The sequence below is a fragment of the Saimiri boliviensis genome, chromosome X (genome assembly GCF_048565385.1).
Source record: "Saimiri boliviensis isolate mSaiBol1 chromosome X, mSaiBol1.pri, whole genome shotgun sequence".
In the NCBI taxonomy this organism is placed as follows: domain Eukaryota; kingdom Metazoa; phylum Chordata; class Mammalia; order Primates; family Cebidae; genus Saimiri; species Saimiri boliviensis.
Genome location: NC_133470.1, coordinates 99044086 through 99116174, shown reverse-complemented (window position 1 = coordinate 99116174; position 72089 = coordinate 99044086).

Genomic DNA, 72089 nt, shown 5'->3' with positions numbered 1-72089 from the left:
CTCCCTGTGTCCACGTGTTCTCATTGTTAAACATCCACCTATGAGTGAGAACATGTGGTGTTTGATTTTCCATTTCTGTGTCAGTTTGCTGAGAATGATGGTTTCCAGATTCATCCATGTCCCTATGAAGGATTTGAACTTATCATTTTTTATGGCTGCATAGTATTCCATGTTGTATATGTGTCACATTTTCCCTGTCCAGTCTATCATCAATGGGCATTTGGATTGGTTCCAGGTCTTTGCTATTGTAAACAGTGCTGCAACAAACATACATGTGCATGTGTCTTTATAATAGAACAATTTATAATCCTTTGGATATATAACCAATAATGGGATTGCTGGGTCAAATGGAATTTCTATTTCTAGGTCCTTAAGAAATTGCCACATTGTATTCCACAATGGTTGAACTAATTTATACTCCCACCAACAGTATAAAAGTGTTGCTGTTTCTCCACATCCTCTCCAGCATCTGTTGTCTCCAGATTTTTTAATAATCACCATTCTAACTGGCATGAGATAGTATCTTAATGTGGTTTTGATTTGTATTTCTCTAATGACCGGTGATGATGAGCATTTTTTCATATGATTATTGGCCTCATATATGTCTTCTTTTGAAAAGTGTCTGTTCATATCCTTCACCCACTTTTGAATGGAGTCGTTTGTTTTTTCCTTGCAAATCTGTTTTAGTTCTTTGTAGATTCTGGATATTAGCCCTTTGTAAGATGGGTAGATTGCAAAAATTATGTCCCATTCTGTTGGTTGCTGGTTTACTCTAATGATAGTTTCTTTCACTGGGCAGAAGCGCTTCAGTTTAATTAGATCCCATTTGTCTATTTTGGCTTTTGTTGCCATTGCTTTTCATGTTTTAGTCATGAAGTCCTTGCCTATGCCTATGTTCTGAATAGTATTGCCTAGGTTTTCTTCTAGGGTTTTTATGGTGATAGGTCTTATGTTTAAGTCTTTAATCCATCTGGAGGTAATTTTAGTGTAAGGTGTCAGGAAGGGGTCCAGTTTCTCTCTTCTGCACATGACGAGCCAGTTTTCCCAAAACCATTTATTAAATAAGGAATCCCTTCCACGTTGCTTGTTTTTGTCAGGTTTGTCAAAGATCAGATGGCTGTAGATGTGTGGAATTGCCTCCGAGACCTCTGTTCTCTTCCATTGGTCTATATCTCTGTTTTGGTACCTGTACCATGCAGTTATGTTTACTGTAGCCTTGTAATATAGTTTGAAATCAGGTAGAGTGATGCCTCTGGCTTTGCTCTTTTTGCTTAGGATTGTCTTGGCTATGAGGGTTCTCTTTTGGTTTCAAATGAAATTTAAGGTGTTTTTTTCCAGTTCTGTGAAGAGTGTCATTGGTAGGTTGATGGGGATATCGTTGAATTTGTAAATTACTTTGGGCAGTATGGCCATTTTCACAATATTGATTCTTCTTAACCATGAGCATGGCATGTTTTTCCATCTGTTTGTGTCATCTCTTATTTCCCTGAGCAGCGGTTTGTAGTTCTTCTTGAAGAGGTCCTTTACATCCTTTGTTAGTTGTATTCTTAGGTATTTTATTCTCTTTGTAGCAATTGTGAATGGGAGTTCACTCTTGATTTGGCTCTCTGTTAGTCTCTTATTGGTGTATAGAAATGCTTGTGATTTCTGCACATTAATTTTGTATCCTGAGACTGCTGAAATTGCTTATCAGTTTCAGGAGATTTTGCACTGAGATGATGTGGTCTTCTCAGTATACAATCATATCGTTTGCAAGTAGAGACAATTTGAGTTCCTCTTTTCCTAATTGAATACCATTTATTTCTTTTTCTTTCCTGATTGCTCTGGCTAGAACTTCCAATACTATATTGAATAGGAGTGGTAAGAGAGGGCATTCTTGTCTTGTGCCGGATTTCAAAGGGAATGCTTCCAGTTTTTGCCTATTCAGTATGATATTGGCTCTGAGTTTGTCATAAATAGCTTTTATTATTTGGAGATACATTCCATTGATACCTAGTTTATTGAGAGTTTTTAGCATAAAGGGCTGTTGAATTTTGTCGAAGGCCTCTGTATCTAGTGAGATAATCATGTGTTTTTTGTCTTTCATTCTGTTTATGTAATGGATTATGTTTATAGACTTGCGTATGTTGAACCAGCCTTGCATCCCTGGGATGAAGCCTACTTGATTGTGATGGATAAGCTTTTTGCTGTGCTCTTGTAATAAATTTGCCAGTATTTTATTGAAGATTTCTGCATCTATGTTCATCATGGATATTGGCCTGAAGTTTTCTTTTCTTGTTGAGTCTCTGCTGGGTTTTGGTATCAGGATGATATTGGTCTCATAAAATGATTTGGGAAGGATTCCCTCTTTTGTATTGTTTAGAAAATTTTCAGAAGGAGTGGTACCAGCTCCTGTTTGTACATCTGGTAGATTTCAGCTGTCCATCTGTCTGGACCTGGCTTTTTTTGGTTCATAGGCTATTAATTGCTACCTCAACTTCAGCCCTTGTTATTGGTCTATTCAGGTTTTCAGCTTCTTCCTGGTTTAGGCTTGGATTGGTGCAAGTGTCCAGGAATTTATCCAATTCCTTCAGGTTTACTCGTTTATGTGCATAGAGTTATTTGTAGTAATCTCTGATGGTAGTTTGTATTTCTGTGGAATCGGTGGTCATATCCCATTTATCATCTTTTATTGCATCTATTTGATTCTTCCCTTTTCTTTTTTTTTTCTTTTTTTTTTTTTTTTTTTTTTTGAGACGGAGTTTCGGTCTTGTTACCCAGGCTGGAGTGCAGTGGTGCGATCTCGGCTCACCGCCACCTCTGCCTCCCGGGTTCAGGCAATTCTCCTGCCTCAGCCTCCTGAGTAGCTGGGATTACAGGCACGTGCCACCATGCCCGGCTAATTTTTTGTATTTTCAGTAGAGACGGGGTTTCACCATGTTGACCAGGATGGTCTCGATCTCTTGACCTCGTGATCCACCCGCCTCGGCCTCCCAAACTGCTGGGATTACAGGCTTGAGCCACCACACCCGGCCTCTTTTTTTTTTTTTTCAAATGTGGCTAGCAGTCTGACTATTTTATTGATCTTATCAAAACACCAGCTCTTGGATTTATTGATTTTTTGAAGGTTTTTTTGTGTCTCTATCTCCTTCAGTTCTGTTCTCATCTTAGTTATTTCTTGTCTTCTGCTAGATTTTGAGGTTTTTTTAATCTTATTCCTCTAGGTCTTTCAATTTTGATGATAGGGTGTCGATTTTAGATCTTTTCTTGCTTCTCATGTAGGAATTTGTTGCTATAAATTTCCCTCTAGACATTGCTTTAAATGTATCCTAGAGATTCTGGTATGTTGTGTCTTCATTCTCATTTGTTTTCAAGAATGTCTTCATTTCTGCCTTGATTTCATTGTGTATCCAGTCAATATTCAAGAGCCAGTTGTTCAGTTTCCATGAAGTTGTGCAGTTCTGAGTTAGTTTCTTAATCCTGAGTTCTAATTTGATTGCCCTGTGGTCTGAGAGACTATTTCTTATGGTTTCCTTTTTTTACATTTGCTGAAGGGTGATTTACTTCCAATTATGTGGTCAATTTTAGAGTAGGTACAATGTTGTGCTGTGAAGAATATATATTCTGTTTATTTGGGGTCAAAAGTTCTATAGATGTCTCTTATGTCCGCTTGGTCCACATCTGAGTTCAAGTCCTGGATATCCTTGTTAATTTTCTGTCTTATTGATCTGTCTAATACTGTCAGTGGAGTGTTAAAGTCTCCCACTATTACTGTGTGGGAGTCTAAGTCTCTTTGTAGGTTTTTAAGAACTTTGTTTATATATTTGGGTGCTCCTGTATTCAGTGTGTATATATTTAGGATCATTAGCTCTTTTTGTTGCATTGATCCTTTTACCATTATGTAATGACCTTCTTTGTCTCTTTCGATCTTTGTCGGTTTAAAGTCCATTTTATCAGAGACTGGGATTGCAACTCCTGCTTTTTTTTTCTCTCTCTCTATTTGCTTGGTAAATCTTCCTCCATCCCTTTATTTTTAGCCTATGTGTGTCCTTGCATGTGAGATGGGTTTCCTGAATACAGCACACTGATGGGTCTTGACTTTTTATCCAATTTGCCAGTCTATGTCTTTTGATGGGGGTGTTTAGTCCATTTACATTTAAGGTTAATATTGTTATGTGTGAATTTGATTCTGCCATTTTGATGCTAGCTGGTTGTTTTTCCCATTAGTTGATGCAGTTTCTTCATTGTGTTGATGGTCTTAACCATTTGGTACATTTTTGGAGTGGCTGGTACTGGTTGTTCTTTTCCATGTTTAGTGCTTCTTTCAGGACCTCTTGTAAGGCAGGCATGGTGGTGACAAAACCTCTCAGCAATTGCTTGTTCATAAAGGATTTTATTTTTCCTTTGCTTATAAAACTTAGTTTGGCTGGATATGAAATTCTAGGTTGAAAGTTCTTTTCTTTAAGGATGTTGAATATTGGCCCCCACTCTCTTCTTGTTTGTAGGGTGTCTGCCAAGAGAGCTGCTGTTAGTCTGATGAGCTTTTCTTTGTGGGTAACCCGACCTTTCTTTCTGGCTGCCCTTAGTATTTTTTCCTTCATTTCAACCCTGTTGAATCTGATGATTATGTGCCTTAGGGTTGCTCTTTTTCAAGAATATCTTTGTTGTATTTTCTGTATTTCTTGGAGTTGAATGTTGGCCAGCCTTGCTAGGTTGGGGAAATTCTCCTGGATAATATCCTGAAGAGTGTTTTCTAGCTTGGATTCATTATCCCTGTCACATTCAAACATAGGTTAGGTCTATTCACATAATCCCATATTTCTTGGAGGCTTTGTTAATTTCTTTTCACTCTTTTTTCTCTAATCTTGCCTTCTCATTTTATTTCATTGAGTTGATCTTCAGTTGCTGACATCCTTTCTTATGCTTGATTGATTTGGCTATTGAAACTTGTGTTTGCGTTGCAAAGTTCTCGTGTTGTGTTTTTCAGCTCCATCAAGTCATTTATATTCTTCTCTAAGCTGTTTATTCTCATTAGCATTTCATCAAATCTTTTTTCAATGTTCTTAGTTTCTTTGCATTGGGTTAGAACATGTTCTTTTAGCTCAAGGAAGTTTATTATTGCCCGTCTTCTGAAGCCTGTTTCTGTGAATTCATCAGACTCATTCTCCATCCAGCTTTGTTCCCTTGCTGTTGAGGAGTTGTGATCCCTTGGAGGAGGAGAGACATTCTGGTTTTGGGTGTTTTCATCCTTTTTTTGTTGGTTTCTTCCCATAGTTCTGGATTTATCTACCTATGATCTTTGTAGTTCATGACTTTTGGATGGGTCTCTGAGTGGACATCCTTTTTTTCTGATGTTGAAGATATTTATTTCTGTCTTTTAGTTTTCTTTCTAACAGGCAGGCTCCTCTGCTGTAGGACCGCTGGAGATCCATGCCAGACCCTGCTTGCCTGGGGATCACCTACGGTGGCTGCTGAACATTAAGTGTTGTTGCAGATTTATTCTTCTGTTATCTTTATGCCAGAAGGGTACCCAGCAGATGTCAGCCTGAGCTCTCCTTAATGAGGTGCCTCTTTGGATATACAAGAGTCAGAGAGCTGCTTGAGGAGACAGTCTGTCCCTTATAGGAGCTCAAGTGCTGTGCTGTGCGCTCCATTGTTATATTCAGAGCTTCTGGACAGGTATGTTTAAGTCTGTTGTAGTGGAACCCATAACTGCCTGTTTTCTCAGGTGCTCTGTTCTGGGAAGGTGGGCCTTTATTTATAAGTTCCTCATATGCTGCTGCCTTTTATCAGAGATGCCCTGCCCAGCAAGGAGGTAGTCTAGTCACAGTCTGCCAGCAGAGGTGTTGCTGAGCTGCTGCTGGCTCTGCCGAGATACTGTGTAAACTTTCTTTTGGTTTTATTTACAGAAGTACAGGTAGAACTGCCTCGGTAATAATGGTAATGGTGGACTGCCTCAGTAGTGGTGGACTGCCTCGGTAACTGTGGATGCCCTTCCCCTGACAGAGCTGGACCATCCCGGGTCCAGCTGCACTTGCTGCGAAAGTCTCAATCCAGAGCATTTCATATTGCTAGTCTGTGTGGCAGTTGGACTCAGTGAGCCAGATCACCTGGCTCCCTGTTTCAGCCCCCGCTTTTTCAGTTGAATGGGTGGCTCTGTCTCCCAGGCATTCCAGGCGCCAGTTGAAATGACCACCCAGATTTGTGTGAGTTTTGTGTGGAAACCTGTGGTGCTCACTGAAACAGCCATGCTGGAACCTTGTGATGTTTTTTGGCCCAGGAATCTCCTGGTGTGTGGGCAGTAAAATATCATTTAGAAATGAAGTGATTACTTATCCTCTGCATTGTTCTCACTGGGAACTGCACTCCAGAGTTGTTCCTATGCAGCCATCTTGGATTTCTCCAAAAGGATCATTTTTCAACACCCACATTTACCCCTCACACTTCTTTCCATCTGCTGATTAAAATGAATTTAACAAGTAATCACAACATTCTTTGCTTAATAAAAGAAAAGTGTACCTTAGTAATTTTGGAAACTTTTAGTTGATTCTTCTAACCATTGCTCAAAACAATCTTAAAATATCTGCACTTAGAGAGTCCAATTAATTATTTTTAAATTAGTTCAAAGTTGATTTTATCACACAATGATTTGCCATCCATCTTTTTGTGGTCATGTTTAATAATCCTTTTTATTTTAAGAGGTGTTTTTCCCTGCTTATACATTTGTGTGAGCTTAATCCAAACAAACTCTGGGACAATATGTACATAGAGATTGTTGTCTACTATAATCTGAATGTTTGTGCCTCCCAAAATTCATATAGTGATACTTAATCCCCAAGGTAGTAGTGTTAAGATATCTAACCTTTTGAAAGTAATTAGGTCATGAAGGTGGAGCTCTCCTGAATTGGATTAGTGCCTTTATAAAGAGATCTGAAGGAGGCTGTTTGCTTTTCTACCATGTGAGGATACATGAAAGGTACCATCTATGGGGAATGAGTCCTCATCAGATATCAAATCTCCTGAAGCCTTGATGTTGGACTTTCTAGGCTCCAAAACTGTGAGCAATGTATTTTTGTTTATAAATGACCCAGTCTAAAGCATTTTGTTGTAGCAGCTCCAAAGGACTAATACAGTGTCCCACCTACATTCATGTATCAATTTATCCAACATATATTTATTGAAGAACTGTGATCTGCTGGATACAATGATAAAATTAATGGACCCAATAGGGAATATGACAAAGAAACTTACAGTTTATTGGGATAACAGACAACAACTGATTAAACAAATAATATAATTCCAGAGAAATGCCATGAAGAAATAATGAGGATAATGTGAAAGAGTGACTAGGTGGGAGAGGGGGCATAACTCTCAGAGAGGATAATATTGGCCCAGATAGCTAAATAAGAAAAGGGCCATACAAAGATCTAGCTGTGGCAAACTTTTTTGTTAAAGGGCTTGGGAGTCATATGATATTTGTGTCAACTTGTCAACTCTGCCACAAAAGCAGCCACAGTCAGTAGTAAATGAATGAGCATGGCTATATTACAATAAAACTTTATTTACAAAAACAGATCCATGAAAGGGGACACATCTTTCAGGCAAAGGGAGCAGAAAAATTAAAAGTCCTAAATCAGGAATAATCTTGGCATTTTATAGGAACAAAATGTCTAGTATGACTGGAGAATAATAAGTAAGAAAAAATGAGACCAGTATATGTCACAGAGATAAATACTGGGCAGATCAGCTTGTAGGTTGTAGTAAGTTGTTTGAACTTTATTCTAAGTATGAAAGGATACTTTTGGAGAATACTAAGCAGGTGAGTAACATAATCTTATGTGTATTATTATTGTTGAGATTAATGTCATGAAGCTTTTCCCTAAGTTTTCTTCTAGCTTTATAGTTTCGGGTCATAACATTTAAGTAGTTAATGCATTTTGAATTGATTTTTGTGTATGGTATGAAATAGGGTCCATTCTTCTTCTTTTTTTCTTTTTTGGCATGTGGATATCCCATTTTTCCAACAACATTTGTTGAAGAGACAATCATTTCCTCATTGTGTATAATTGACACCCTTGTCGAAGATCAGTTGAGCATATATACATGAATTTATTTCTGGTCTCTCTATTGTGTTCCATTTTTCTGTACATTGTCTTTCTTTCTTTCTTTGTTTCTTTCTTTTTTCTTTTTCTCTCTCTCTCTTTCTTTCCTTTCCTTTCCTTCCTTCCTTTCTTCCTTCCTTCCTCTCTCTCTGTTTCTCTCTTCCTTTCTTCCTTTCTCCCTCCCTTCCTCCCTTCCTCCATTCCTCCATTTCTCCCTTCCTTCCCTTTTCATTTTCTTTTTTCAGACAAGGTATTGCTCTGTTATCCAGACTGGAGTTCAGTGGCATGAGCACAGCTCCTTGCAGCCTAGATCTCCTGGGTTTAAGCGATACTCCCACATTAGTCTCCCAATTACTACTATCATACCCAGCTAATTTTTGTATTTTTGTAGAGACTGTGTTTCACCATGTTGGCCAGATTGGTCTCAAAATCCTGGGCTCAAGTGATCTGTCCACCATGGCCTCTCAAAGTGCTAAGATTACAGGTGTAAGCCACAGTGTCCAGCACATATATATATATATATCTTTATGCCAGTACTGGACTGATTTGATTACTGTAGCTTTGAATTTTATTTTGAAATCAGGAAGCATGATGCCTCTAACTTTGTTCCTTCTTAAATTTGTTTAGCTATTCATGAGCTTTTATGGTTCCATATAAATTGTAGAATTGTTTCTTCAATTTCTGTGAAAAATTTCTTTGGGATTTATTAGGGATTGTATTGACTCTTTAGATTGCCTTGGGTAGTATGGACATTTTAGCAATATTAAGTTTTCCAATTCATAAAGATAATATGCCTTTCCATTTATTTCTGTCTTCTTTAATTTATTTCATGAAAGTTTTGTAGTTTCATGTGTATCAGCCTTTCATTTCCTTAGTTTATTCCTAAATATGTTATTCTTTTTGGTGCTATTGTAAATGGGATTGCCTTTCTAATTTTCTTCTTAGAGAGTGTGTTTTTAGTGCATAAAAACACAACTGATTTTTGTATGTTGGTTTTGTTTCCTGCAACTTTACTGAATTTGTTTATTAGTTTTAAAGATTTTTTTAATGGAGTCTAGAATGTTCTATGTATAAGATCATGTCAACTTCAAACAAGGACAAAATTACTCCTTTCCTTCTGATTTAGATGCATTTTATTCACTTATTTTCCTTGCCTGATTGCTTTGGCTAGGGCTTTAAATAAACGTGGTGAGAGTGAGCACCCTTGTCTTATTTTTAATCTTAGAAGTAAATCTTTCAGTTTGAGGTACTCTTCCAGGGATGAATTACAAAGATGAACTAAGGATAGTTGTGAATAAAGCCCCTGCTGCTCTCTCTTCTACTAGTTCTGGGAATGTCAGCTGGGGAATGTCAATTTTTAGTTTCAAGACTGAGCTGGGGAGCATGACATGCGGTATTAAAATGCCACAAATATTACTGTTCTTATTGAGATTCAGATATTTTTCTTGAATAAGTGTTCTCTAGGCTGCTACAGGCTTTTGATTAGTTTCTAGAGTTCTTAAAAGCTTTGTTCTGCCAAATTCTCCAAGTTATTAAATTGTTTTTATAGTGAAGCAAGCTTTGGAGTTCCTTTTCCCCTCATTTTCACTATTATCACACTTTTAAATTTTTTATACTATAATTGATGCAAGATGTTAGAGACACATCTTACTATGTACATTAGGAACCAGTTCAAATATCTTCCCATGGAGCCTTTCCTATGTAAAGTGACCTGGACTAAACAGAGTCTACTTTAGCCATAAAGGTCAGTCATTTAGATTTCCCTTAAATAAAGACTTACTATTCTGCTGGCAGCCCCCAGAGTATGACTACGTATGATCAGGATCTGATAATTTCCTTCCAACATGAGACTCTTCTAATGCATCTATTCCTCCAAAAGAGGGTTCATGCTGGAACATAATATAAATAAGATTGGCTAAGAAGGATAGGCCAACATTATGGAGATCTCACAATCTAGACAGAAGTCTAGACTTACCATGTAGGCAATAGCAGGTTATTGCAAACTTTAAGTTTTATAATGTAATTATTTTTATAAAACAATAAAAATTTCACTTATGGCTGTTATGAGGGTGTGTTTTCTGGATCTCCCTTCAAAAAAGAACCTGTCACTCAGCTATAAAGAGTGTATTTATCTGACAATCTCTACCTGTTAATACCTTCAGGTTCTGCCTCAGCCATACTCTTCTTGGACATCCCGTAGTCAATGACTGAACCTGGTGGATATATTAGAGCTGCGCCATTGTTTCTCATGGGACTCCTCTAATTGGAAATTTTAGCTCTAGAGTTCTCTGTTGGGTTAGATGGAACTTTCATAGTCTGATACTCTCCTTGTCCAATCCTACTTCCTCTTCCTTTTACTTTCACATGTATCACAGCAACACCATTGTTTGGAAAGTTCCCCTACCCACTTTTGCTCCCTCCTTCTTTTATCTTTCACAGGCATTACCTGCAATAAATCTTTGGACTCCTAACTCTGTTTCAGCATCTGCTTCCTGGAGAGGGCCCAACTGACACACAGCTTAAGTCATATTTCCATGTGGAGTGAGGAAAGAAAATAATAAGAGGATTTCCAGAAAAAAATCAACTTCTTTTTAAAATCTATTCTCTTTAGAATCTAATACCATGCCAGTATGGATGATACTATTCTGGATACCAAAGATCAATTCAGTTATGCTGTAGTGTGAAGGGTGACAGAATATAACAGGCATTTATCAGTGTCAATTTGCTGCCAAGCATCAAACGTAGACCCAATTCAAGTATAAATAAATGATAAAAGTTGCTCTAGGAGATGTGTATTCAATAAACAAATGGCCCATCATTTAAATGATCTCAGCCATTGTGGCTTAGATCCACAAATCCAACCTCTACCTGAAACCCAAAATGTGATAAAACATATCAAAAAGTCATTTACTGGACAGGGAAAATGTGGCATATATACACCATGGAATACTATGCAGCCATAAAAAACGATGAGTTTGTGTCCTTTGTAGGGACATGGATGAACCTGGAAACCATCCTTCTCAGCAAACTGACACAAGAGCAGAAAATCAAACACCATATGTTCTCACTCATAGGCAGGTGTTGAAAAATGAGAATGCATGGACACAGGGAGGGGAGCACTACACACTGGGGTCTGTTGGGGGGAAATAAGGGAGGGACAGTCGGGGTGGGGAGTTGGGAAGAGATAGCATGAGGAGAAATGCCAGATATAGGTGATGGGAAGAAGGCAGCAAATCAGACTACCACGTGTGTACCTATGCAACAATCTTGCATGTTCTTCACATGTACCGCCAAACCTAAAACGCAATAAAAAAAAAGTCATTTATCCAGATACTTGGTGTAATGCAGCCAAACACAAAGTCCGGAATTGAGATGACCTAAGTATTATCATCTGAAACATTTAACCTATTGACTTATTGGCCTTGACAAAGTAGAAAGAACCTAGAGATCATCAATGAGAATGTCTACTTTCCTGCACTATATAGGAAAAGAAACCGAGGCTCAAAGACAGCAAATGTCTGTCTCATGGTCACACAGAAAGCTATTTGCCAAGCTAGGGTTGAAACCAAAGTCCTCGATTTCACAGAGCTTCCCCTTTCTATTTTTGTGGTAACCATACTGGATATGTCATTGATTCTAGAGTATTCCTGTTATCAAGAAGCTTAATCGAACAAAGTATATCCATCTATTTCTTTACCCTTCCCAGTGAGCCAACATACAGCTCAACAAAATTTTTATTTTTATATCTGCAGAGATGATCTTTAATAGATGATGAAGTGAAAATCAACTAGAGGTTACATAATTTAGATTATCCAACTCCAAAGCAAGAGAAGGCCTCAAGCAACATTATCTGATTATGCAATTTTGCTGTTGTAGAGAAGTAATCAAATTAATCTTAGAGGTTCATTTATGGGTGTGACATACTCATTTCATCGTATTGAGACTTCCCAACAATTTTCAACACAAGATGTACTGGTGACTTTTTTTCCTAGTATTTTCTGATTTTATTAAAACCTTAAATTCTAGATGTTTGAAAATAGTTATTTACTCTTTTCAAAATGTTTCATGGTCAGGCTTTCTGGCTTGAATATGTTGATTTCTAAGAATATAGGTCAACTCCTAAAAGGACAGCAAATTTATTAAATTTTTTCTATAGAAAAAAAAGATAGCAGGTGCAATAGAATCGGGTGCAGTTGGATCTGCTTTTTCTAAAGCTCCAGGTTTAATTATAATTGTATCTTTTGGCAACTCAGTGACTGGCGTTTTTCCCTTAGTCATTATTTAACTCATGTTCCTACAAGGTATCAGGGAATACAAGGCTTTTTGAAGTGCCAAGCTATTGACCAATTCTGGCTGCAGCAAATCCTGTGACAAATGAAAGGATTTAGCTTGACTCCTCTGTTCTCTTATCATCCTCTTTTGATTGTTGTCTCTGAGGATGGTCCTGTGGTTTGAGATTGGCACTGCCTTGAACTGGTGGGACTCAGGTACTTCAGCATGGTGAGATAGGCAGAGATTAGTAATACATATAGCTAATCAGGGTTATAAAATGTTGGAAAGATCCTAGAGGTTTTATTTCTACATTCAATTTGTATGAGTAAATGCCTGTTCCTGAGGAAGTATAGGGTGGTACATGTCCCTCTCTTAAACTTGCCTATAGCAGAATCAGGTTTAAATGAATTTCAAGGATGTCTCACAAGTGGAGACTGTGTTTGTGTATTTGTGGTGGTAAAGCATTACTAAAGCAATGCTCATTCATTTATTAAGCACACACTGTGTATCACATACGGGGCCAGACAATGAGATTATAACACTAAATAAGACAGGAAAAGGTCCTTGACATCAGAGGACTTATGATCTAATGGAAAAAAGAAACCAATATATGCATAATAATGACACTACACAGAGATGGATTCTAGGGGACTGCCTAGAAAGAGAATCTAACATAGATTTGAGAGTAATGAAAGACTTCTTAGAGGAAGTGATATCTAAGTTAAGACCTAAGGAAGGTGAGAAGTGAGGGAGAAGAGAGTTTGTGTTCAGTAATGAGGATGACATCAGCTAAACAGATTAAGAGAGTAAAAATCATGAAAGAAAGACCCCTTCAATTAAGGGACTGAAAGAAGTCATTCACAGATGGAGTATGACATGTAAAGTAAGGAGTGATAAAACTCTGAGGGCTGGCTAATACTTTGAAGAAGAGAGTTAGGACTTTAGCATCAAAATGTGTATAGGTCTATTTCAGTGGCACTCTATTCATTAGTATTCATCATATGTGAAACTCTTCACTAGGTACTCTGGGAGTCAGAGCTTTTATTAATTATTATAGCACATATTTATTGAGGATTTAACTCTATGAAATAGATATGATTGTTATCTTCATTTTGCAACAGTTTTCACACTACCGAATAGACGGGAGAAAAATGTAAACAGTACGCAGCATGAACACTCATAAGGAGAAACGGTCATAGGACTTGAGCTCTCAAAAAAGACAGAATATCTTGAGATACAGAAAACAATTGCAAAAAAGAGGTCAGAATAAGATTTTTCATCAGCAAGTATGGGCTTAGATAGACACCGCCCCTAAGAGAGTGACTAAGCATGAAGAAGGGCAGATGCTGATGATAGAAACTTAAAAGATGCTCATGGTCTACTAGAGTGAAAAAGAGAAACCATCAAATGAGATCAAGAAGGAAAGTATTCTCTTTTCCCTGAAGCAAGTCAAAGTAACCAGATTTTTTCTTCCCCAAGGCAGGTTGTAGAAACTAGAACTCTTCTCTTCCAAAGCAGGCCTTAAAACTTAGAAAGGTCAGTATCTCTGTATTCCCTTCTCCCTTCTCCTTTGAGGACCCTCATTCCAGAGGGGTCTTGTCCCATACCTGGGAAAAAGGAATGCTACACAGACAGAACAAGACAAATCTAAACAAACAGGGCTTGACAGGTTCCTAGAATCTAGAAGGGATGAGTTTCACAGAATGTGTGAAGGATTGTGCCAACTAAAACTGAAGGATGAAGTTACTGTTACCTCTAATAATACAGTTTTACTTTTCCTTCTAAATGTACTATGTAACAAAGCAAATGTTGATAATTTTCTTGCTAATATGAAAACTGAGAGGCAGAAACACCATGTATTGAAAGGAATTGAAGACAAGTTTTTGATGTAGTTAAATCTAAAGGTGTGTCAACATTTTCACAGCCAGAAGATTTTTGGGTGCACCACATCACTTCTTTGCAAGAGTACTTGATGTTTCAAAAATAAAATTATGAATTTATTTCATAAGAAGAAAGAAAAGTCTTATGCTTTAACGATACCTTCATCCACCTCAAATAGAACTCTTTATTACAAAATCTCTATAGCATTAGGAGAAATACCTAATGTAGATGATGGGGTGATGGATGCAGCAAACCATCATGGCACATGTATACCTATGTAACAAACCTGCACGTTCTGCACATGTACCCCAGAACTTAAAATATAATTTTAAAAAAACCCTCTAGCCCAATAGCATAAGATTAAGATTCATGAAATGCTTCAATTAAAGCCAAACATGTAACTACTTGATAAGTGCTTTTGTTAAGATTAGAATCCAGGTATCCATAGTTCTAAACTGTACTTTTTCTTCTGGGTGTCTCTTCATATAAACCAAATTATGAAGGAATTAACCATTACGATGAATAAATCCTGGCCTTGGTATTAGTCAGGATTCTCTAGAGAGACAGAACAAATAGGATAGATGTATATATGAAAGGGAGTTTATTAAGGAGAATTGGCTGACATGATCACAAGGCAAAGTCCCATGATAGACTGTCTGCTGCAAGTTGAGGAGTGAGGAAGCCAGTGGTGGGTCAGTCCAAGTCCCAAAACCTCAAGAGTAGGGAAGCTACAGTGCAGCCTTCAGTTTGCGACCGAAGGCCTGAGAACCTCTGGCAAACACTGGTGTAAGTTTAACGGTTCAAAGTCTGAAGAACTTTGAATCTGATGTTTGAGGGCTGGAAGCATCCAGCAAGGGAGAAAGATGAAGGCCAGAAGACTCAGCAAGTCTGCTCTTCCATCTTCTGCCTGCTTTATTCTAGCAGTGCTGGCAGCTGATTAGAAGGTGTCCACCCAGATTGAGGGTGGGTCTGCCTTTCCCAGCCCACTGACTCAAATGTTCATTTCCTTTGGCAACCCCCTCACAGACACACCCAGAAACAATATTTTGCATCCTTCAATCCAATCAAGTTGACATTCAATATTAACCATCACAAATCCAACCCTTGTCAATTGAATCCATATGTATCTTCTGAAATCATACATAATCTCCAAATAAAGACAATAATAAGGTCGTAATTATGCCAAATATAATACAGCTATCCTTCATACAACTGAAAGTGCATTAATCCTTAACCTAAATGCTATTACATAAAGTTAACAGCACTTAAATGCTGATATGAGGTCAATAAATCTTATGTCACATGATAAGGAAAAAGAAAATTAAAAAATATATATATTTTTTTTGAGATAGAGTTTTGCTCTTGTTGCCCAGGCTGGAGAACAATAGCATGATCTCGGTTTACTGCAACCTCCGTCTCCTGCCTCAGCCTCCCAAGTAGCTGGGATTACAGACATGCACCACCACACCTGGCAAATTTTTGCATTTTTAGTAGAGATGAGGTTTCACCATGTTGGTCAGGCTGGTCTAGAACTCCTGATCTCAGGTGATTCACCTGTCCTGGCCTCCCAAAGTGCTGGGATTACAGGCACGAACCACCATGCCCAGCCAAAAAGATACTTTCTTACTACAAGTGTATAAATGCATACACATGTTCTTAACAAAATAAGGAGGAAATACTCATAACAATTACAGTCATCATGTCTGCAAGTGATCATGTGGTAGTTGCTGGTAATGATGACTACCTTCTTCTACTACCCATTCTGTATTCGCTTTTCAACATAAGTTCCAATTCCAAACCATATCTTTGTGAATGAATAAAACTGAATGTTAGCCGGGCGCAGTGGCTCAAGCCTGTAATCCCAGCACTTTGGGAGGCCGAGGTGGGTGGATCACGAGGTCAATAGATCGAGACCATCCTGGTCAACATGGTGAAACCCCGTCTCTACTAAAAATACTAAAAATTAGCTGGGCATGGCGGTGCATGCCTGTAATCCCAGCTACTCAGGAGGCTGAGGCAGGAGAATTGCTTGAATCCAGGAGGTGGAGGCTGCGGTGAGCCGAGATCGTGCCATTGCACTCCAGCCTGGGTAACAAGAGCGAAACTCCGCCTCAAAAAAAAAAAAAAACTGAATGTTTATTTTAGAGCAACCAATTTGTCTCTTGAATGCTTTGTTGCTTAGAAATGTCTTCTGTCAGATATTCTAAATCATCTCTCTCAAGTTCAAAGTTCCACAGATCTCTAGGGCAGAGGAAAAATGCCACAAGTCTCTTTGCTGAAGCATAGTAAGAATCATCTTTGCTCCAGTTCCCAATAAGTTCCACACCTCCATCTGAGACCACCTCAGCCTGGACTTCATTGTCCATATCACTTTCAGCATTTTGGCCAAAAGTATTCAACAAGTCTCTTGTGAGAAGCTCCAAACTCCCACATCTTCCTGTCTTCCTCTGAGTCCTCCAAACTGTTCCAACCTCTGCACGTTACCCAGTTCCAAAGTTGCTTCCACATTTTGGGGCATCTTAATAGTAGCACCCTACTCTACTGGTACCAATTTACTATATTTTCATGCTGATATGAGTACATTTTCATACTGCTATAAAGAAATATCTGGCAGCCAGATCACGCCTGGAGTCCTGGAGGGGCTGGCGCCGGCCTGCCTCTCCCTGCGGGCCTCGGAGATAGCATCCCGCGCCGTGCAGAGGCGACTTGGCTGCGAACCGGACTGGCTGGAGGTTAGTGCCGCCGCCGGCTCACCCGCGCTCTTTCTCTGCTCCTCTTCAATCAGTCCTTGCCCTTCTCCAGGGTTCCCCAATGCCCTGGCTGTCGCGGGTACCCGCCTGCGGAGTGGGCGGGTGATCAGCAGGCAATGCCTCCCGTACATGTAAGCTCCAGCACCAGACACGCACCCGGTGGGCTGGGGGCCACCAGGGCCGACTTGCTCTCGGTGGAGCAGCTGGCTTGTGGCTGCCTGCCTGTGTGTGTGGGGGGGTGTTAGGGAAGGGCGGCGGCTCACTCAGGTGTCCTGGCACAGTGCTGGCTGGAGACAGAGCCAACCCTCTCTCCCCCAGGCACCAGTGGCTTTTAAAAATGCAGTCTTTGAATGATGAGACCCCCACAAACAGGCTTTATATGATCAACATGGCTATTTATTCACCTGGGTGCAGTTGGGCTAATGCAGAAAAAAACAGTAGGATAGGAGTTGGTTTTCTAGGTTGGGGCAAATCTTTTGGGCCGAAGGCATGGGTGTTAAAAAGTAAGATCAGTTACAGTGTTGGGGCTAGGGGCAACCAATGTACATTACCATAAGTTCAGTTACAATGGCAGGTGGGATTAACATGTCAGAGTAGTTAAGATGGCAGGGTGGGGTGTGGAGTATTCACATTATCATAATAGTAGTTAAGATGGCAGGGTGGGGTGAGGGGAAGCTTTTGTTCTGTTGGGAGATCAGGGATCATGGTGGAGACAGGCAGGACTTCAGACGTTCTAGGTCTGGGCTTGCACATGGAGGACTGACAGTGGCCACCAGGCTCTGGGCCCCTGGCCACAGGCCCCCGGGTAGTGGGGAGAGAAGGCATGAAGCTAGTTTTCTGCAAAAAAGAGACTTTCTTGGGCTCAGGGAATAGCAGTCTAGTGCTGGGTGTGTGGCCAGGAAGCCTGTTTAGTGGTGATAATAACATTCTAAGGTGACCCACAGTAATTTCTGAGACAGAGTTGAGATGACCTTCCCGGAAAAAATGAGTAGATTTCTGCTCTGCGTGTGTTCAGAGAAATGCAACATTTGTGCACATATGAGAGCTCATGAGCTTCTAGGATTTTCAGATTCTTCCTCTTCGACAGCTGCCTTTTGCTAAAAAAGGAAAATTATTTTTCCATTTGGGCATCAGAGCTTTGGAAAAATAATTTAAAGCCATTTGATGTGAAATTATTTTGAGGCTAGAACTGGACACGTTTTTCATGGAAGTTCGATTCCAGCTTGTACTCTCAGCACTTTGGAGGCCAAGGTGGATAGATCACCTGACGTTAGGAGTTTGGGAACAGCCTGGCCAACATGGTCAAAGCCATTCTCTGCTAAAAATGCAAAAATTAGACGGGCGTGGTGGCAGATACCTCTAATTGTAGCTACTGGGGAGACTGAGGCTGAAGCATTCCTTGAACCCGGGAAGCAAAGGTTGCAGTGAGCCAAGATTGCACCACTGCACTCCATCTTGGGTGACAAGAGTGAAACTTTGTCTCAAGAGAGAGAGTAACAGACAGAAAGAGAGAGAGAGAGAGAGAGAGAGAGAGAGAGAGAGAAATAAAAAATCATAATAAAAATTAGAGCAGAAATAGATTTCATAGATATTTAAAAGACAAAAATCAGGCCAAGATCGCGCCATTGCACTCCAGCCTGGGTAACAAGAGCAAAACTCCGTCTCAAAAAAAAAAAAAAAAAAAAAAAAAAATCAGAAACAATTTACATATAAAAGGTATCTAAATGTTTTAAGAAGAAGAGCAAATTTTCTTTTTTAAGAAATATCCCAGACTGGATAATTTATAAAGAAAATGAGGTTTAATGGACTCATAGTTTCACATGGCTGGGGCAGCCTCACAGTCATGGTGGAAGGTGAAGAAGGAGCAAAGACCCATGCAAGAAAACATGTGTAGGGGAACTCCCCTCTATAAAACCATCAGATCTCATGAGGCTTTTTCACTTTCACAAGAACATCATGGGAAAAACCCATCCCTATGATTCAATTACCACCCACTGGGTCCCTCCCATGACATGTGGAGATTATGGGAGCTACTATTCAAGATGAGATTTGGGTGGGTCCACAGCTAAACCATACCAGCCTTCATTCTTTTCCAAATTTGATGTACTATTTGGACTTTTGAGGGACTATGAAGTTTTAGCAAACAATTCCTAACTTATCATGAACCAGGCTTCTTAACCTTTTATGTCACATACCTAAAATACAGAAAGATAGACTAAAAATATTATCTTCCAAGTTTGCTTTTTTAGCTTGATAAGCTATAACTTGTATGTTAACAGTGCAACATTACTTAAAAACATTTATAATACACAATATTTAAACATTTCTGCATAATTTTAATGGTGCACCCCTACACACAAACCTATTTGAACCCAGTCAGTACCTTTGCAGGGGTGAAGGAAATGTACACAATTTCAACAAATTAAAATAGTAAAATATTTATTTTCTGATGCTTCTGTTTCTTGTAGACACAATATGATAAATAGATTTTCAGTGCAAGAAAACTTAAAGACACAGAATAGGTGGAAATAAAGGAAGGCTAGAAGAATAAAAGAAAACAGAGAAGGCTGAGGCATTTCTTGGTCTGTCTGACCTCCTGCTTAGGTGGTCACTGGAAAAGGTCATCTTTTTCTCTAGATGAAAGTGAATCTGATTTAAATGGCAATATTGGATTTTTCAGATCACTGCAGAATGGCAATCATGCTATTCAAATGATTCATTTATTTTGTTGACTCCATTTTGTCTTCTAACCTTTATATACCTGAATAGCAGGAGAAAGCTCCTCAAATAATAAAAGGAACTTCAAACACACCTAACCACTGTTCATTTTTCTCTAACCACTGTTTGTTTTTCTCTATCAGCTATAATCTTCACATTAATTCTAGCTGGCCAGCTCTCGAAAAATACTCTACCTTTTATAAGGAAGATTTGTGGGAAAGGAAAAATGTCTAGGTCTACTCTCTAGGTTTCTACTTACATGGAAAAAACGCAGAGGGGTTTACAGAGGGGTCCCACGGGGGAGTTAAGAAAAACATACTGTAATAGTTGTTTGGTGTGCTCCCAGATTCTCACATCAGGAATGAGGCAGTCATTCCCCTAATGGCAGAGTGTTGGTTGCCAAGCTGAGTTTTACCTGGGGATCACTCCATCAGCCAAAGGAAACTGCTATGTTCAACATTTAAGCTTCCTCCCCAGGGGTAGCCCACATCCAATGCCTGGAAATATGTGAGTACAAAGCCTAGACCCATTATGTTGGTTCAATACAACTCAAAAGGGTCATCCTACCTCCAGAACTCCCACACAGGACCAGGTAAGGCCTTCACTGCAGTGGCATATCAGTAGAACCTCTCTTTGCTTGTCGTGGACCGTCCGGACGGGTAGGCACGTTTGCCTGGGGGTCTTTTGACCTGCAAGAGGGTCCCAATACCTGGAAGAGGGAGTGCGCCTGAGAAAATAATAAAGACAGAGAGAGAGAAAGCGAGGCGTCTGGAGGGCTGATAGGCTGTGCCTAAACAGCAAATTTTATTTTTCAAATGCCAGGAATAAATACACTTTCTTGGCTCTGGTTTACGTTATAGCAAGAGGAATGTAAATGTATGCCTCACATGGCCTATACAATAGAGAAATCAGATACACAATGGTTGCAAGACGAAATGTAAATGTATACCTTACATGGCCTATACAATTGAAAAGTCAAATACACAATCAGTGGTTGTAAAAAGTAACAGAATTTCCTGTAATCACAAAGCTTGTTTGCATCCAGACATTATTCCTCCTGGCTGCAGGTGTCTCTGGTTTTGCTTATCAGAGTATCTTTTATCCGGATTGTCCTTTGTCTACTCCTAACTCAACTCAATTTCCCCATTCAGGAATCTCTGAGTCAGGAATTAAAGCCATCCCTTATGGTAGCATTTTGCTTTGCAAATATTGACAGTTAAACCATTATCTAAGGTGCAAGGCAGTCTGGTAAGTAAGGTTTAAGGATTATTCTTAAAGTCATAAAAAGGTTAAAAGCAGGAACTGGTTGCCGGCAGGGGGTCACTCGGTCTAGCAGCAATGCATAGTTTTAGGCCCAAACGATATTGTGGTTGATATTAGAAACTGATCATTCATCTTTCAGTTCCTATATTCCGGATAGCTCGACTGCCTCCAGTAGGAAACTGTGTTTGGGATCAAACTCACCGTATAGTGAGACTCACGCCTTTTAGGGGTCTCACACGGGAGCGTTCCCCACATTTGCTGAAACTCAATTCTCCCATTCCTTTACCATGCTATTCCTGACAGCATTGCTCAAGAAAAGTCCTGCAGACAAATTTCCACCTCAAAGTCTGTTTCTTCAGGAACTTGGTCTAAGACAGAGGGAAAAGTAGAGACATTGTTATCTAGCAGCAGAAGAAGAGTTCTAAGGAGCTGGATGTTTCCTTTTTGTGGCTTAGTGACAAAATACCATACTGCTGGTATGCAACTTTCAGTCTAGGAATTGCTGAGTTTATCAGTACAGAGTGAACTTCTGATCTATTTATATTTTGCCACATCTAATATGACTCCATTGGGATAAATAACATACCCTCTGATATTTTAACTGAATTGACTATTTAATTCAGTTAAGATGGTAAACTCACTCAACTGTATAGATAACAGCCCAAGAAGAGTTAATAAAATCACACTGGGGAATTTAAGAATAAAGAATAAAGACTTATGTGATGCATAGATCAGAAATTTCTTTTTCAGTAGAGTAGGTTATAAAATAAAAAAATGATATGCACAGAAAATAAATATATTAGTGGAAGTGCTAAGATATGCATTATTGATGAATACATCAGTTATTACTCTTGCACTTTCTTTTTTATTGCATTTTAGGTTTTGGGGTACATGTGAAGAACATACAAGATTGCTGCATAGGTACACACATGGCAATATGATTTGCTGCCTTCCTCCCCTTCACCTATATCTGGTATTTCTCCCCATGCTATCTCTCCCCAACTCCCCACACCCTGCTGTCCCTGCCTATTTTCCCCCAACAGACCCCAGTCTGTGATGCTCCCCTCCCTGTGTCCATGTGTTCTCATTTTTCAACACCCACCTATGAGTGAGAACATGCGGTGTTTGATTTTCTGTTCTTGTGTCAATTTGCTGAGAATGATGGTTTCCAGGTTCATCCATGTCCCTACAAAGGACACGATCTCATCATTTTTGATGGCTGCATAATATTCCATGATGTATATGTGCGACACCTTCCCTGTCCAGTCTATCATTGATGGGCATTTGGGTTGGTTCCAGGTCTTTGCTATTGTAAACAGTGCTGCAACTGCATCAACTAACGGGCAAAACAGCCAGCTACCATCAAAATGGCAGGATCAAATTCACACATAACAATATTAACCCTAAATGTAAATGGGCTAAATGCCCCAAACAAAAGACACAGACTGGCATATTGGATAAAAAGCCAAAACCCATCAGTGTGCTGTATCTAGGAAACCCATCTCAAATGTAAGGATACATAAAGGCTCAAAATAAAGGGATGGAGGAGGATTTACCAAGCAAATAGAGAGCAAAAAAAAGCAGGAGTTGCAATTCTAGTCTCTGATAAAATGGACTGTAAACCAACAAATATCAAAAGAGACAAAGAAGGACATTACATAATGGTAAAAGGATCAATGCAACAAGGAGAGCTAATGATTCTAAATATATATGCACCCAATACAGGAGCACTCAGATACATAAGGCAAGTTCTTAATGACTCACAAAGAGACTTAGACTCCCACACAATAATAGTGGGAGACTTTAACACCCTATTGTCAATATTAGACAGATCAACCAGACAGAAAATTAACAAGGATATCCAGAACTTGAACTCAGACCTGGAACAAGCAAACCTAATAGACATTTACAGAACTCTCCACCCCAAATGCACAGAATATATATTGATGCAATAAAAAATGATAAAGGGGATATCACCACAGATTCCACAGAAATTCAAACCATCATCAGAGATTATTACAAACAACTCTATGCACATAAACTAATAAACCTGGAATAAATTGATAAATTCCTGGATACTTGCACCCTCCCAAGCCTAAACCAGGAAGAAGTCGAAACCCTGAATAGACCAATAATAAGGTCTGAAGTTGAGGCAGCAATTAAGAGCCTACCATCCAAAAAAGCCCTGGTCCAGATGGGTTCACAGCCGAAGTCTACCAGATGTACAAATAGGAGCTGGTACCATTCCTTTTGAAACTATTCCAAACAATCCAAAAAGAGGGAATCCTTCCCAAATCATTTTATAAGACCAACATCATCCTGATACCAAAACCCGGCAGAGACTCAGCAAGAAAAGAAAACTTCAGGCCAATACTCTTGCACTTTCAAGTGATATGCAATGACCAATAAGGTATAGGAACGTTTTGTGCATCCATTTGATCATTTTTAATACAGGGCTTTTGACAAGTTCAGTGAGGTTCAACCTTCTCACAACCAGTCTCTTTTAAAAAAAATTCCCTATACCCCACCACTGCAGTACCATGGAATACACAATTTAAAATATTAAGCCCATTCTGCAAACTTTTTTATTAAACAATAATTTTTTATATGTAGTGGCCAAACATACATGTGTCTGTCAATCAGGGCTTCTGATGAATGTGAGGTTGCCAGATAAGCCACACTAATCTCATAAAAACTCCACCCCAAAGCAATGACACTTGATGTTCTACTTAGCCTGTGTAGCTTTATTTTGAGAAACTAGGACTTCCCATTTAAAACTGTTTCAAATGCCTTAATATAAGGCTTAGAAAACCTATAGAAACCATAGAACTTCAGGTTAAAAATCACTGGACTGTTTTACCTTGAAAGTACCTCTCAAGTCTAACATTTTATATTTTGTGACATTTTTTCATGTCCCCTTTTAGCAATTCATTTTAATGCATTTTTGTTCAATCACAAAGTGTTTCACTGAATTCTGAACCCTTGCAAATCTAAGAAATAATTTCCTTTTCATTTGATTATATAGAACACTTTGGTATAATCTTAAAAATAGTCTAATCAGAGGTGAGAATCAGAAGTTTATTATGACAATGTATAAGATAGGTGATATCAAAGAAGTCACAAAGACCTCTACTGCTTATCATAACTCACGTGGTAAATCCACAATGCCCTAGAAACCTAGGAGCCATTATTTGAGAAATATAACTGACAAATTCCAGTGGGTGAATCCTGCCAACAAAGCTAATTCTTTTCATGTGCAAGTAAATCAGCCATCTGAATTTTATCTGCAAGTCCACTTGATTTCATAGGTTTCTGTTTACAGATGAAAAAAGGCGTGTTGTCTATCATCTATCAGGCTCAACATACATTTTGCACAGACATGAAAAATATTTGCCCCTGGTCTAACTGGAAAGTGATGGAATAGATTATCTGTACTTATTGGCAGGACAGGTAAAATTTACTGGCAGCAGGAAGAATTCCTAACCCATATGCTAAATATTTCCATTTACGGTCAAGATAGCTTTATCAAGCAGTAGCAGGAAGGCCTGGCTAAGAGGGAAGCCAAAGTCTCCTTTTAAGCTGCCTAGCTCCACACTACACATCTCAGCCAGTGTGAAAATTAAAATCATATTTGGTTTAAATTACATTCCACTTTGGTGTAGGAAGAGTGGGAGCACCCTACATGTTGAAAGAATGAGAGAACACTTTTATTACTATCTTTTGAATAATGACTGGGGGTACTGAGGGACTGCAGAAGAGTTTCTTTGACTACTTTAAACACACATGTAAAGCAATGAAGCACACATAATATTAAAATAGGGCACATTTTATGTTTCTGTAATTCTTGTTTGCCTGTTTTCTTCAAATGCTAATGGGCAAGAATTACTCAGTTTAGAAATGCATACAAAGCCATGTTCAAAGACCAGTGGAGTCAGATCACATGTGCAGAGCTCTGCCATTTTGGAAGTCATGGACATTAATGGCCTGCCTGTTAATGGTTTTGCTCCTATGCAGAGGTGGTGCAGAATACTTTTGGTGACTTTATAAGCAGAACTTCTGTTAAGTTCCTTCCTGTCTCGGTGCTTTAAATTTCTGGGACACCATCATTGTCATTTAAATTCTATGAATTTAGTAATATGTAGATTTAGGGTGACTTACAGCTAATAGAACTGTGATTCTCTGTGCTTGAAATCATCCAGGCCTCTTCTTTACTTATTTATGTGATGTTTGAGGGAGGGTGATCTTTATTTTGTTATCAGGTTCAGTTAGACAGTACTTCAAAGGCATTAGGGACCAGGCTTCATTTTTATTATCTCAGAATTTCAGCAGAGGGAGGGTCAATACCACAACTGTGGTATCCTGGAAGGCACACTGGGGTAGGAGATGAGAGAGCTGTTTTAGCTGTACTAACAAACTTCAACCAAGGTCAATCACTTTCCTTTCTAGTGGGTGATTCTCTTAACTGCAAAATGAAAGGCTCAGGGATATGGAGAAGGAAAGAAGTTTCCTTTTATTGAGAGTTTTCCATTTAATATTGGACACTATAAAAATCCTTTAACATATTATTGTATTTGGTCTTTACAACTACTCTAAAAGCTAGACACTAGAGTTCTTTCAATTTTACAGAAGAGAAATCTGAGGCTTACAGAAACTAGACATTTTAAATAGTGCTCAGCAGAGCCCTAGGAGTTCATAGAGGTGTCTCTGTACCCCTCAAGCTAATGAGAAGGTAGATGACTTGACCACCAATTTCAATCAAATCTACTGTGTTTTTATACATTGTATATATTGGGTTTCCATGTATGCTTTTCTTTGTACTTTATATTCTGATGCTAGAAGATACTTAAACATTTTTAGCAATCTCAAAGATCTTGTCTGCCATCAATATAACATTTAATATCCAGTCACCATGAGAAAATACTAAAAGGTAGACATCTGCTGGGCTCTCTCATCACAGATCATCAATTTCTCACATGAATTTGAAATAATCCATGTTTTTCTTACTCTTACTATAGAAACTGACATTCTGAGCTTTCCACATCTTACACTGTTTTGAATTCTACACAGAAAGTCAGGTTGACCTGGCCTGGGTAAAATGCTCATATGAAATGGCTGGAAGAGATTGTTTCTTAGACCTGGTTATCATGGGCAAAGCAAAAGTTCAGGGTGAAATCAGGACTGTCCTCAATTCTCTGTCACTTAAAGCAGAGATGAGCTATTAGGCTTGGCCCACTTAGATGAGGCTTGGACAGTCTCCAATTTCCCAGCTAATTAGGCAGCCCCTACTGCCCTGTGGAAGTTTCCAATACTGCATACTGTCATAAATATGAGTAAAGCACCCTATCTTGGCTGTGAAATTACTCAAAATTACAGTTTGGTTTCATTTTAACATTCTTTGCCATCCATCTCTGTCCAAGTTTATTCCTAAAGACAGTGTAATAAGAAAGTCTCATAAAAGAATGAGATTTAAAGCTACCCAATCTTCACTAAAATGCTTTTCTGATCAATAAGACTTTTGTTCAACCATTTATTTCTTTATTCATTTATTTTCTATGATGTGCCAGGCAGTGAACCAGATGCTGGAAATGAAAAGATGAACAGCAAACACATGATTCCTGCCCTTAAGAGGCTGAAAGTCTTGTAAGAGACACACATATATGAGTAAGAATGAGTCAGGGAGATGAAGGTAATGATCCAGGTATGTTCAAGTTACATTAGTAAGGGCCAAGAGAGCAAATGGCTCTCAGCAGACCTCTAAGCTGCTGCTTCTTCCTTCTTCCTTCCTTCCTTCTCCTCCTCCTCCTCCTCCTCCTTCTTCTTCCTCTTTTCCTTTTTATTATACTTTAAGTTCTAGAATACATGCGCAGAACATGCAGGGTTGTTACATAGATATACACATACCATGGTGGTTTGCTGCACCCATCAACCTGTCATCTACATTAGGTATTTCTCCTAATGCTATCCCTCCTCTAGCCCCACAACCCTTGATAGGCCCCACTGTGTGATGTTTCCCTCCCTGTGTCCATGTGCTCTCATTGTTCAACTCCCACTTATGAGTAAGAACATGCAGTGTTTGGTTTTCTGTTCTTGTGTTAGTTCGCTGAGAATGATGGTTTCCACCTTCATCCATGTCCCTGCAAAAAACATAAACTCATCTTTTTTTTTTTATGGCTGCATAGTATTCTGTGGTGTGTGTATGTATGTAAGTGTGTGTATATATATATATATATATATATATATATATATATATACCACATTTTCTTTATCCAGTCTATAATTGATGTACATTTAGATTGGTTCCAAGTCTTTGCTATTGTGAACAGTGCTCCAATAAACATAACGTATGCATGTGTCTTTATAGTAGAATGATTTATAATCCTTTGGGTATATATCCAGTAATGGGATTGCTGGATAAAATGATATTTCTGGTTCTAGATCTTTGAGGAATTGCCACACTGTCTTCCACAATGGTTGAACTAATTTATACCTCTGCAAAGAAAAAGAAACTATCATCAAAGTGAACAGGCAACCTACAGAATGGGAGCAAATTTTTGCAATCTATCTATGTGACAAAAGGCTAATATCCAGAATCTATGAATAATTTTAAAAATTTACAAGAAGAAAGCAAACAACTCCTTCAGAAAATTGGGCAAAAAACATGAAGAGACACTTCTCAAAAGAAGACATTTATGTATCAAAGAAACATGAAAAAAAAGCTCATCATCCCTGGTCATTAGAGAAATGTAAATCAAAACCACAATGAGATTACCATTTCAAGCCAGTTTGAATGGCTATCATTAAAAAGTCAGAAAACAACAGATACTGGAGAGGATGTGGAGAAATAGGAAAACTTTTATAATAAGTCTTTACAAAACCGCACAACATTATAAGTTAGAATTTGCACCAAAGCTGAGAACATGACCTGGAGAAGAATAGATGTACTAATTCTTCCAAGAAGTCAGAGCACTATGCCATCAGGAGCACCATTATCTTTGTGACCCTCAAAATGTATCATGGCCCAAGATACCTTTGTCTTCTTCCCATCTCTGGGTCCTGCACCCTGGGTAAAGGGGTGAGGAATAAGAGCATTCTGGTTGGGCTTTGGCCATAATCCGTTGCTGTTAGTATTTTGTAGTCTCCAGAGCAGTATGATGCCCATGTTTTCCCTTCTTATTTCTCAAACAAATTTTTATTGATGAGGAAACTTTTTGAGGTCATAGATGTGTTCACTATGTCTTGATTGTGATGATGATTTAACAGGTGTATACACATGTCAAGACTCATCAGATTGTATGTTTGATATATTAGCAGTGTGTTATAAGTGAACTAGACCTCAATAAAGCTGTTAAAATGTTTATCGGGTGCTTCCCCTGTGTCAGTCACTGTGTTTTATGCTGTAAGTGCAATGATGAATAATATCTCATACTCGGTCCCATGTTTCAATGAACCATATAAAATTGCTTTTCTTGTAGGTTAAAAATGAACAAATATTGGCAATGGTTCAACCTAATTTAATAATCACATGTGCTTGTACCATCACTTTGAGATAGGCAGTGTGCATATTTTATAGGTGAGAAAATTGGGGCTCATAAAGGTAAGGTGATTTGTTGCCACCCTTTGTCACAGTAGTCTGGTCTGAGTACACTGAGAAAGCCAACTCATACATGGCTGGACATATAGACCATTGATTGTTACAATCTCTATATTCTTAATAGCCCTTTGAGGTGTTGCTCCTGTGGCAACTCTAAGAAGCCAGTGGGCCCTAAAAACCTGTTGACTTTTCCTTGTTGACACAGGATCCTTGCTTGGCTAGTCTCATGTACTCTGGGTCTGTCTATAGGTCTCAGGCACTTGCCTCTATTTGCTACAATTTCACCTATCTTTTTGATTTTTGGTTTCTACTCACCACTTGCTTTTTTCTCTATTTTCAAGTAAACTTACTTGACCTCTGACTTCCATATTCAAATGGTTTGGCTATGGATTTCCTGCCCAATAGTGAATCTTACCTTCTAACTAGAAATAGTACCTTCAAGATCAGGGACTAGAGGGCTCTGAGGATGTCACAGTATAATATTTAAAAAATATGTATTTTCTGAGTTCACACACCAATTCTTTCCATCAGTGGATATTTATATTTTACCTATTATTGTTGAGTTCTTTTCACGAAGTGGGTATAACAAGTGAACCTAATTCATGGAGTTATCACATGGATAAAATGAGACAAACCATGCAGACAAATTAGAACAGGGCCTGGTCCATAATTAGCAGTCAATAATGTTAGCTATTATTCTTATCCACATTGCGTTAGATTAAATGGTTGGTTTATGTTTGTAGCAGTTTAGATAGGATGGGATTAGAGACACAACAGTGATGGATATAGCAAAACAACTACCTGCAAGGAGCTTGCAATCTATTACCTAACTTTAATATATGACATATTATGACAATTAAAATTTAAAAAGCAAAATATGCTACAATAAAAGTGAAATTCCAAGTTAGGGATGGGGTACTGGGAAAAAACTTTATAGAGAATGTGGCATTTGAAGTGAGTCTAAAGGACAAGTCAGGCTTTGACACGAGAGATGAACGAGAATGGAGTGGCTATGAAGGGGCCAAGGAAATGATGTGGGCAAAGGCAGAGGGGTGAGAAAGTATTCCTGGCCATTTGGAGGGAAGGCAAGTTGGTGTGGTGTGCCTACAGGTCTCATAAAAGGGGAAGCTATAATGGTAGTCTAAGACCAGACTTCGAGTAGATTTTAGTGTAGAGGTATTCAAGTACCTGTCAAGATCACTTTGTATATCCTAAGCCCAGTGTTAGAAGCAACTAGATGTGGTGTTCTTCATAACTTGTGATGAAATGGATTCAAAAACTGATTGTGATAAGTGCCCCTAAAATTTGCTTGTTTGTGAACCAACTGATAGCGTGCAATGAGAAGAACATGGTATTGTTTCTGTGGTATCTCTACCAAAGATGTACAACCTGAATCTAATAAAACCCCAGATGAAAGGGCGTTCTACAAAGTAACTATCCTAGCCTTGGGTATTCAAAAGTATCAAGATCTGAAAGTCAAAGACAGGATAGGGAATGTATAGAGGTACATTGGATATACATAACAACTAAATATAACACATGATTCTGAACTAGGTCCTTTTACTATAAAGGACACTATTGTGATGACTGGTGAAGTTTGAATGAGATCTAAGAATTATACTGTATTTACATATCAATATTAATTTTCTGATTTTAATGGGCACATTGTGATTTTATCAGGCTGGCAACTTACTGTCACGTGATTTGGAGGGGAGAAAATCCCTTTGCACTGTATTTGAAACTTTTCTGTAATTTTAGATTGTTTCAAAAAATGTATAAAATGATCAAAGTGGGTTTCTCAACGGAAGATAAAATTACAATTAAGTTAAAAGTTATCTTTTCAAAAAAAATTGCTGGTAACTGGCTGCCATGGTTTTCGGAAGAGACCTCTTAGCCAGCCATCTGTGTGCAGGATGTGTCTCTACCAGTTTTTTCCAGGGAGGCCAGCAAGGCAGAGACTGTTTTGCCTTTTTAAAAATTAAAAGATACACAGTAATTGCACATATGTATGGGCTAAATGTGATATTTTGATACATGCATATAATGTGTAATGATCATATTGGGTAATTGGGATATCCATCACCTCAAGCATTATTATTTCTTTGTGTTAGGAACATCCGAAATCTTCTCTTTAGCTACTTTGAAACAAAGATATTTGGAAAGAAATAGGTATTTCAAAATAACTGGTAAAGAAAGTTTGGAATGCTTTGCCCTTTGAGGGACTACACACAAAGAAGCAGTATCAGGAATTCTCTTCCTCTTTGGACACTTCAGTTTTATATTGTAAATTTTCATCCCTTCATCTTGCTGTTAGGCATAGAGGGCATAAACAAATAAGAATGTGACCAAATAACAATTTTCTAACTGACACACAGGGTACTCTTCCTCTGCTTGTAAGAAACATTAGCAGGTGTATTTATACCCTATCATATATGTGATTGGCCCTATGGGAACCTAGACAATAGTTTATCTTGCCAGCCCTTTTTATCCCAGCATAATCAGAAACAAACTCTGGATTAATAGTTGAAATGTACAGGGATCACATATTTTAAGTAAGGTTTCAGTAAGCCAATTCCTCCTTCAGCATGGCTGAGGATTGTCCATGTTTAAAAGCCCGTCACAATGGAAATAAAGTTTAGAATATTGCCTATCCTCACCCCACACCCCAATCACTGCCAATGCTGCTGCTACTGCCACTACCACCACTATGACCTGCCACCTAAACTGTAGCAGCATCTTTCCAAAAAGCCCAAAGCCCAACAGGTATGCTACCTTGCCCAAAAGGCTGAATCACCTCCTAGTATTTCAAGAGCCAATGATTAAATCCCTCAGTCAGTTACTTGTTAAACACGTTGAATCATTTACAATAACGTGTGTGTGTGTGTGTGTGTGTGTGTGTGTGTGCTTACTGTTTGCCAGGCATCATGCTATGTGCTTTACATGTATTCGTTTATTTGATTGTCATAAAATCCTATTAGGTGGATGCTACTTTTAATTTTATAGATAGGAATGCTGAAATTTGGAGAAGGAAAGTGCTCAAGGTCACACATCTCTTAAGTTGCAAAGCTGGAATTCAAACCTAAATACCAAAGCCAAGTTCTCTACTACTTTGCTATACTGTCTTCCAGGCCATTTGATCTTATAAATGAAAAATAACACACATATCCAAACACCTTAGTCTAGATTGGACTTTCAAGCTACTGAGACCTTGGGCAAGTTACTTCAAGACGCTAAGCCTCAAAGAACTCACCTGTAAAAATGGGAATAATAGCATTGCCTCTCTCATAAGTGGTATTGAGGTGAAATGAATTTACATACGTTAAGCATTTAGAACAATACCAGGTACATAGTAAGTACTGAATACATGATGCTATTGCTATTACATAAATTAAAGTGTGCCATGGGAAATATTGTGTCCTCTGAAATAGAACCCAGACAATAGAGTCCATCAGACTCTCATTATCCCATTATGCAGACATTAATTTTGCTCTCAATATTAGTGTAATAAATTTAGAAATTCTGCTCTTGTCATAGACGGTCTCCTGTGAAATTTGAGAAATTCTATTTTTCTTTGTAAATTATTTAATTGACAAACACTATGGATAAATGTCTACCTGTTTCAGCACTGTACTAAGAGAGAGGGTATTACACAAGAAGTATGGGATAGTTGTCCTGCCTTCATGAAGGCAACACTCCATCCAGAGAGACTAGCATGGAAGAAATAAAGATGAACACTGGATGACACATAATTAAGTGCCCAGTGGTATGGTATTTATTTGAGGGGACATGAAAGTTCAATAGACAGGAAAGAGGTGAATTAGGATCAATATTCACATCAGAACTGATTGATGAGACTATTCACTCTAAAACATGCAGCAGAGTTGACTGCTTGAGTGCCAACCAAACCTACAGTCAGCCTGACCTGGGAGGCATTGGAATAGATGTCACCTAGCTAGTCCCCTATGTTTCTTAGCAAACCCTCATTTCCTCTCAGAACTGCTTTCTAGCCAGCTGTTCTCACTATTTATCTTCTTACTCTGTATTCTGTTACTTTATAGTACTTATCACTACCTGACTTAATCATACATTCGCTAGTTTTTTGTCTTGACTGTTTCTACCATTAGGTTGCTGGATTTCCTTTATAGCAGAAACTGTCTTCTCTTTATTCCTAAATCCCCAGCCTCCACAAGAGTGCCTAGAACCTATAGATGCTCAATATATATTATTTTGGGCAAAACAATGAACTCCTCACCATACTGCTCTCTTGAGCTTTCTATTTTTTTTTTTTTTTTTTTTTTTTTTTTCCCTAAGGCCAAGGCTACCCTAATACTGAAGCCACAGTTAGCTGCCATAGAAAATAAGTTACTGTTGATTGAGTTCTTACTATATGCCAGGCTGTATAATGTGGTGCACACAAGCAATTAATAAAGTAGATAATGTTCCTCTTCTCATCTTACTAATGCAGCAACTGAGGCCCAAATATGTTGAATAACTTGTTCAGGTTCACATACTTAAGAAATCACTGGCTTATAATAAGGGTTAACTGCATACCTTATGCTCTCTGGCTTTATATCTTATGCCAACTTCTAGTGGAACATGCCAAGAATTTGAGGCACAGAAATAGACACTTGAAAAGATGGGGGTGAAGGGAGGTGAGAGAGTTGGTGGGTAGGTGTTACAGGTTGAATTGTGTTTTTTCTCCCTCAAAGACCATTGTCCCATACAAGAAAACCTGCTGAGACCTCACAGACTATGTGGTCTCTCCAAGGTCGATGTTGCCTTTAGCTATCCTAAATCTTTGTACATGAATAAACTTCAGAAGATTCCACAAAGCTATATCCCTCACACATCATATGTTGGTGTACTGCTTGAGGGAAAAAGTTGGAAACAGTTGGACACTTAAGGAGAAGACACCTTCTTAATCTCTGCAGTGTCTGCTGCAGGGTATTCATTCCATTGTTCTTTAACCCTCTGGCATAGAAGCTGATATTATAAGCTGGTAATGAAGACAGGAACCTTCCAGGAATTATAAATCTCAGAAAGTCACTATTATAGGTTTTTTCACAGTAAAATAATGAGGGCTTAGGACCAATTTAATAAAGAATGACAAGAAAAAATGTGTATGCCACCTCCATACCCACAGAACAACTCAGGGTCTGCCAGAACAGCAATTTGTGTTCTGGACATAACCCCCTTGTCATGACAACAGGAAGCTTTCCTCACGACTGGGGTTAGTGTTTGATTTCTCTAACACAAGGGTCAGCAAACTTTTCTGTAATGAGCCAGATGGTAAATATTGTGGATTTTGAGGGTTATACAGTCTTTGTTACAACTACTCACTCGTGCCATTGATGTGCAACAATGGCCATGGGCCATAAATCAATGAATGGGTGTAACTGTGTGCCAATGAAACTTTACTTACAAAAATAGATAGTGTTCAGATTTGGTGCATTGGCCACAATTTGTGGACCTTTGGTGTGTATCATAAAATGGTTGGTATTTTGCTGCTCATGGAAGTAATGTTCTTGTATCCAAAGCTTTGGTGCTTAGATGTTTTCTGGGAAATGTAACCTCAGGGCTCATATTATCATTATTATTATTATAGCTCTGTATATTCAAATAGACAAGATGAATAAATCGATCTGTGTTGTTACTCTTTTTTACGGCTCCATATTACCAACACTGAACTAAAGTTATGTCAACCTATGATCCTTTAATTATTTTCCCTAGAAAATATTGGCTCATAAATTTTGTGATAAAGAACAAAGAAGAAATTGCCTTATAGAAAGTTTCCCTCAGTGATGCCATGGCATTGAGAGAAAAGGACTAGACTCTGTGTCTGAAGCTCTGGCTTCTTTTCTCTGTCTCTGGCCCTGACATGCCCAGTAACCCCTAACAGTCACTTCATCTCTGATGTGACAATTCTTTCCTTACCTACTTTATGCAATTGTCATGAGAATAAACTAAAAAGACCAAGACAATAAATGTAAAGGCATTTCATACAAAGTTAAATTGAAACTAAATTCAGCTTTATTGGAGAGGGATTATTGTCACAGATCTATTTCTCCAAAGGAGCCAGAAAAATGAGAGGAATATTTTTCTGCATAGATGGAAATGTTACAACTGAAACATGGCACTGAAGCCTCACAGTGCAAGGGGACCAGGACAGGAGAGGGCAAAGGGCTGCAGATGAAGCTGGGGCAGTTTCAAGCCTTTCTATTAGACTGGCTGACTGTTGTGTCATTTACATCTAAATTGATTCCTTTCACTTTTAGTTGCTTCCTGCAAGTTTATTGGAAAGAACAGGTGCTCATTATTGAATTCCTTTGTTTATTTTCTGCCAGATCTATTAAATCAGTACCAAGCAGTCAGAATTCTCTGACACTAAAGCAAGTGATTTATTTATCTGTAGTAATCTATTACATCTTGCTTGATAGGATTCATTTCTATGTTAAAAACATAGAGCCCTTTAAAAGTTTAATTTTACTGCAAAAAGGAAAGTGACAAAATAAGCTATGTAGGAGGATGTGGAAGGGAGTAAAGGGGAGCAACTCTCTGACTGACAAGTCTAAATGTCAATGCTTTTTAAAAAACACACCAAAATATATAGAGTCTGAACATGGACTAAGAGATCAGACTTCCAGAAATTCTCATAGGGAACTCTTGTTTAGGTTTAGGCCTAAGGTGAGGGTGGGAGATTTGGTGCGAGGAAAAGAGGAGTGGGGTCAGGAACCCAGATTTGAGTCCAGGCTCTGCCACTAACTTGCTAAGTTGCTCACTCTTGACATTTGTCTTCTGATTAATAATATGAAGTGATATAATTTGATGTGCTCCAAAGCTCTTTCTCTACTCATTTTCTACAAAATAAGAATTCAGTCACATGACATATAAACCAGTAGTTCCTACTACAAATCTCATTCATTCATTTATTCATTCAGGAAATATTTATTGAGATGCTACTATGTGAGCTAGGCATTGAGAATACAATGGTAGACAAAGACAGCCTGAGGTCCTTAACTCCTTCTGTCCCATGGCACAGAGACAATCTCTTTCTTCCCTTGAATCAGAGAAGCAGAAGGGCTTCTATATCATAATTCTTCAATTGCTAATTCAGCCCATTCTTTTGAATAGTACAAATTTTACCTGAGTCATAAGACAATATTGACCTACCTAAACTCAGAATTTATTGTGGTAATGAACATGAAGTTTGAGTGTGCATGTGGAAGATGTTTTTAATTTAAAGATTACTAGAAGCTAGGGTTGACGGTTTGAGGGCAAGCATTGCCAAGTTTTTAGATCTTGATGACTCAGGGATTGTAAGTAACCTTGTAACCTCACCAGAAGCCTTGAGTCCAACTGGATCTACCTATGACCTGGGTCAGGAGGGGTGAGACTCATAGCCAATTTGTTTGGAGAGAGGAGGGAGAGTCTTGAGTAGGTTCTCTAGAGAAAGGGACATAGCCCAGAGCTCTACAAAGTATAGTGCATGAAATAAATCACTACAATAGCATAGAAGTGTCCAAAAGGTTGCAATGGCTAGGAAAGTAGGTAGGGCATGGAAAGAAAAAAATATCAGGGACAGTTTTCTGGGTTCACAATAGACAAGCACAGCCATGCTGTGCCTACTGCATAGTTGTGAAAGTTGAAAATTCATTCATCGACATTTCTTTGTTGAGTGCTTAATTTGCACAACATACTTTGCTAGATCCTGGAGACACAGAGGTAAATTGGACTTGACCTGTGCTTTCCACAAGCTCATGGTGCAGTGACTAAGACAAATGACTAAATGGCTAATTAGAATACATGCCTGAACTCTGTGAGGACAGTGTTATAGTCTGTTTCATTAATTGCTGTTTCCCCAGTTCAAAACATGACCTGACACAACAGGTTATTAGAGACCAGAAAAAGGGTGATGGTGGCTGAGAGAGAGAAAAATGGAAGCAGAATGATCAGTGAGATATTAAGAAGAGAGACTAGACCACATTTGATAATGGATTGGATGTAAAGTCAGGGATAAGTGTCAGGGATAACCTTCAACCTTCAAACAGGCAACTAAGTGAATAGTGATGCCATTCATTGAGAGGAAAAACCCACGTGTGTGAACCAATTACAGAAACTGCTGAGTAAGGAATGGGAGCCTAGTAAGGCACAACTTGCTGTGAATCTCTAGAAGTGACCAAGGAGCTGATTATGGTACTGATCTTTCTGTTTCCAGCTTTGTTTCTACCCCAGGATATCTGTTTGTGTATCATATCCTGAGGAAAACATAACTTTATTATTTTTGAGGAATGAGTTGAAACTGGGAATGGTCTGCAGTCAGACATAGTGAGAGTTAAATCAGGGATGTGTGCAGTAAGTAAAATCTAGTTCTTCCTTCTTTGGGAATTCCAATGCTTGAGTAATGTCCTGAGATGTTTAAAATGATAAGAAAGAAAATCTACTTTGAAATATTTCACCTAATGTCAGTTCCATATCTCAGTTTACACATATGGGTATAGGGTTTGCCTTTCATCCATAAAGCCACACCTTATTTGTGACTCCATGAAATTTTGAGATTCTCCCTCTCTTAAAGGCTCCTTTATAGCACCATTATGGCAATTAAGTTCAGGCAGAATGGAGCCATATCCCCAAACATTATGCTAGGTAGGAAGATGAAAAATGAGCATATTACTGGTGAAAAGTGCTTCTGTTTGGAATTTCTTCTTGATAGGTTCCTTAGGAACATGAGTTTGTGATTTTGTTAGCTGAAACTGTTGGCTATAGCACAGTATTCAGTATGTATTTGTTTGTATGTGGTGTGGACAAGTTTTGTTGATATATTTTGGCCTAGAAGTTTATGTAGTATAATTTAAATTGAAAATTTTGTACAAAGGCAACCATCATGAGGGAGTCAGGTGTGGAAGGAACACTGCACTGGGAGTCAGGAGCCCTTTATTTTAGTTTTATCTTTGTTTCTAACTAGCTATGTGACCCTAAGCAAATCTCTTTCTTTCTGTAGCTCTCAGTTACCCAGCTATAAAATATGGAAATTGGACTAAATGTGCTTTGTTCTTTTCAGTTCTGAGGTTCTAGAAAAGTGAACTGAGAAGAAAACTACTATGACATAACTACTATGAACTACTGTGAGATAAATCAAGAGTAAATAACTACTCTGGTCAACAGCTTCAGTGCAGAGCTCCTTGAAAAGGCAGTAACTGGTAGATGAAAAGATAATTAAAACAGTTTATAATTTTAATTAATTATGTTTGTATCCTAGAAATTAATCTGTTGCCTTTTCTCCCTATGGAGCTTGACTAAAGAGCCCAATTGCAGTTCTGAGAAGTAAAGAGCTGTACGCTTTTTTGAGAGAACATCAGTTGGCTTTAGTTTAACCAGAGTGCTCACCTGGGGGTTTCTGCTGATATGTTTTGGCTGTGTCCCCACCCAAATTTCATCTTCAGTTGTTGCTCCCACAATTTCCATTTGTCATGGGAGGAAGCTGGTGGGAGGTGATTGAATAATTGTGGTTGGTCTTTCTCATGCTGTTCTTGTGACAGTGAATAAATCTCATGAGATCTGATGGTTTTATAAAAGGGAGTTTCCCTGCACAAAACTCTTCTCTTGTCTGCTGCCATGTGAGACGTGCCTTTCACCTTTTGCCATGATTGTGAGGCCTCCCCAGCCACATGGAACTGTGGGTCCATTAAACCTCTTTGTTTTGCAATGCCCCATCTCTGGTATGTTTTTAAAGCAGTATGAAAACAGACTAATAAATCTGCTAAATACAGAATGTGGCTAGGACAAAGGTATTCAAAGGTTCTTATACTGACAGTTAAGTGAGAGATATGGAGACTCCTTACCCCTACCATCCTAAGTGATCTTTTCCTATGCCTAAATAAAAAGGTGTTCCTCCAAATGCACTGGGGATCTGGGCTGCTTCTCGAACAGCAAACATAGATTTTCCAGTCTCAAAAAGAAAGAACCTATGGTAGCTAACACCTCTGCAGCTTTGCTAGGGACTATAGAAGCTAATCATCTCTACTAGCATGGTGATGGGAGTCCACATCACTTTGGGACACTGAATCTCTCTCTCACTGTCAACCCAGAACTGTCAGAATGAACACAACCAGGTCATGAGATTGTGGTAAAGAGTAGAAGAGGCAAAAAGTAGAAGATACGAAGTCAACCGTGTGGGGTGGGAGAATTTACGATACCTTAAGAGTGGCTCCCTATGTTGAGCTTAAGCCCCTGAAGTACCTCCTTGTTGGCTTCCTTTCGGAATGGACTATTTTTCATGACAGTGTTATTCATGGCTTATACTAACTGTAGCAGTGTAAAAAAAAGAACATGAATAGTCATATCCTGTCTGTGTACTGTAGCAGTGCCCCAGGAACCACAAGACAACTCCTTCTCTCAGACTTAAAAAGTCTTCTGAGAGGATCCTAAGAGGTTTGTCTTACCCTCTCCCCAGAAACAGGAGTGCAGAGCCTCTGGGCTTAGGCCTGGGCCATGCCTCAGATCACAGTAAGTTAATGGCAAAATTAAAACTCAAAATCAGAATATTTTTGCTGAATAATCAACCATGGCTATTTTCCCTACTAGTGGTTCTGAACTGGAAGCAGCACCATTTCCCCCACATCTTCACCTCCGCACATACAATGGACATTCAGAAATGTATGCAAACACTTGGGATTGTTACAATGACTAAGAGTAAAAATATTATGGGTTTTAATACCCAGAGGCTGCAATGCAGTAGCCACTCCTGCATTACAAAATGCCAACAGTGTCCCATTAAGAATCACTACAGGTCTATACAAGGTTGTGTCCCCTTAGAAAGAATACAGGGTTATGGGTGTATCCTGTCTCCCTCTTTGCCTCAGAATAAAGCATGGAGAATTGAGGGGGAGGGTGATTAGAGAACTTGGTTCCAGTCCTAGTGCTGGAATTGCATCATTATGTGACCTTAGACAAGACTTCCTAGCCAGACCTCAGTTACCTAGCCTGTAAAATAGTGGTTTAGTCAAGATGGTCAGCAAGAACTCTTCCAATTAGACATTTTGGTCCTGTTTCTTTCAGAGTATGGTCCAGGGACCACCTGAGAAGCAGTTTGTTAAGAATTCAGATTCCTGAACCCTATCACAGACTTGCTAAATCAGAATTTATGAAGGTAGACCACTGGGATCTGTATTCACCACCCACTCCCCTCCCTGATGATTCTGAAGTACATAATGTTTGAGAACCAGGATTCTAGTATTCTAAATGTTAAAATGGTACCGATCAGCTAGCAAATAGAGCATAAAGATATGGTTTACACCTCCCATTCAGAAGTGCAGCAGCATTTGTGTAATGGCAGGCTTGTCCTCACCAAAGCTTCACCACTGCATTCAGTGCCTTTTCTAGGCTCCTTGCCAGATTACTGAGGCACATGGTCAGGAAGACAGAGTCAGCTCAGGGATTAGAACTGTTAGAGGCAGAGGGTCTCCAAGGGAGCAGCCTAGCTTTTAAGACTGCAAGATTTACTGTTCTGACAACAAAGAGGAGACAGCCCACTCCTATTACAGCCTCCCATCCGGCACCTGCCTTTTCAGGAAGCTGCCTCTGTTGGAGCTGTAAGCTCAAGCCACATGTGCCTATTGCTGCTAACTAAAAAACCTCTGCACTTAGTCTAAGCACTTGCTCAGTAGCCTGTCTCTTCACACAACTCCAGTGGCTTTCTGCTCTATTCCAGTATAGCAGATAGAGTCAGCAGCAAACATATTGTGTACAATAAACCCAGAGTGCATTGATGACTCATGGAGTGCTTTGCTCTTCCATCTAACAACCCAAAGTTGAAGACCTCCAGCAATATTCCAAACAAAAAGGCAAATATATGGAGTTCAGTCTGGCTAGTTTGGTGAAGGGTGTTTGAGCTTGGAAACAAACTGATAAAATGGCAGACAGATTGCTTTCATTCATTGTGAGGAAGATGCAGGTGTTGTGTTTCAGGGAAGCTTTGAAGATTTATTATCTGGCTTTCTAGATGACCTTCAGACCGACAGGCCATTGATAATCACCCTTTTAAATAATGCAAAACATGGTTGGCACAAAGAAACAGAACACCCCCTCCCCCCCATACACACATTTATTTATTAAAAACTCACTGTTTTCTCAGTGAGTCTCAGGGATCTCAAGAGAATGGAGGAAGGGTAGAAGATGATTGTCAAACTAGTGCCCTAATTTAGGGTGCACCCTCTTTTTTTCTGGACAGCAATCTTTCTGAGTTTAATTTGCTAAAAGCAATGAAATTAAGATGAGAGACAGTTATAAGTAAAATTTAAAATATCAATATATTTTCCCTGTGGTATTTCTTAAAAATCAACAAATATTCCCCTTTCACTGCCCCCCTCCAAGGAGAAAAATAAGTATTAACATAGTGTTTATTGTTTCTGGCCAATGGCAACAATTCTGCTCAGGGCAAATGTCAAAGAATCACTGCTCATTATTCAATAGTTCGATGTGAAGATTTAATTACAAATAAGTAATTTATTAAGAGTAAAAAATAAGTCAAAACAAAGGCCAAAAGACAATGCATTGTCAGTGAGATAAGGCCCATTTTACACCTGTTGGAAAGTCATTAATCTGCCCTGACAGGAAGAAAGTAGTTTCATACCTGACAGACTTGATAAATGTGGCAAACATCGGCCCTACATTTTAAAATCAATATGAAATGTTTTTCAGGGAAAACCCAGATCAAGCTGGCATACCAAACACATCGGATAACAACCAACATGTAGACTAATTGTTTAAATGAGTTTCAGGGGGCAAATTAAAGTTATGAGAGGGAAGATAGAGTGAGACAATGGTGATAAAAAGAAAATGGGCTTGGCTTGGTTCAAATAAACTTTTCTCTAATAAAAATGATCTTTGGGATGTGAACAGGACTTGTTATGACAGACAGCTTTAAAATGCAGGCAAGAACTGAGCAAGCATTCAGCGAGAGCTCTTCATGGATAGTATACAATTTGGGGCTAAAGTGTGAGCTATGAATCAGAAGCATACACAGCTATAGGTGCAAAAGCACTAACATAATGGAGGAATCCTCCATGTTAGGGATACCCAGCTACAGCTTTTATTTTACCTGGATCAATTTATTAATTAACCATAAACACTTACCAAGAATCCTGGAGAGTCATTGGTGAACAGAATACTATCCTTGCCCTTAAGGAGCTCAAAGAAGAGTAAATAAGATAGAGATATATATGTGGAAAATTACAGTACCATGTAACAAGTGCTGTGATTGAAGGTGGTGCAAGTGTTGTGAACCAAAGAGCAGAGGCACCTCAAGTCCAACCTCTCTGGAGGAGAATCTAGGAAGCTTTCTTAGAAAAAGGAAGAATTATGTCATAACTTTGAGCCAGGCTCTGAAGTCAGATAGCCCGGAAGTAACATCTAGGATTTGCCAATTACTAGTTATGTGTTATATATGACTTTGAGCAAGTTTCTAACTTCTATGAGATTTGGTTAACTCATTTTCAAAATGAGAACAATAATAGGACTTACCTCATAGGTGTGTGCAGATTAAATGAACATCCCATGAAAAGCATTCAAAAGTGTTTCTATCCTCCAAAAATTGTTCAGAAAATAAAAGAGAATGTATTTATTCATTCTCTTCTTTTTATTATTTATTTATTTATTTATTTATTTATTTATTTGTATTGTACTTTAGGTTCTGGGGTACATGTGCAGATCATGCAGGATTGTTGCATAGGTACATACATGGCAAAGTCGTTTCCTGCCTTCATCCCTCCATCACCTATATCTTGTATTTCTCCCCTTGTTATCCATCCCCACCCTCCCCACCCCCTGCTGTCCCTCCCCTAGCCCCCTTAAACTGACCACAGTATGTGATGCTCCCCTCCCTTTGTCCACATGTTCTAATTGTTCAACAACTGCCTATGAGTGATAACATGCGGTGTTTGGTTTTCTGTTCTTGTGTCAGTTTGCTGAGACTGATGGTTTCCAGACTCATGAATGTCCCTATGAAGGACATGGACTCATTTTTTTGTGGCTGTGTAGTATTCCATGGTGTATATATGCCACATTTTCTTTATCAAGTCTATTATTGATGGACATTTGGGTTGGTTCAAGGTCTTTGCTATTGTGAACAGTGTGACAATAAAGATATGTGTGCATCTGTCTTTATAATAGAAAAAATTATAATTCATTGGGTAAATACCCAGTAATGGGATTGCTGGGTCAAATGGTATTTCTATTTCTAGGTCCTTGAGGAATTGCCACACTGTCTTCCACAATGGTTGCACTAATTTGCACTCCCACCAACAGTGTAAAAGTGTTCCTATTTCTCTACATCCTCTCCAGCATCTGTTGTCTCCAGATTTTTTAATGCTCGTCATTCTAACAGGTGTGAGATTGTATCTAAACATAGTTTTGATTTGCATTTCTCTAATGACCAGTGATGATGAGCATTTTGTCATATGTTTGTTGGCCTCATAGATGTCTTCTTTTGTAATGTGTCTGTTCACATCCTTCACCAACTTTTGAATGGGTTTGTTTGTTTTGTTCTTGTAAATCTTTTTTAATTTTTTGTAGATTCTGAATATTAGCCTTTTGTTAGATGGGTAGGTTGCAAAAAATTTTGCCCATTCTGTTGGTTGCCAGTTCACTCTAATGATTGTTTCTTTTGCTGTACAGAAGCTCTGGAGTTTAATTAGATCCCATTTGTCTATTTTGACTTTTGTTGCCATTGCTTTTGGTGTTTTAGCCATGAATTCTTTGCCTATGCCTATGTCCTGAATGGTTTTGCCTAGGTTTTCTCCTAGGGTTTTTATCTTGTTATGTCTTATGTTTAGATCTTTAATCCATCTGGAGTTAATTTTAGTGTAAGGTGTCAAGAAGGGGTCCAGTTTCTGCTTTCTGCACATTGCTAGCCAGTTTTCCCAACACCATTTATTAAACAGGGATTTCTTTCCCCATTGCTTGTTTTTCTCAGGTCTGTCAAAGATCAGATGACTGTAGATGTGTGGTGTTGTTTCTGAGGCCTCTGTTCTGTTCCATTGGTCTATATCTCTGTTTTGGTACCAGTATCATGCTGTTTTGATTACTGTAGCCTCATACTATAGTTTGAGGTTAGACAGAATGATGCCCACAGCATTGTTCTTTTTGCTTAGGATTGTCTTGGCTATATGGGCTCTCTTTTGGTTCCATATGAAGTTTAAGGTGGTTTTTTCCAGTTCTGTGAAGGTCATTGGTAGCTTGATGGGGATAGCATTGAATCTATAAATTGCTTTGGGTAGTATGTCCATTTTCATTATGCTGATTCTTCCCACCATGGAATGTTTCTCCATCTGTTTGTGCCCTCTCTTATTTTCTTGAGCAGTGGTTTGTAGTTCTCCTTGAAGGGGTCCTTTACATCCTTTGTTAGTTGTATTCCTAGGTATTTTATTCTCTTTGTAGTAATTGTGAATGGGAGTTCACTTTTGATTTGGCTCTCTATTAGTCTGTTATTGGTATATCGAAATACTTGTGATTTTTGCACATTGATTTTGTATCCTGAGACTTTGTGAAGTTGTTTATCAGTTTCAGGAGATTTTGGGCTAAGATGATGGGGTCTTCTAAATATAAAATCATGTAGTCTACAAATAGAGACTATTTTACTTCCTCCTTTCCTAATTGAATACACTTTATTTGTTTTTCTTGCCTGATTGCTCTGGCTAGAACTTCCAAGACTATATTGAATAGGAGTGGTGAGAGAGGGCATCCTTGTCTTGTGCCAGATTTCAAAGGGAATGCTTCTAGTTTTTGCCTATTCAGTATGATAATGGCTGTGAGTTTGTCATAAATAGCTTTTATTATTTTGTGATACATTCCATCAATACTTAGTTTATTGAGGGTTCTTAGCATAAAGGGCTATTGAATTTTGTTGAAGGCCTTCTCTGCATCTATTGAGATAATCATGTGGTTTTTGTCTTTGATTCTGTTTATGTGATGGATTACATTTATAGACTTGTGTATGTTGAACCAGCCTTACATTCCTGGGATGAAGCCTACTTGATCGTGATGTATAAGCTTTTTGATTTGCTGTTGCAATTGGTTTGCCAGTATTTTGTTGAAGATTTTTGCATCAATGTTCATCAGGGATATTGGCCTGAAGTTTTCTTTTTTTGTTGTGTCTCTGTCTGGTTTTGGTATTAGGCAGATGTTGGTCTCATAAAATGAGTTAGGGAGGATTGCCTCTTTTTGTATTGTTTGATATAGTTTCAGAAGGAATGGTACCAGCTCCTCTTTGTGCATCTGGTAGAATTTGGCTGTGAACCCATCTGGACCTGGGCTTTTTTTAGTTGATAGGCTCTTAATTGCTGCCTCAACTTCAGCCCTTGTTATTGGTCTATTCAGGATTTCAACTACTTCCTGGTTTAGTCTTGGGAGAGTGTAAATTTCCAGGAATGTATCCAGATTTACTAGTTTATGTGCGTAGAGTTGTTTTTGGTAATCTCTGACGGTAGTTTGTATTTCTGTGGAATCAGTGGCGATGTCCCCTTTACCTTTTTTTATTGCATCTATTTGATTCTTCTCTCTTTTCTTTTTTATTAATCTGGCTAGTGGTCTGTCTATTTTGTTGATCTTTTCAAAAAACCAGCTCCTGGATTTATTGATTTTTTTGAAGGGATTTTTGTGTCTCTATTTTCTTCAGTTCTACTCTGATCTTAGTTATTTCTTGTCTTCTGCTAGCTTTTGAGTTTTTAAAATCTTTCTCCTCTAGCTTTTTCAATTTTGATGATAGGGTGTCAATTTTAGATCTTTCCTTACTTCTCATGTGGTCATTTATTGCTATGAATTTCCCTCTAGACACTGCTTTAAATGTATCCCAGATATTCTGGTATGTTGTGTCTTCATTCTCGTTGGTTTTGAAGAACATATTTATTTCTGCCTTCATTTCATTGTTTATCCAGTTGACATTCTGGAGCTATTTGTTCATTTTCCATGAAGTTGTGCAGTTTTTAGTTAGTTTCTTAATCCTGAGTTCTAATTTTATTGCCCTGTGGTCTGAGAGGCTGTTTGTTATGAGTTCTATTCTTTTGCTTTTGCTGAGAAGTGATTTACTTCCAATTATGTGGTCAATTTTAGAATAAGTGCGATTTGGTGCTGAGAAGAATGTATATTGTGTGGATTTGGGGTTGAGAGTTCTGTAAATGGCTATTAAGTTAGCTTGTTCCAGATCTGTGTTCAAGTCCTCAATTTCCTTGTTGATGTTCTGTCTCATTGATCTGTCTAACATTTATAGTGGAGTGTTAAAGTCTCCCACTATTATTGTGAGGGAGTCTAAGTCTCTTTGTAGGTCATTAAGGACTTGCTTTATGTATCTGTGTGTTCCTGTATTAGGTGCATATATGTTTAGAATAGTTAGCTTTTCTTGTTGCATTAATCCTTTTACCATTATGTAAAGTCCTTTGTCTCTTTTGATTTTTGTTTGTTTAAAGTCCATTTTATCAGAGACTAGGATTTCCACTTCTGTTTTTTTTCTTTTTTCTTTTTTCTTTTTTTCTGTTCTTTTTTTTTTTTTTTTTTTGCCTTCCATTTGCTTGGTAAATCTTCTTTCATTGCTTTATTTTCAGTCTATGTGTGTCTTTGCACAAGAGATGGGCCTCCTGAACACAGCACATTGATGATTTTTGGCTTTTTATCCAATTTGCCAGTCTGTGTCTTGATTGGGGCATTTAGTCCATTTACATTTAATGTTAATATTGTTATGTGTGAATTTGATCCTGCCATTTTGATGCTTGCTGGTTGTTTTGCCCATTAGTTGATGCAGTTTCTTCATGTGTCATTGGTCTTCACCATTTGGTTCTTTTCTGCAGTGGCTGGTACTGGTTTTTCTTTTCTGTGTTTAGTGCTTCCTTCAGGAGCTCTTGGAGGGCAGGTTGGGTAGTGACAAAATCTCTCAACAATTGCTTGTCTGTAAAGGATTTTATTTCTCTATCACCTATGAAGCTTAGTTTGGCTGGATGTGAAATTCTAGGTTTAAAGTTCTTTTCTTTAAGGATGTTGAATATTGGCCCCCATTCCCTTCTGGCTTGTTGGGTTTCTGCTGAGAGATCCACTGTGAGTCTGATGGGCTTCTCTTCGTGGGTGACCTGACCTTTCTCTCTGCCTGCTCTTAGTATTTTTTCCTTCATTTCAACCCTGGTGAATCTGTTGATTATGTGCCTTGGGGTTGCTCTTCTTGAGGAGTATCATTGTGATGTTCTCTGTATTTCCTGTATTTAAATGTTGGCCTTCCTTGCAAGATTGGAGAAGTTCTCCTGAATAACATACTGAAGAGTGTTTTCCAGCTTGGATTCATTCTCCCCATCATCTTCTGGTACACCAATTAAGTGCACATTAAGTGTTTTCACAGAATCCCATATTTCTTGAAGGCTTTGTCCATTTTGTTTCACTCTTTGTTCTCTTTTCTTGCCTTCCCATTTTATTTCATTGAGTTGATCTTCAATCTTTGATATCCTTTCTTCTGCTTGATCTTATTTAGCTATTGAAACTTTTGTTTGCTTTGTGAAGTTCTTTTGCTGTGTTTTTCAGCTCCATCAAGTCGTTTATGTTCTTCTCTAAGCTGGTTATTCTAGTTAGCATTTCTTCTAACCTTTTTTCAACGTTTTAATTTATTTGCATTGGGATAGAACATTTTCCCTTAACTCAGAGAAGTTTGTTATTACCCACCTTCTGAAGCCTGTTTCTGTCAATTCTTCAAATTTGTTCTCTGTCCAGCTTTGTTCCCTTGCTGGTGAGGAGCTATGATCTCGTGGTGGGGGAGAGACATTCTGGTTTTTGATGGTTTCATTCTTCTTGCGCTGGTTTCTTCCCATCTCATTGAATATATATAGTTTTGATCTCAAGTAGTTGCTTGGGGAGGCAGCCTTTCCTTTGTCTGCCTGCAGAGGTGCTGCTGGGCTTCCACAGATTCAGTGGAGCTGCTGTGTCTTTATTTACTCAGGAAAATTAGGCTGGCTTGTGCAATGGCGGCTTCCCTTGCCCCCACCAAGCTCCATCATTCCTGATTGCTCTCTAACTGATGTTCTGGGTGCGTAACTCTGTAGTGAGAGTTTTTTAGCCTGCTGGGCTTTGTGTGGGGTGGAGGAGGAACCCATCCTTCCATTTGGGCTGTTTCCCTGCATTCAGTTCCGCTTCTTACTCGGGGGTAGATGGCTCCGTCCCACCGGTTTTTTTGCTTTCTCAGCGTCAGCCAGTACTTCTGCCTAGATCTATGCTGACAGCCCCAGTGCCAGCCGACGTTGCTGTTCTGGCCTTTTCAGGCAGCTTGCTGAGGCTTTTCAGCCTGGCAAAGATCTCCTGTTCTGTGGGTTGTAGAGGATGTGGGTGGAGTGCTGTACCTGAACCAAAGTTCCAGAGAGGGAGATCCCCAAGTCCTCCAGTCGGTTGCATGTACCTACTGAGTGGGGCAGTGCCCGACCTTGCCCCAACTTGCCCTATTTGGTTTATACACACTGTCCAACCAGACCCATGAAATGAAACTAGAACCTTATTTGGAATTGTGGAGACCACGTGGCATCTGCATCTCTCTTGCTGGGAGCTGCTTTCTGGAGCTGCCTCTTATTTGGCCATCTTGGGATCTACTCATTCTCTTCTTTTTAAAACAATGGGTGCTGTAGATAGCAAGGAGGTGTTCTGCTAATGCACAGGTTTATCTCCATAAAATTAAAAGGGAATGATTTTTTTCCAAAAGGAGATAAAATGGGAATTATTTTTTTGGAAGTCTTGCACTGAACTTGCTCAGCCAGCTCTGGAAAACCAATCCCATAACTGCTACTGACACCTGCTGCTCTTTGTTTCATTAGAGCTGACTCCCACACCTAAGCCTTAGAGGAAGCTGGTCATTAAGCAAATATTCATGCACACATGCACATATGCACATGGTGCACGTATGCAGATGGTACACACACACATGTACCTTCTCCTGGGCCTTGTTTTAAGTTCTTTCACATATTTTCTCTCATTAAATTTTCACACCAAACTTAAGAGAAAATTGTTGCTCTCCCCCATTTACAGATGAAGAATAGGAGGCTGAGAGAGATTGACTAGCTTGCTGTATTGGTTAATTTTGTGTGTCAATTTAACTGGGTCATGGGATGGGCAGATATTTGGTCAAACATTATTCTAGGTGTTTCTGTGAGGCTGTTTTTGGATTGGATTGACATTTTAATCAGTAAAACAAATTGCCCTCCATAATGTGACTGGGTCTTATCCAATCAGTTGAAGTCCTAAGTAGAACAAATAGACCAACCTTACCTTTGTAAGAGACAAGTCTCCAGCAGACTATCTTCAGACTTCATCAATATCACTGAATATCCTGGGTCTCAAGTCTGCCAGTCTAAGCCACAGATTTGTACTTTCCAGACTCCATAATTGTATGAACCAGTTCTTTTTAGTAAATAAATGTGTGTGTGTGTGTGTGTGTGTGTGTGTGTATGTGTGTGTGTGTGTGTGTGTGTGGTGTTCTGTTTCTTTGGAAAATGCTCAGTAATACAGTCACATCTTCTACTTTATTAAATTATTTTAAAAGTTATGTTTGATTTAAATATTATTATTCATGTTTAACGGATAAAACAGTGAGCTATAGAGAGACTAACTTACCAAAAACCACAGTTAACCACACGTTTTCCCACGACCTGGCTGATTAAGGATGCCTGTTTATAATCCTAGTTTGCACACAGCAAAATGTAACCAGTGGCTAAAAAATGTTACCAGTGGTTTTAGGTTGTAGCAGCATCCAGCTGAAGCCCTAACACCCTTTCAAGGACATGGCACAGCACACACAGACATGTAAATCTGGCTAGCAAATGCAAATAGAGGCATCAAGTTGGGAGTACACTTCAGTGTTCACAAAGGTACCTCTTTATCAAGTATGCATTTCTCCAGTTGGAAAGCCTGCTTTGCATAGCAAAAACAGACTTCCAGCAAATTCAATTACTCTTCGGTAATGCAACTCTGGGTTTAGAAAACTCTTTTCCATTTTTTGTCAAGGGCTAGCAGCCCCGGGTTAAGTTTGGCCCTCTATGAAGCTACTAAATGAAAAGCATATCAGAGAACACTGGACAGCAAAGTGGAGTCTCAGAGCACAGGCAGAAAGGATCAGGTGATAGACATGGATAGATTTTGTTGAGGAGTGGACTGGCCTCAGATTTTCTGGCAGAAGGTTTTTTTCATCTAACATTTATCAAGAACCTGTGCTGGTGATGGTTACATTAAACATCCAGACTTCAGGACTACACAATAGATCCATGTAAAAAAAATTGCACTTGTACCCCTTAAATTTATAAAAATAATTTTCTTTAAAAAAAGAACCTATGCTATGCTAGGCATGGGAAATCCAAAGACAAATAAGATATATCATCATTGGTTTTGAATAATTAATAACCTAGTATGTATCACAAGATAACAAGGGGTTCCTTCATCTGTATAACAAACTTATTAATCGCCAATGATGTATCAAGGCCATTTGCTAACTGCTGGACATAAGAGTGGTGAGTAAATTCATATACTATAGGATCCCAGCACTAATGAGGCACACAGTCTACCACTACATCTGCCTTCAAATCACCAGAGTGGGGAGAAAACCTTAGAGCCCTGCTGCCACTCTCTTCTCAATCTCTTTGAGTTGGGCTCTTCTGCAACAATGTATTGTGTTTTTCTATTAGATTCTGAATTCACTCCCTCTGTTGGGAATATAACCCTGTGACTGGGGAGAGATTACTGTATTTTCAATTATATGAAGCCTAATACTTTTGGGAAAAAAAATAAGACAAACAGACGCTATACTCAGACATGCAATCTTCTCAGCCAGAAAGCAAGGCAGCCAGAGTGCAGTGACGGCCATCCGTCTTCCCTAGTCCAACCCAAGAACAATCTTCTCTGAATATTAAAGGCCAAGAACAATTTACAGGGAACGTCTGCACTTGCTTTCTCTCCCCTATCCTATTCAGTAAAATGCAATTCTGATGTGCAGAGAGGCTTCTACTAAGTAGATAATACAGCCACATTTTTCAAAGGGTCTGCCATGGCTTTTTATCTTCCACAGCATCTAATACCTGTCAAACATTTCAGATTAAAATAAATATAAAAAACACAGCCTCACTCAGCACTTCTTTTGCTCTGCAGGTCAGGGACTAGGATGAGAACCAGCCTCAGGGCTTTTAGGTTCACACTGGGATTCCCCTTCCAAATGAACCTCCCCTCTAACCCCCCAATAGCAAATAAGAAATAGCAGTGGCTTTGGAGTTAGGCATATCACTGACCTTTTGCTGACCTTGGGAATTCACTTCACCTCTCTGAGCCTCAATTTCCTCATCTTGATACTGGTAATAATAATCCTTCTCATTCTTCCCATAGGATTATAATGAGAATTAAATAAGATCACATATAGAAAAAATTTGATACATAGTGGACACTCAGCTGACAGTTGTCCATCCCCTTCATGTCTCCCATCCCTGAAAAGAGCATGAGGGCAGACTCCTTCTTGAGGCTTACACCTTTGTTTTGACCTGTACTTCTTTACTACCTCTAGATTCCTTTCACGTAACCAAGGAATTCCTCCTGACCTTCCTTCAGTTATTTCCTGCTTCATTCTGGTTTCCATTTTGCTGCTAATTAGGAAGAAAGATATCCATGCAATATTAGTACAATCCAATCAAAATGAGCACATTCTGTCATCACTGAGAATCTGTATAATTTAACTGGCACAAATCTTCCAATAATGGGAAAGTTTTATGTTGCATATGAAAACAAATCTCTGGTAATTAGCATCTTCTTGTCATCACTGTGTTCCTGCAGATTGGCTGAATGGCTTAGGTCAGGGATTGGCAGCACTCCAAAGCCTTAGTCTGTTATGCTTTCAGGCCTTTCCGGGAGGCTGAAAGGAAGTAATTTAGGAAGGAGGAGAACTTTCAGCACTTCTCATGTCATACTATGGGACTGGCATAACATTTGCCGCTCTCTGTGCAGAAAGCCCAAAAACATTTTCCAGTCACTATCTCTCCCCCAATCAACCTTCCTTGGATCATCTATTAAAATGGCATGCCTATTGCTAATTTACTGTGTGACTTGGGAAACTCTCCTCCCTTCTCTTGGTGCCAAACCTTTCTTAAATTGAATAGTCTGGAGAAGGGCCAGGAAAAACTCTAGAATGTACTGCATTTGGGTTATTACATTGTCTTCATCCCCACTCACCACTAACATAAAAAAACTCTCTAGATAACTTAAATGGCAGCAACACAGGTCTTTATTGGCAGGATATCAGGGTACTTGCAGATTCAGTGGGAGGCTGTAGACCTATGTTAGGAAATGGACTGGAACCTGGTCAGAAATTATTTGGCCTTAGGGTGCTGCTGCTTAGTAGATCAACCCCAATCACATATATTTTGTCTTTGCATCACTCATCATAAGATTGAAAGTGCTGGGATGCAAAAGCAAATGCAATAAAAACAAAGATAAATAACTGGGACCTAATTAAACAAAGAGTTTTGAATGGCAGAAGGAACTGTCAACAAAGTAAACAGACATCCCACAGAATGAGAGAAAATCTTCACAATCCATATATCTGAAAAAGGACTAATATCCAGAATCTACAAGGAACTCAAACAGATCAGTAAGAAAAAAACAAAAATCCCATCAAAAAGTGGGCTAAGGACATGAATAGACAATTCTCAAAAGAAGATATACAAATGGCCAAAAAAAACCATGAAAAAATGCTCAGCATCACTAGTGATCACGTAAATGCAAATCAAAACCACAATGTGATACCTTACTCCTGTAAGAAATGGCAATAATCAAAAAATGAAAAAACAGAGGTTTACATGGCTGTGGTAAACAGGGAACACTTCTACACTGCTGGTGGGAATGTAAACTAGTACAACCACTATGGAAAACAGCGTGGAGATTCCTTAAGGGACTACAAGTAGAACTACCATTTGATCCTCTAATCCCACTACGGGGTGTCTACCCAGAGGAAGAGAAGTCATTATTTGAAAGAGATACTTGCACATGCATGTTTATAGCAGCAAAATTCACAATTGCAAAACGGTGGAACCAACCCAAAAGCCAATCAATCAACAAATGGGTCAACCGTGGTATATATACATGATGGACTATGACTAAGCTATAAAAAGGAATTAATTAACAGCATTTGCAGTGTACTGTATGAGACTGGAGACTATTATTCTAAGTGAAGTAACTCAGGAATGGAAAACCAAACATTGTATGTTCTCACTGATATGTGGGAGCTAAGCTATGAGGATGCAAAGGCATTAAGAATGACATGATGGATTGTGGGGACTTGGGGGGAAGAGTAGGGGGGTGAGGGATAAAAGACTGCAAATATGGTGCAGTGTGTACTGCTTGGGTGATGGGTGCAGGATAATTTCACAAATCACCACTAAATAACTTACTCATGTAACTAAATACCACCTGTGCCCCAGTAACTTATAAAAAATAAATAAATAACAATTAAAAAATTGAAAACAAAAAATAAAAGTAGAACTGCCATTTGATCCAGCAATCCCACTACTGGGTATCTATCCAGAGGAAAAGAAGTAATTATTTTAAAAAGATCCTTGCACATACATATTTATTGTAGCACAATTCACAATTGCAAAATCATGGAACCAACCCAATTGTCCATCAATCAATGAGTGAATAAAGAAACTGTCATATATATATATATATATACACACACACATGATGGAATACTACTCAGTCATAAAAAGAATTTAATTAACAGCATTTGCAGTGACCTGGATGAGATTATTACAAATGAAGTAATTCAGGAATGGAAAACTAAACATCATATGTTCTCACTTATATGTGGCAGCTAAGCTATGAAGACACAAAAGACTCAGAATGATACGATGGACTGTGGGGACTTGGGAGAAAGAGTGGGAGGGAGGTGAAGGATAAAGACTACAAATATAGTGCAGTGTATACTGCTTGGGTAATGGGTGCACCTAAATCTCACAAGAATTTACTCATGTAACCAAATACAACCTGCACCCAATAACTTATGAAAAATTTTTAAAAATTAAAAAATAAATTTAAAAAAAGTGCTGGAATGGAGATCCTAGCTGTCTGTATTTACGTCACCTGGATAGACTGGGGCTCTTGGAGCAAAGGCAGGATGGAAGGAAGCTTCAGGCAGCTTTTTGACCTCCACAGTGAAAAGGCAGGCTTTTCTGATCACCTCTGCAACTTCAAATAGTTTGATTAAGCTATTCAATTTATTGATCTATTAACAAAAACAAAATATCTTGGTTTTCTACTTTGTTGGCTAAGATGAGGAACCTGAACCTTCCCTTATCTCCTCACCCACTTTCTCCAGCTGTGGCAGCTTGTCTCTTCACTTTTAATGCTGACAAGGTAGATAAGGTTTATGCTTTGTCTTGTAATCATGCAAAAAAGGAAAAAGAAGGAAAAAAGGAAAATAAATTCCTTTGTATTTATTAAGAGTTTCTTTTTATCTTCTATTGTTAAACGTACTGTCATGTTTAGTCATTCCTTTATGCCTCCTAGTCTTTGCGTTTCAAATGATTATTTTCCTTTATTTGTGATTATTTCCTGAGTTCTGTCACTTTCTGTTTTAAATTCTGACATATATGTTTTTCATATATTGTTTCATTTTTTAATATCTTCAAGCTTGTTAAAATAATAAGTTATGATTTTGATCTGTTTTGTGGGCATGCCTTTCTGTCATGCTTTGATTGTCTCTGGGATGTTATACTTCTATTTTCTCATATAATAACTTCGTATGAGATTTGGCTTTGATAAACTTTGGTTGCTCACTTCTATGTTAGATTAATTTTATGTTGTTTGGTGAAGTAGTCACAAATATAGTGGCTGGCTTTCTGAGAATCCCTGGCTTTCTCCTCTCTTATTTTGATCTGAAACCTTTTGCTTTTGTCTCCACTGTGCCTCTTCTAGTCAATTTTGATTCTTCTACCACCAATTTTGAAGCCCTGTCCAATCACGTGGAGAGTTCCTAGGAGTTATACTGCCTCAGTCTCCTTAGCAGTTGATATGGTTTGGCTCTGTGACTTCACTCAAATCTTTTTTCAAATGATAACTCTCATCTGTGGGGGGAGGGACCTGGTAGGAGACGATTGGATCATGGGGGCAGTTTTCCCCATGCTGTTTTCATGATAATGAGTGAGTTCTCATGGGATCTGGTGATTTAAAAGTATGTGGCAATTCACCCTCACTCTCTCTCTCCTGCCACCATGTAAGACATGCCTTGCTTCCCCTTCATCTTCTACCATGATTGTAAGTTTCCTAAGGTCTCCTCAGCCATGCAGACCTGTGAGGGAATTAAACCTCTTTATAAATTAACCAGTCTTGGGTAGTTCTTTATAGTAACGTGAAAACAAACTAATACAGTGGTCCATTCAACTTTTCAGTTATATGATCTCACCTATGTAAGTCATTTGTTTTCTTTTGTCTCTGGGGAGACTTCTTCCCATTCATTCCAACTCAGACTTTATAGATTGGTCATGTTTCAGGCCTATAGTGTTATCCTAGGAATCTCCTTTACTATTCTTCTAAAGTGGCTCTAATGTCTTCCTCTTTTATAATTTATTCTCTTATTTTGATGAATTCTATCTGCAAATAATGTTCTAAAAATGAGTTTTAGAAAGGTATATTTTGTGAGTTCTTATTTATCTGAAAAAATCTTTATTCTATGATGAGGTTTGACTAATACTGTCAATTAGATAAAATTCAAGTTTTCTGTAAAACTTTGTATATATGTCTTCATTGTATTTTAGTCTCCAATGTTGTTAAGGGAGGTCTGATGGTGTTCTGATTATTCTTTCCTCTTTATAGGTAACCAATTTAGTATTTCTGAAAGCCTTTAGGATTTTCTCTTTATCCTTGCTGTTCTGAAGTCTCTCAGTAATGTGAGAGGGGGAATCACTTTTCATTCATTTTTGAGCTTTAAGTGGGCCCTTTTCATCTGAAGACTTACATCCTTCCCAATCTGGAAAATTATTATTTATTTTATTCAGAAACAACTTCTTCCTTTCATTTTCTTTAGTCTCTTATTTTGGAATTCTATTTAGTCAGCTGTTGGACCTCCTGGTGTGAGTTTTTAAAAGTAAATTTTGTTGAAATATTATTCAGCTACAAAAATATACACTTATTTTATGTGCATTTTAATGAGTTTTGACAAAATGTATGTGCCCATGTAACCACCACCACAAGCAAACTGTGTGTTTTCATGATCATAATTTTTTTCATGCTTCTTTGTAGTTATTCTCCCCACCTCCAGCTCCAGTCAATAATTGATCTGCTTTCTGTCACTATAGATAGCTTTGACTTTAGAAGGTCATATAAATGGGATTGCACAATGTGTATCTGGCTACTTTTGTTTAGCCTAATTTTTAAAAAAGGATCCATGTTGTTGCACATATCAAAAATTCATTGTTATTGCTGAGTAATAGTCTATTTTATGGATGTACCAGAATTTATTTATCTGGATTGACTTTTTAAAATCTCAGAGTTTGGTAACTCAGAGTATGTGCTTTGGAGCTACTGACTTTTACCCTCTGTTATCACACTTGTGATTGTGTTATGTTACTTGACAAAGGGACTTTGAAGATGTCATTAGGATTACTAATCAGCTGATCTTAAAATAAAAAATTATTCAGGATTATTTGGTGGGGCAAATAAACTTACGTGAGGCTTTAAAAGCAGAAAAAGAAATCAGAATGATGTGGCAGAAAGGAAATTCAGAGATTTAAAGCATCAAAAGGATTCAATGTGTCTTTCTTTACTTCGGAGATGGAGAGCAGTATGGACAGAGGAATGTGGTTAATCTCTAGAAGGTGAAAACGATCCCATGCAGACAACTAAAAAGAATATGGAGACTTCAGTCCTACAGTCTCAAGGGACTAAATTCTGCCAATTATCTGAATGAGACTGGAGCAGATTATTCCTAGAGCTTCCTAATTATAGTCCGATTGAACAACAACTTGATTTCAGCTTTGAGAGATCCTAAGCAGTGGACCCAATTGGGTCCTGAGAACTGCCTGCTTCAGAACAAGCATTATATTAAATGTTGGACATTTCTGTTATCATTTTTGTTCGTTTGCATTCAACTTTCTGGGAAACTGTATCAACTTTATCTTCTAATTCTCTTATTAAATGCAATATTTTGACATTCATTTTATTTTTTAGAGTGCCTTTCTGTTGTCTGACCATTTCTTTCTCATAACACCCTGTAAATTTTCTGTTTCTTGAATTATCTGGTTGCAGGTCTTTTAAAACATTTGCATATTTAGTCTTTCTTATTCATATGGCATGCTTTCCTCAACAGCCATTGACCTTTGGTTTTGCATTAATATTTTAAAAAGTAATAGAAAAACTGACTGGAAACTTGAGACATACGTGATTTGGGGCTTATCACCTGGGTGGCTTTGCCTTTGGTAAGTGAGCAGAGAGCTGCCATTAGGCAAGGTCCCTTGACATCTCCCAGTCCAAACGCTTTCTATAGTGTTGGCAAACAGAAAAGTTCTTACCTAAGCTGCAGCTGCCTCTGCACAAATTCTAAGCTGTGTTTTCCTCTGTCCTACAACAGCTGCCACTTTTAAAAATCTGCTGTCTTCCAGAAATTTATTGCTATTTCTTAGCCAGTGATGGTTCTTTTTCCATTCTTCTTCTTGTTTAATATTCATACCTATTTAATATTTTACTCATTTTCATGAGCTTTCGAGATGCCCAGCCTACCATGTTGAACCTGAATCCTCTGTCTGCCCTAAATCCCTCTTAACATGTGACCTTGCCTTTTCTTTCCCTGAGAATATAAAGGCTTTCTGACTTGCTACTCTTCCAACTCTTATAATTTGCTTCCATACCCATACTCACCTCTTTTTCTCAGAAGAACAGATGTCTCTTATTTGTCCAGAAATAATACTCTGCCACCATGCTCTTATACTTTTGGTCATAAGAAAGTTAATGCTTGATGGCTCTTTCCTTTAACATGTCTTCTTAGAAAACAGACAAAATAAGCTGAAAAAAAAAAAACAATGATAAATTCACCCTGCTCTTCTTTGAGAGACTGTTCATGTCTCTTGCCTGTGATTTCAAATCTTTTCACCTGACAAAGGTAGGCAGCCACTTAGTATTTATCAGGGATAAAATACAGAAAGGAGTCAATTGTGTCCATGAATGATGTGTCCATATATTTCTAGGTGCAGTCAAGCACAAACCTTACTGCCACACTGCCCAGCCTACAATTAAAAATATATTAAAAATAAGTATCCTTCTTTTACTTCAGTTTTGGTCTTCTATCTCATGGCTACAATTTCCTCACATGGTTACACTTGGAATATTTCCTCATTATCACCTCTCTTTCTCACTCAATGTTTGTAGATTATTGGATGTAATCCTGAGCAGAATAGAAGAAATCAAAATGTAAGGGATGAGAATGTTTAAGAGAGAGCAGAGGATCAATAGCATCAAACTATTCAGAGGTTGAGGAGGACGGAACTGAGACAAAATAGCATCAAATTTGGTGACATGAGATCATTGGGGATCTCAGTGAGAATTGTTTCTAGAAGTTTTTTAGATCAGAAGTCCATAATACAGGAGGCTGAGAAGTAAAAGGTATGTTGAATTGTTGAGGAGATGTATCTAAATGAAAGAGAAAGGAAATGGGAGAAGGCAAGAGTCAAGAATGAGGTTACCTCTAAAATGTGGATGATTGGAACATGTTTGTGGGCGGAGAATAAAAAAGCCAGCAAAGAGAAGGCCAGGGAGTATGTGGAAGACCAAACAAGAGGAAACCAGTCTTTTTCTGCCCTTAAATTGCTTGTTAGCCACATTTCTGTCTTTAGTCTTCTTTTTTTATACCTACGCACTCTCTGTCAAGCTATCATCATACTTTTAATCACCAACTATCCATTAGTAAACACTCCATCTTCAGATATAGCTTATACCTCATTCACAAGCCTCAGTTAAACATTCTGGATTACTTATTTGGTATGGATGTATTGCCAGCCTCAAAGTTAGTGAGTGTCAAAATATAATTCCCTGTGCCTTCAGGTCTGTTATTTCCCTTGATTTCTCTTTCTTTTGTGTGAAACATTCATTTTTCCAGGTGCCACTGAGAGAAATTCTGAATTTTTTTTTTTTGCTTTATTTATTTTCCTCATTCTCCTTATCCAGTCATTTTTAAAATCCTGTTAAGTTTCCCTTCACAGTGACTCTCAAAAATACATCATTCTTTTACCGTCATCTTTACTGCCCCTGCCGTGTAACAGCCTCTCATAATTGCTCATATTGACTCTTGGTTCCTCTGCCTCTCGTCTCATCTCCACACAACTATTAGTGCCTTCTCTCCTAAATACCACTTTCATCATACCACTGCCCTACTTAAAACCAACCAACCAACCACCTTCTGTGGTTCTTGATACCTTTAGTAAATTAAAAGTCAATTACTTATTTTGGCAGTCATGGTCCTTCACAATCTTGTCCCTGACTTCCTTTAAAATTTTGTATTGTGCTCATCTCCAAAGGAACTCCTTCAGTTCAACAAATTTGAAATGGCCAACTACTCCGTTTACCATCTGTGTACTAATGCTCTCATCTAAATTGAAATGGAGTTCTTTCACTCATTCTTACTATTTATTGATATTCCTTCCAACTATTACACCCTAATATAACCCCCACTTGCTCCATCTACTTTTATGCCCAGTAACCATGTTGAGAATACAATGCTGAATTCAGTAAATCTTTTCCATTCTTCACCAAAAACTATTGTAATAAGCTGAGTGTTTGTGTACCCTAAAATTTATGTGTCTAACCCTAATCCCAATTTGATGATATTTAAAGGAGAGGACAAATGGGAAGTAATTAGTTCATGAGGGTGGAGTGAGACCCTTATGAGTGTGATTAGTGCCCTTATAGTAAAAGGCCAGAAAACTGGCTTGCTCTCTTTCTGCCATATGAGGAGGATACAAGGAAAAGTTGCTTCTCTGGAAGAAAGCCCACCCCAGAATCTGACAATGTTGGCATTCTGATCTCAGGCTTCCAAACTCCAGAACTGTGAGAAATAAATTTATGTCATTTATAAGCTCCCCAGTTTATGGTACTTTGTTTTAGCAGCCTGAACTGACTAAGACAATGATCTGCCTCATCTTCTAGAATCCCATAATGGCAATACTGAAAATTCCTTCAAATATTATCTAGCTCAACTTTTTCACTGTTTATAAAATATGGCCCATGGACTGAGGGTGGTGGCTGACTCTTGTCATCCTAACCATTTTTGAGTTCAAGACAGGAGAATCATTTGAGGCTAGGTGTTCAAGACCAGCCTGGGCAACACAGCAAGATATCATCCTTACATAAATACAAAAATTAGCTGGATGTGGTGGTATGTGCCTGCAGTCCCAGCTACTTGGGTGGTTGAGGTAGGATGATCACTTGAACTCAGGAGTTTGAGGCTGCAATGAGTTATAATCCAGCCACTGCACTCTAGCCTCGGTGACAGAGAAAGATCTTATCTCTCAAAAAAAAAAGAAAGAAAAGAAAATGAAGTCCAGTGATAAGTGTCCTGCAACAATAACACAGTAAATTAATGACTTAAGGTAAGTCTAGAATCCAGATCTCAAGCATCATAAGCCACCGAGGCATTGACCACTGCCCCAGCTGATTTCCTTATGATTTGTCCCGTGATTCGTATATGTTGCTGCCTTAGAGTGTAGGTATGTAGTTGATTCTCACATCCTGATTAGTACTGAGTTTTAGGAGGGCAGGTGATATTTCCTTTACTTCTTTGAATTCCCCACAGTACAAAATCTATTGTTTTGTACAGAATAGTCACTAAGCAAGTATGTATTGATTGAACAAGAAATAATACATCACAACATGAGATAAACCATCAATTTCTTCTGTCTCATTAGCATATTCTATGGAGTAAAATTAGTAATAACCTTGATCCTTGAGCAGTTACAATGACAAAGCACAATATTCCAATATAGGCAGGTAAACTTGAAGCCCCAATGTATATTTGATAAAATGCTTGAATAGCAGAGCTGGAATTTCCCCTTGAAGGTCATCTTATATAGCAGTCCCCTCTTTTTCCACATTTTTACTGATGAGAAAATTGAGATTCACAGAGTGACAAAACTTCCCCAAAATGTACATACCAAATGAATGATCTAGTAGATCTAGTAGAAATTAAGTCTCCAAATTCCGAAGCCAAAATTTCCATAACCCAAAAAAAGCAGGTTGCACACTATGATGATTATACAGTTAAGTGTATCTGGTTTAGAGTCTGACTGACCTGGCTCTGCCACTTGATCAGGTTAATTAACCCTAAATGAGTAACCCTCAATTTCTTTATTTTCAGTAATAAGCCTGCTTGGGGAGCTCTGAGGCCAATTCAGAAGTCCGCACTCCCTATATAGTCTGTAGTGTTACCTATATCATGCCTTCAGTCTGTGTCTTCTGAACTGTATAGAGAAGATCCAACCACTCACTTCAGCCCAAGGCCACACACGCTCCTGAAAACATTAAGAGTAATATATGGCCCATAGTGGGTTGTACTTACTGTGAGACACTAGAGAGTAAGTACTGAAGTAATAGGACAGCACCCTTAGGAGTTGTTGTTCCTCCATGACATACCCATTATGAAATTGTCAGCAATGGCAACTGAAAATCACTGAGTGAAAGATGACATCTTGTCTCCAGTGTACTTAATTAGATCTGCTTAATGCTAAGATAGATAGAGGAACTCTAAGGGCTTACTTTAGAAAAAGTTGAGAACAGTCTTCTAAAATAAAATATTTAGTACTAACCCTTTGAGTAGCTGTGGGCTACAGGGACAGAGCTGCTTGGGGAAAGCTATGACCTCCAAGTAGAACTCTTTAGTGTTTTATCTCTAAGTAGAGTTCAGACAGAGCAGGACTGGGTCCTTAGGCACCAGGGACACTTAAAAGTCATGAAATGTCAAGTCTGCTGGAAAGCATGGGAGGCAAGAGAGAAATTTCTTCTGTCTCCAATTTCTATACTCTCTTGTAAAAGGTTCATCTGATTAGATCAGACCCACCCAGAAAAATTTCTGTTTTGAGTCAAACTGATTGGGAACTTTAATGTATCTGCAAAGTTTTTTGTTTCATCTTTACCATATAACATAGCCTAATCACAGTTGTAACACCCACCATATTCACAGATTCTGCCTACACTCAAGGAGAGAGATTATATAGCAAGTGGTAGGAATATTAGAGACCATCTTTGGATTTTGCCAACCACAGTCTTCCCTCTGGCCACCAATGACTCACATCCCTTCTAAGTGCAAAATGCATTCACAATATTCCCACGAGTCTCATCCCATCATAGCATCAGCCTGGTGTCTCATCATCTAAATCTAAATTTTATCAACTCACCAGCTAAAAATCCAAAATCTCATCTAAATCTCATCAGCTAAAAGATCAAAATCTCATCATCTAAATTATCTATATTAGGTACCCATGAGGCTTCCTCTCCATCTGTTGAGGTCTTTACATGCATTATTATATTTAATTCTCAAGACAATCCTCTGAATAAATTTTCATCATCTTCATCTTATAGATAAGGAAACTGGAGCATTGAGAAGTTAACTAACTTGCCTACAGTCATTTAGAGATTAAGTTTTATAGCTAAATCTTGAACCCAGGTATTTGGAAGTTTGCTAACTATACTCATCTCCAGAGAATAATTTTCTCAAGCTCTCTTGGCAATAGGGAGTGTTAAATGATCATTCACATCCACAGTAGCCAAGCTTTGGAGGCTATTAAGCTTCTCACACTGAAGAGCTAAGTATCAGATAGCATTACTAACATCTTAGAATTAACAATTTTGCCTGGATATATTCCAGTGGCACAGGTGATCATTGGGTTAGGGCAAAAGTATGAATTAATGAGAGGAATTAAAAAATGTTAGTAATCTCAATTACATGATACAAGAAGAAAAAATGGGGATAAGAAATAGATGAATGCTGGCTTCAGTCCTGTCATAACTTCTTTTGATTTTGGGAAAAAAAGCTTTTTCTTTTTTGCATCTCAGTTTCTTTTTATGTAAAATGAGGAAGATACATTTGAATGCTGGATGATCTCCAGGTCATTTTTAAAAGCCTGTAATTCTAACAAGAGGAGAAACCAACAATGCAGATAAATGTCATGTTTTTGGCATTTGATAGAGAAAAGAGACCTGGCCATTTGAATTCCATGACATTGTTTTTAAACAGAAAACACTTAAGCATATGGACAACCATAGCTCTAACTTCAGAATATGTGATGGAACCTTACAAAACAATGCAAGGGAAAATCCCAGCACCACTGAGGAATAATGGTGATACTTAAGCCATATATGATCATTATTCCAGTCAATGTATTTCTAAAAAACATGGTCCTGAGGAGTGGTGAGCAAAGTGAATGAAGCTCAGTGAGAAGCGGATATATCCTTGAGTGATCAGGTTGAGGAAGACCAGAAGCCCTGAATCCTTGGGCAGATGAGAGGGAGTTGTGTGCATTTGAATGCTAGGTTAAAGTGGAAGAAATCCCTCCCTGTCATCACTATGCCTACCCAAAATAACCATTCACATCCTGCAATTCTCTTGCAAGGTCACATCTTGCAATTCCCTTCCCTCCACTCACAAAGCCCTAAAATCTGTTTTTATTCATCCCACAAATATTGATAATACAACTACTTTGTGCTGGGCACTATGGAAGCATATAATAATAGATAAGATACAGTCTAGAGCCAAATTATTTATGATATCAGTCTTTTGATATTCCACAAACTATCTCAGACAATTATTCATCCTTCAAGATTGAGGTCTATTATTGCTTCTTCCATGAATTTTTTCTCTGGTAAGTGGTGCTTGCTGCTTTTACTCTTCCCTTCCTGCCCCATTCTTTCCCCTCCTTTACCCCCTCTTCTCAGCTTTCTGTGACTTCTTCATAGAGTAGTCCCTCCTCTTATCCACAGGGGATAAGCTCTAATATCTCCAGTGGTTGCCTGAAACCTTGGATAATACTGATTTCTATGTATGTGTTGTCATATAGTACCAGAGTTAATCTGTCCTTCCATGTTTTATGCCCTGATGCATCCTTTGCAATTTTATGAATGTAAGTGCTGTTGGGCATCTTCATTGCAATTGAAACCTTGCTTTGGATGGTATCCTTTCTCCTTAATCATCTTCTTCAAGTCAGCCAAAATGTAGCAGGAGCGTCTTTGTTGGAAGATGCAGCTTCTCCAGTAAATTATGTATTTTTCCATCCAAATCTATTCCTGAATGTGTGTAACCATCCCTTACTTGCAGTAAATGGTTTGGAGTCACTAGTTTTGGGAAATCCCTTGCTGAAGTTTTTATATAAGCTCAATGCTTTCTGGTGCTACATGTTGCTGTCAATCAGAACATGTTTCTGTTCATGCGTTCCACCCACAAATGTAATGTATTTTCCACCTGAACTAAGCACTTATCATGTAAAATGGTAGTAACTTTTGCAGTTTGAAGTGGCACAGCAAAACTAACACAAATTTATTTTTCTTTCTCACAATTTCACAGACAGAATGTTTGTTCTAACCAGAAATCTTAGCAACCTCAGCATATATATATTTTTTTGTTTCCTTATTAAGTTGAGAACTTTCACCTTTTCACTTAAAGAAAGGACTTTATGTTCCTCTTTGGCATACCCAAGTGGCTAGCATCACTCCTTTTGCACTTCAGGGACCTTATGAAGTAAAATAAGGGTTACTTCAATGTGAGCTCTGTGATACCTGCACAGTCAATGTGATAATCAAGAAAGCTATTAAGTGACTGATGGGCAGGTCGCATCTACAATATGTATCTGCTGGATAATGGGATGATTCATGTCCCAGACAGGAGAGAGTAGAACAGTGTGAGATTTCATAATGTTACTCAGAGTGGTGTGCAACTTAAAACTCATGAATTATTTGTTTTTAGAATTCTCCATTTAATATTTCCAGACTACAAGTGGCTGTGGTTTAAGCAACCCACTTACAGTGAAACTGCAGGTGGAGGAGACTACTGTATTTTGGGGCCTAGAAAACCATACCCCAAAGTATGTCACTTTGCCATACTGAGCATTTTGAACTAAAGGATGTTGGAAGGCCTCAAAAGCAGTCTCAGAACAAAGATGTCTCTGACTGTCTCCTGCCCTCTTGTCTCTTGCCACTCATTCTCCCCTGAAGCAAGTCATAGACACCTAAATTCTTGTTCCCCAAGGTGAATCATAGAAACTAGAATCCCCTTTCCCCAAAGTCAGCCATAAAACTAGAATTATTATTCTAACATTCTCCTACCTTTTTAAGATCTAGCCATAAAGAAATTCTCTGATCTATGCTTGTCTGATTATAGGTCATAAGACCCTTATTCCAGAAAGGTCTAGCCACATACACAGGATAAAGAAATGTTTCAATGCAGACGCCAAGAAGAATCTGAACAAATTGACCTTGCTGCATTTGACCCCTTGGTTTAGTAGCATTCGATCATATCATTTTTTCCCAATTATATTTCTATGCAGCTGTTCATTCTTCATTGAACCTAAGCATAAAAATAGTTAGTTTTCCCTGTATCTTTGAATCTTCATTCTGAAGACTCCCATGTCACATGAAACTGACTCAATTATTATGTTATGCTTTTCTCTTGTTCACCTGTATTTTGTTAAAGCAGTGTCGGCCATGAGCCTTATGATCATATCTTTCCACCCCTGCAGTTAATACTTGGCACTACCTATCTTATGCTCTAGATCGTGTATAAAAGTGTGATATCCACTGGCATTGTGTGACAAACTTGAGAAGATCATATGTTTTGTTTATCACACAGTAGGTGCTCAGTGCTGCAAAATATTTCTGAGGCTGACCATCAAGGCATTATTCAGAATAATAATCACTATCATTACTGCTTAAGGTATAGTGCTGAAAGTGCTGAACATTTTACATCTGTTATCGTATTTAATCACGCCATAATTATACAAACTAAATTAGAATATTAAAATAGTGCAGTTCCTATAAGAACCAAGATCTGCCTGATTCTCAAACCTGTTAAACACCATGCAAATTTATCGCCCAGAGTATCCGGTATTGTCCTGTCATTCTTCTATGACTACTATAAATACAGTTTCAGTTAAAATATAGGTCTTCATAGCTTTTTTTAGTTCAGACAAATACTGAAATGACTTTGCATTCATTAAGCCCACACTAACTACTAGTTTGGTCATGGAAGAGGGGGAGTGGAAAAAAGTAGGATGAAAACAATCCTGAAAGGTGCTGGGACAATATACCATTCCAGGGAAAATGATCCTCCAGGGTTCCGAGAATCATCGAATCCTGAGGTAACAGAAGAAAGGAAAACAGCCAATGACAAAATGACTACATTTGGTCCAACCACATGCTTGGAGATTGTTTTTTGTGAAAGAGCAGAAGAGAGAAAGCCTTTAACCAATATGCTCAGCTTCCTGGATTACTAATGGGAAAGCCAGAGAGTCTCAGTTCCCTGAACCTTACCCCACAAATCCCTATTACCTGAGGTAGGAACCAGCCAAGATCAACATTGGCTTTTCCAGAGAAAGCGGCACCTTAGTGACAGACTTTATTTGACATTTAAAGATTTTTATCAGGCCTGTGACATATACATGAATTTTTGACAGAAGATGTAAAAAATATTTTTAAAAACCCAACCATTACTTGTTAACAAAAAACACAGAGAAGCTTTTTGGGCAAACACCACAGTGACACTTCCATATGAGCACTTTTTCTTATGCAGGAAAAAATGGATTATTTCTCCATATATTTACAGCTAGTAGGAGTAAACTCAGGGTCTTACAAAATCCATTTATAAATCACATTTTAATGCTGCATATCAGATACAAATTAGGTCCTCTCCCAGTTTTCTTAATAGTTTATATTCCAATCACTTTTCCTTGCTTATATTTTATATTAATAACTTTTAATTTATCTCTAGGACTGTTTTTAATAAACGATATGATGGTGCTCAGTTTGCATTTCCCAGCATTCTATGTGCTCACATAGTCATCTAGTTCTGGAACTACCCAAGATTATTGTTCAATCATAGGCACTTGGAAGACTGTAAAGACTTCCCTCTTCAAATGCATTTCATTAGCTGCAAAAGAGATAAACCACCATACAATGCATTGTTAATATGTAAAGACGTATGTGCATAGGCTTTGATTGTATAATTGAACTGTGGGAGGTGAAGGGTAAACCTTTGGGAAAGTATTGCTTCCATTTGTCAGAGATGCTGAAAGATGGCAGATGCTGAAAGGGTTTTGGCTTTTGGCTTTGTCAAGACCTTTAGAAATTCACATTCTCCAGAGTGTCAAATTGAGCCATAGAAAGAGGAAGAGGCATTGTCCTTTCTGAATGATTCTGCTGGCTTTTCAGAGGTACAAGCAAACTGAACTCCCCAGGGGAGCAAGAGAAATGCCATTGAAAGGAATGAGAATGTTCAGCTGAGACACTCAAACTTCACTGTTCTAGAAGAAGGCATACTGCCCTGGGTGCGGGGAGGGTCATAGTCATAGATATCCTCACTCCAAAAAGCAGATACCCAGAAACCAGATATAGTCCCTTCGTTGAAGCTGGTATCCTGAGCACACTTAACAAGCTTGGAGTTGAGGACAGTTAAACCAGAGGTACATTGCCCATCTGGAAAGGCAAACATGGTGCAGAGATTCAGAAGGCAGTAAAGTCAAGGTATTTGTCAGCATTTTCAAGGTCTTGCCTCAGGTCTGTTTCTAGAACTGGAAACCTGGTTAAATGGTTAAAACTACAGTCTTTGTAGTTATTGCAGACCTAGATTTAAATCCTGCTCTAGAAACAAAAGTGTTGCTTTGGGCAAGTTGCTTAAACTCTCTCCTTCTCAATTACATCATCTTATAACAGGTATAATTATAGCAGTAACCTCCCAGGGTTTTAGTGGTGAGTTAGTTAATATAAGGTGATTAGAGCAGTACATCACCCAGGTGAGTGTTCAATAAATAGTGGACATTATATAAATAGACTTTAGGGAAGGACAGGCAATGAAGGATCTAGAGCTGGAGAACCTGGCTAACCAGGCAGATCAGTGTTTGATCTGATATCTTTGGTTGCATTTCTAGAACTTTGTCATCAGATTAGAGTAGCATTTTATGCTGAAGTAGCTGACATGTTTAACTACGACTACCAGAATACTCCGTATTATTTGGGAATGATTTTCTGGTCTTGCTGAGTTGAGGGGCGGGATGAGAACTCAGCTGGTCCATCTATAGAGAGAAGGAGTCCAGAGGGGCAGAGCACTAGGCATTTCACCATTTTTGCAGCAGCCAAAATACTGACAGGGACACATAGATCCCCTCATACTTCCCGTTCTCAAATCACCCTAATCCAAGCCATCATGAACTTTTGCCTGAATTATGGCAATGGCTTCCTAATTGGTATTCCTGTTTTCACCTTTGCTTCCTTTGCTCCAAATCTCTTCTCAAAATGGACACACAGTATTCTTGCAAAGCAATCATTCTCAGCTGATAACACACATATTCGAATAACTTGAAGAAGTTTTAAAAACACCTTACTCCAAAAACTTGAATCAAACTCTTTGTTGTAACATTTCACTTCACTGCTCATACCCTTTAGCATCTTTCTCTCTCACTCAGCATAAAAGACAAGCTCCTTATCAGGTTCTGTATAATCAGGTGGTTGCCTGGTTTTCTGACTTAATCTTCTACCACTTTCCTCCTTTTTCACTATGCCCCACACACAATGTTCTCTTTACTCTTTTTTGAATGTACCAGTTAAGCTTTTATTTTGGATTCTTACTTTGCGTTTATATTCCTTTTGCTCACAGCACACTCTTCCAGACACATTCAAAGTTCACTTCCTTGCTTCCTACAGGTCTCTGCTTAGATGTCATTTTATCAGAAAGGCATTCCATGCCTAGCGTATCTGGAGTAGTCACCCTCTCTTTCTCTACCATGCTTTTTTTTAATGCACTATCACTACTGGACATTACATTTTCGATCAACTTGCTACTATTTCCCTTCCCTGGAATGTAAGATATTTTAGATCAACTTGCTACTATTTCCCCTCACTGGAATGTAAGATATATGAAGGCAGGACCTTTGCCTGTCTTGTTCAAAACTGTATCTGTAGCTCCTAAAGCTGTATCTGATGCATAATAGACACTCAATAGATATTTGCTGCTGGTTGAGTGAATGAATGAATGAATAGGTAAATCTGTGTTTCTACCTCCTAGGCTCTGAGTATATGGGGAAAGCCAGAGGGAATTCCCAGGCTATGACAATGCATATTGAGCAGATGGCTGAGCATAACTGGTGTGTGAAGTCTAAGCTCAGGTCTTCATTAATTAATTGAAAATTCATTTATAATCATTATGTCCAGATGGATTTTTATTCAATGATAATAGAATGAATCCCTAGCCTTCTTAAAGCCCATTGATAGTATATAATCTGATAGGTACTGCAAGGCTTTATGTAGAGTTTTGAAGTGGAGAGATTTCTAAGTCCAGCTCTGACAACGTAGCAGATGGCTATGCACATTTGGTATCTGATAGTAATACCACATTTGCATAAGTGCTGTATTTTCAAAGATTTTCTTTTTTGCTTTATAAAAGACTAGACTAGAAATGGAATATTATGGATTTCCCATTAGCCACTGAATGTCAATCCAGTTTGGGTAACAGGCTAGGTGGCTCTGTATTCTTCAGGTTTGTCCAGTAATGCTTTGTCAAGCTGCCCTGTGGGTCTGGGTAAATCTAGAGCAAGCATAAAGCTTCACAAAACTGGCTATGCCCCACTTGTCATCACTAGAGAGTGACAGAGTTAGCCCTCATTGTTACTTTTCTGCTTTATTTCCACTCTATTCAACCTTATCCCTCTGGACAACTCACTGTCATAAGAACAATTCTGTCTAGAGCATTGCTGTTTCTACGTCTGTGCTTCTGGAATATTCCTTGAAAAGAAAACTCTGTACTGTCTTCCCTGCCTGTTTGAATTCCATCTGCCATTTGGTGTCAGATCAAGTATTCTCATTCCAGAAAGGTCTTCTCTAACTACCCTAGATCAAACTGATGGCCTCTCTGAACTCCAGCAGGCTCTGCCTATGCCATTGACCAAGCCCTTCAGGAGCTTTGTCTCTGGGCATCATATTGGCTAGGAATACAGGCTCTTGTCAAGGCATACCTGGGCTTCAATCTTGGCTCTGCCATTTCTCTAGCTGTATGACCTAGACAACTGACTTCACCTCCCAAACGATCCCACCTTAGTTGTGAAATGAAAATAGTTCTAGTATTAAAATGACTCCAGATCCAATTCAAAGTTTTTTTTAAAAGCTATGAAATTATCAAGCTAATTCACGAGTAAAATAACTGACTGACAAAACAAGTTCCCCATTACAAGGGGACAATAAAATGTGGACACCAGATAATTTTCACAATGTCCATCAGACTATCAAAAATTAACTAGTCTACAAAGAACCTAAAAAATGTGATGTACAACCAGGGAGAAAATCAGTAAAAAAAAATCAGATACAGAAATAACATTGATGGAATTAACATAAAAAGTGTGTTATGCCATTCTTGTATTGCTATAAAGAAATACCAGGCTGAGTAGTTTATAAAGAAAAGAGGTTTAATTGACTTATGGTTCTTGAGGCTGTATAAGCATGGTATCAGCAACTGCTTTCTTCTAGGGAGGACACTGGAAGCTTTTACTCATGATAGAAGGTGAGACAGGAGCAGTCACCTCACATGGCCAGAGCAGGAGCAAAATAGAGGGCATGGGGAAGTGCCACATACTTTTAAACAGCCCTATCTTGCAAAAACGCACTCAATATTGCAAGGACAGCACTAGGCCATGAGGTGTCTTCCCTTATGGCCTAAACACCTCTTACCAGGCCCCATCTCCAACACTGGGGATTACATGTCAATATAAGATTTGGTTCGGACAAATATCCAAACCATATCACAAAGATAACAGCTATTACAAATATGTTAAATGATTTAAATAAATTATTTAAAATTTATTTAGATTATTTATTATTATTATTATTAAATCTAGAGCAAGCTTAAAGCTTCACAAAACTGGCTATGCCCCACTTGTCATTAATGAGGACTAATCTATAAAAAAGTACTACATTGAAATTCTAGAGCTGAAAAATACAATAGCTGTAATAAAACATTCACTGGATCGTCTAAGAACATATTAAACACTATAGAAGAGAAGATCATTGAATTTAAACACTTAGTACCAGAAACTATACAAATTGAAGCACGGAAACAAGATGAACGAACTTTAATGACCTGTGAGACAATATAAATAGGTAAAGCAAATGTATAATCTTAGTTCCAGAAATGGCAAAAGTCCAAGAAAATGTCTGAAGTAATAATAGCCAAATACTTTCCAAATTCGGTGTAGAGAAGAAACTTACAGATATGAGTTAAACCTACACAGGCCAAAAAATAAAAGACATGAAGTAAACAACAACAAAGCACATAATAATCAAATTACTGAAAACCAGTAATAAAGAGAAATTATTAAAAGCAGTCAGAGGGAAAATACTCACATTACATATAAAAAAAAGCAAAAAGAAACATTGCATACAGGAGAAGAAAGATAAAAATAACACTGATTCTACATCAAAAACAATGTTGAAGGAAAAAACACCTGTCAATATAGACACCTTTTAAAGACAAACACAAGCTAAGAGAATTAATCACCAAAAGATCTGCACTATAAGAAATTTTACTCAGGTTGAAGAAACATAGTACCTATGAGAACTCATATCTATACAAAATAAAGATTGCTGGAAAATATTAAATACTTTCTTATTTAAAAAATGAATAAAAATAATTGTTTAAAGAAGTAAAAACAGCAATGTATTGTGAAGTGGAAAATATGTATAGAAGTAAAAGATATGAAAACAATATCAAAAAGTCTGAGGGGAAATATTGTAAGGTTCTTACATTATAAATGAAATGATATAATATTATTTGAATATTATTTTAAGTAGACTATGATAACTTAAAAGTACATATTATAAATCCTAGAGAAACAATTTTAAAAAGTAACAACTAAAACTAATAAACCAATATGGGAGAAAAATATATCCTAAAACAAAACAAAAACAATAAGCAACAACAAAAAGAAAACTTTCAGTCCAAAAGAAAACAGGAAAAGAAGAAAAAAAGGAAAAAATAAATGAAGCATATATAAAAAACCTGATAAAGTAAATTTAAACCCAATCATACGAATTGTTGGATCAAATGTAAATAGTCTAAACAGACAATTAAGAAGGTGAGTTTGTCAAACTAATAAAAAAGGCAGACTCAACTATATGCTCTGTATGAGAGACTCACTTTAAATATATCAAAATAGAATAAAAGTAAAAGGATGGAAAAAAGTATACCATGCAAATATTAATCATAAATAGCTTGAGAGCTATATTAATATCAGACAGAGTGGACTTTAAAACAAGGAATACTTG